The sequence below is a fragment of the Rattus norvegicus genome, chromosome 6 (assembly GCF_036323735.1).
Source record: "Rattus norvegicus strain BN/NHsdMcwi chromosome 6, GRCr8, whole genome shotgun sequence".
Classification (NCBI taxonomy): Eukaryota; Metazoa; Chordata; class Mammalia; order Rodentia; family Muridae; genus Rattus; species Rattus norvegicus.
In genome coordinates, this window is record NC_086024.1 from 27,168,487 (window position 1) to 27,240,575 (window position 72,089).

Below are 72,089 nucleotides of genomic sequence, written 5' to 3' on the forward strand. Positions count from 1 at the left end.
GAAAGTATTTGACAAAATTGAACACCCCTTCATGATAAAAGTCCTGGAAAAAACAGGATTCAAGGCCCATACCTGAACATAGTAAAGGCCATATACAGCAAACCAGTAGCTAACATTAAACTAAATGGAGAGAAACTTGAAGTAATCCCACTAAAATCAGGGACTAGACAAGGCTGCCCACTCTCTCCCTACTTATTCAATATAGTTCTTGAAGTTCTCTCCAGAGCAATCAGACAACAAAAGGAGATCAAAGGGATACAGATCGGAAAAGAAGAGGTCAAAATATCACTATTTGCACATGACATGATAGTATATTTAAGTGATCCCAAAAGTTCCACCAGAGAACTACTAAAGCTGATAAACACCTTCAGCAAAGTGGCTGGGTATAAAATTAACTCAAATAAATCAGTAGCCTTCCTCTACACAAAAGAGAAAGAAGCTGAGAAAGAAATTGGGGAAACGACACCCTTCATAATAGTCCCAAATAATATAAAATACCTCGGTGTGACTTTAACTAAGCCAGTGAAAAATCTGTATGGTAAGAACTTCAAGCCTCTGAAGCAAGAAATTGAAGAAGATCTCAGAAGATGGAAAGATCTCCCATGCTAATGGATTGCCAGGATTGATATAGTCAAAATAGCCATTTTAACAAAAGTGATCTACAGATTCAATGCAATCCCCATCAAAATTCCAATCCAATTCTTCATAGAGTTAGAACAATTTTCAAATTCATCTGGAATAACAAAAAACCCAGAATAGGTAAAACTATCCTCAACAATAAAAGGACTTCAGAGGGAATCACTATCCCTGAACTCAAGCAGTATTACAGAGCAATAGTGATAAAAACTGCATGGAATTGGTACAGAGACAGGCAGATAGACCAATGGAACAGCATTGAAGACCCAAAAATGAACCCACACACCTATGGTCACTTGATTTTCGACAAAGGAGCCAAAATCATCCAATGGAAAAAAGATAGCATTTTCAGCAAATGGTGCTGGTTCAACTGGAGGTCAGCACATAGAAGAATGCAGATCGATCCATTCTTATCATCCTGTGCAAAGCTTAAGTCCAAGTAGATTAAGGACCTCCACATCAGACCAGATACACTCAAACTAATAGAAGAAAAAGTGGGCAAGAATCTCAAACACATGGGCACTGGAGAAAATTTCCTGAACAAAACATCAATGGTTTATGCTCTAAGATCAAGAGTTGACAAATGGGATCTCATAAAACTGCAAAGCTTCTGTAAGGCAAAGGACACTGTTGTTAGGACAAAATAGCAACCAACAAATTGGGAAAAGATCTTTACCAATCCTACAACTGATAGAGGGCTTATATCCAAAATATACAAAAACGTCACAAAGTTAGACCGCAGGGAGACAAATAACCCTATTAAAAATGGGGTTCTGGACTAAACAAAGAATTCACAGCTGAGGAATGCCGAATGGCTGAGAAGCACCTAAAGAAATGTTCAACATCTTTAGTCATAAGGGAAATGCAAATCAAAACAACCCTGAGATTTCACCTCACACCAGTGAGAATGGCTAAGATCAAAAACTCAGGTGACAGCAAATGCTGGCGAGGATGCAGAGAAAGAGGAACACTCCTCCATTGTTGGTGGGATTGCAGACTGGTACAACCATTCTGGAAATCAGTCTGGAGGTTCCTCAGAAAATTGGATATTGCACTACCTGAGGACCCAGCTATACCTCTCTTGAGCATAAATCCAAAAGATGCTCCAACATACAACAAAGGCACATCCTCCACTATGTTCATAGCAGCCTTATTTATAATAGCCAGAAGCTGGAAAGAACCCAGATGCCCTTCAACAGAGGAATGGATACAGAAAATGTGGTAAATCTACACAATGGAATACTACTCAGCTATCAAAAACAATGACTTCATGAAATTCATAGGCAAATGGTTGGAACTGGAAAATATCATCCTGAGTGAGGTAACCCAATCACAGAAAAACACACATGGTATACACTCATTGACAAGTGGATTAGCCGAAAAGCTCTAATTACCCTAGATGCACAGAACACATGAAACTCAAGAAGGATGACCAAAATGTGAATGCTTCAGTCCTTCTTTAAAAGGGGAACAAGGATACTCTTGGGAGGGAATAAGGAGGCAAAGTTTAGAACAAAGGGTGAAGTGACGGCCATTCAGAGCCTGCTCCACATGTGGCCCATACATATACAGCCACCAAACTAGATAAGATGGATGAAGCAAAGAAGTGCAGGCTGACAGGAACCGGATGTAGATCTCTCCTGTGAGACACAGCCAGAATACGGCAAATACATAGGCGAATGCCAGCAGCAGACCACTGAACTGAGAACAGGAACCCTGTTTTAGGAATCAGAGAAAGGCCTGAAAGAGTTGAAGGGGCTTGAGACCCCATATGAACAACAATGCCAGCCAACCAGAGCTTCCAGGGACTAAGCCACTACCCAAAGACTATACACTGACTGACCCTGGGCTCCAACTGCATAGGTAGCAATGAATAGCCTAGTAAGGGCACCAGTGGAAGGGGAAGCCCTTGTTCCTGCCAAGGCTGAACCCCCCTCCCCCAGTGAATGGGATTCTTGGAGGGAGGGCGGTAATGGGGGGAGGATGGGGAGGGGAACACCATAGCGAAGGGGAGGGGGAGGGGCTAGGGGGATGTTGGCCCGTAAACCGGGAAAGGGAATAACACTCGAAATGTAAATAAGAAATACTCAAGTTAATAATAATAATAAAAAAGAAAGTCTTCTAATGGACACTTCGGCAAGGCTAATCAACTGACTTGAAGTTCAGTGACCACGAAGAGTTTGTCATGTTGTAGGTCCAGGGTCTAATTACAGTTTATCTTGGGTTATCTTTAGCTCTCTAAGTAGCCATTCCCTCCCCATATTTGTGTGGACCTAACATTCTGTGCCTAACAGATCAAAGTCTTTGGAATGTAGTAAATCTGTCGTTTCCACCAACTGAGAGGCTGAGTGTTATCAGGTAGTGTCTGAGCCCTGCAGTCAATATTTCCGTGCTTCGCTCTAACCACCTCCTGAGCGTTCTCACTAATGTACTTGAAAAGTGCTTTGATCTTTTTATTTTCTTTGTTCTGTTACCATAAACCGATGCCATGTTTGAACATGGAATTTGGCACCACACCTGTGTTCCCAGGCTCACTCATATTTGGCTCCGGAATAAATTGAACCGAGATGGGTGCTTCAGCGTCGACATTACATTTTGTGGTGATAACCATGACTCAAGGTGCTTCACAGAAGAAGGGTTTATCTTGGCTGGGTGACTCACAATGGCGGGGAGACATGGCAAGGGAGGCTGGAGTAAGAAGCTGAGAGATCCCATCTTCAACCACACGCAGAAAGCAGAGAGCAAGGCCTGGAAGTGGGAGCAGGCTATCAACCCCCAAAGTCCACCTGCGGTTCTCCACATGGGCTCCCATCCATTATCTTACCAGATGGTGCTGGCAGCTGGGCACCGGTGTTGAAGTCCATAAGTCAGTGTGGGACATTTCTCATTCAAACCACCACATCATATAAATTTGAGAGACAGCAACATTAAATCTATAGCATGAGGGTTTAAGTTGAAGAATATTGCTGAGTATCGTGGCTCGTGCCTGCTCTCTTAGCCCTTAGGAAGCAGAGGATCACTGCGCATTTGAGATTGCTTGTGTTAACTAGTAAATCCAGGTCAGCTGGATCCACAGACCCTGCCTCAAAAAAGTGTGTGTGTGTGTGTGTGTGTGTGTGTGTGTGTGTGTGTGTGTGTGTTGTAATTAGACAAATGCATTCTGATGTGTTAGATTTTTCGAAGGCCACATTTTCATTAGACATCCATCTTTTAGCCAGAAAAAAAAATTCCTTACTACTTACTTTAATGTAATCAATAATTCTCTTAGAACTTTTTATTGAAAAATATATCGTCTCATTTATTGAGTAATATTTTTATTGAATATAGGAAGAATGACGGGGTGATATTCATTTGATCATTGTAACACTCATTTTTAAAACTTTAAGTGTATTATGTGTACCTTCCCTCATGAACTCTTGTGAACCATACTGTGTAAGGAGGCGGCAGAGGGCAGAAGACAGCCTCAGAGCCCTTGGAACTGGAGTTACAGGCAATTATGGACCACTTAGCGTAGGTGCTGGGAACCAACCCCAGGTCCTCTGCAAAAGTAGCCAGAATTCTAAACACCGAGTCATTTCTCCAGCTTCTCCTTGGGCTGTTTTGAAAGTGTTCTGTTCTTTTTTATGCTGTATATTTTTTGCTGAGAATTTAGTTGTGAATCAGACTGTGGATTTCCAAAGAAGATATGTTGCTGTTATGGCTTTTAAATTTGCTGGTTGTTCCCAGGCTCCATAAATTATATATATTTTGTGGGATGACTTGGGTTTTTGTCATTGTTGTTCGTTTGTTTGCTTTTTTGCTATCTGATCATTAAGAAGCTTGAATTTATAAAGATGGGTCCTTTGTCAATCTGGTGGATATTTCAGTTATTGCTTTGCTTACTTTTAATGTTTTACCTCTGTTAATACTAATTTTATATACATTTGATTGTTTGATTTCATCTAGAGCAGTGGCTCTCAACCTTCCTTTTTTTTTTTTTTTTTTTTTTGGTTCTTTTTTTCGGAGCTGGGGACCGAACCCAGGGCCTTGCGCTTCCTAGGTAAGCGCTCTACCACTGAGCTAAATCCCCAGCCCCGCTCTCAACCTTCCTAATGCTGTGACCCTTTAGTACAGTTCCTCATGACCCCAAGCATAAAATTATTGTCATTGCTGCTTCATAACTGTAATTTTGCTACTGTTATGAGTCATAATATAAATATTTTTTGGAGATAGATATTGCTAACGCAGTTGCGACTCTTAGGTTGAGAACCTATAATCTAGAAGTTAATTAATGCTTATTTGTCTTCCACCAATTTTTTTTTTGATGGCAGAAACCTATCTTTGGGCTTCAGAGATGGCTTAATGGTTAAGAGGACTGACTGCCCTTCCAGTGGACCTGGGTTCAATTCCCAGTATCCATATGGCAGCTCCCACGTCTGCAACTCAAATTCCAGTGGATCCAACTCCCTCACATAGACATTTAGGCCAAGCACCAATGTGTATAAAAATAGAAGAATAACTTAAAAGAATTAAAAAAACACCTCTATCATTAAGTTAATTTTGCTTTCCTTTAAAAAATGTCTTTTATTGATTCTTTGACAACTTTATAAATATATGCAATGTATCTTGATCTTAACCAGCAACTACCTCCACATACACCCAACATATCCCTCTCCCACATCCACGTCTTCTCTCTTTTAAAATATTTTTTATAACCTGCTGAATCCAGCTAGCACTGCCTGCAGGGACATTGACTGGCCTTGTTGGCTTGTTCCTGTGCAGGAAGCCATGTCTACAGTGAGTTCTTGAGTTTGCAAAATGGCCCTGTCCAGACTGCAGCATGTCACAGACAAAAGCCCTCCCATATTGCAGCTCTTACATTAATTCCTCCCTGTCTTCTAGGCTGTTCCCTTAGTCTTGAGAGGGTTAATACAGATGTTCCATTTAGGACTGAGCCATGGCTAGCCTGGAACTCATTATGTATATCAGGTTGGCTTTGAACTCACAATCATCTGCCTGTCTCTGCCTCCCTAGTATTGTGATTAAAGATATATTGTCATGCTTTTCCAAATTTTAATTATTAATTGAACATTGTGTTCCATTTTTAGTCTTTTGTTTTTTGAATGGTGAGACTGTGATTTTCAGTCATCTTTAAAACAGAAATACATTTGTATTCTGATGTCGCCATGAACCTTATAGGGCGAAGTATGGAAAATTATGATTTGGAGAGGTTTGTGTCAAGTTGAGAAAGGGAAAACTTGTGATTATTTTTCATTGTTAAGGTGATTGGATTTGGAAGCATCTAGGTGACACACTCCTGGGCAAACCTAAGAGGATATTTCAGAGAGATTTACTTGAGGAGGGAAGACCACCCTGGATGTAGCCAGCACCATGGTATGTATGGTTTGCCATGGTATGTACAGTTTGCCATGGTATGTATGGTTTGCCATGGTATGTATGGTTTGCCATGGTATGTAGTATGGTTTGCCATGGTATGTATGGTTTGCCATGGTATGTATGGTTTGGATCCTGGACGAGAAGACAGGAGACTGAAAGTTAAGTACCAGTATTCATTTGTGTTTCCTAACTGCCTTGAAGTGTAACTAGCCAACTCTTGCCACAATGCCTTCCCTTCCCCAGTGGGCTGCACCTCAGACTGAGACTGTGAGTTTAAATAAAGTTTGTTTTATGTTACCTTTTTGTCAGTTGGAAAAAATACTCTCTCTTAACTGAATGTTACACTTTGAGAACTAGCAAATCAGAACTATTTGCAACAATGTACATCACACACACACACACACACACACACACACACACACACACACACACCCTACTAACCATATCCTGCTGACAAGGCAGGAATTACCTTTCCTAGAGTAATTTCTGAGAAATTTTAAATGACTCTGGTATACCTTTCTTAAGCAAGCCAAACCATCTTGCATTGTATTTTCAAGTTCTGGCAACTATATGCCAATTTTAACTATCCCAGGGTCAAAGATAGATAGCCAGAGTCAGCCTCTGTATCACTGAGCCACTGAATATAAAGTATTCTTTCCTTATTCTGCCTCGCCTGTTTAGTTTTGATGCTTCCTGGTGGGCCCTGCTGTTTCTTGGGTAGTCTTGTGTGGCTTGCCCTGTTTTCAGTTTCTAAGGATCTAAGAATATCAATGTTTCCCCTCATGGCCATTACTTCTGTGTCTGTGTGTCTGACAGTCACTGAGTAAAACAAATTCCAAGTACCATCAAAACACACACAAAAGCAAATACTGTCTGATCCCATTTAAATGAAGTTCAGAAGCAGGCAAAGATAATTTATGGCACTTGAAGTTAGGGTAGTGGTTCTTCTGTGAGAAGGTGGGAGGGAGGGGAGCCGCCAGAATGTTTAGAGTTTGTCTCTTGACCTAGGTGCAGGTTATGAGAACATATTCTCTTTATGAGAACCAATCAAACTTGACATTTGCAATCTGATCCTCTCTTTTGTGTATCTAATGCATACAGTTACCTTTTTGAATTCAATTCTCTTTTTATATCTCTTTGCCCTTTGCTGTGTAACTTTGCAATAAGTCTTCTACTACAGGGGGAATGAATCAGTCACGTGATTTTATTTGGCCAATTGAATGACTAGGAAGCAAGAGTGGGCTAAGTCTTGTCCTGTTTCTTGTGTTTTTCTAAAAGTTATCATTTCTATCAACACTACGTAGAATGGTGGGTCTAGCCCACTCATCCCAGGATGAGAGCCTGGGCTAAGGATCCGGAAGGATTCAAGTCCTGCCTAAAGCTGTGCTCTGAGGTGGTTCACAGAGCAGTGTATCAACAAAGCCAAGATCAGCTAAGTTTGCCTGGACCAGCTAGTGTTGGCCAACCCACAGACACACAGGCTAGAGACTTATGTTTTCATCATACAGCCGACTTTAAGGGTGGGTTGTTAATTGGCAAGAAGTTGTTGTAGGAGTGGGGAATAAAAAGGAAAGTGAGCATTCAGATTTGACAGAGCTATACAAAAGGAGAGAGAGGAAGGAATTGAGGTGGACACATTTCATTCTTTCAAAGTTATTTCGTTGAGTTGGTTTGGAGTGCTACTCCAATGTTCTGATTATGACACCATGACATCCATTGATCTCTGACCCAGCAAGCCAGCCAGCTAAGAAGACTATGGTTGCTGAAGGCAGAGAAGAGGTACCAACCAAAACCCAGAGAGAGAATTTGGGTAGGATGTAGGAGAGGATAAATGAGTTAAATTTGAAGCCTTTGGAAGGCATCTAAGTGGTGTTTGCTAGCAGGGAGAGCGCCACAATTCTGAGACTCAGGTTTTCTGCTGGCAATCTAGATATGAGCATCTTTAAGGAGCAGGTAGGAACTTAGAGGTTAAGGCTGGCCATATAGAAAGCAAGTGTTTAAACTGCAGGGAGCTGCTGAGACACCAACACCTGGCTATTTCCTGGAAAGTGCTCCAGTCGATCTGGATGCTTCCTGCACGATGATCAGTTTCAAACAAATATGGTTGTTGTTTTATTTTTAATACAGCAGGGTGATGATTATTACTTCTTCGCTAGCAAAAAGAGGGAGCCCTGGATAGAAAATGAATTCCTATCTGTCAAGTATCCCAGTGCAGAGGACACTTCCCTAATCTGGAACAGATTGGGGCTGTGCATTCTTTTAATTGGTCCCAGGACTGGTTGGAGTGGATGGGGAAGTGAGAGCGATTGTATCCTACAATCGGTGAGCTGGAATTAAGGGTCAAGAAAGCCCCGAATATGGGGGCAGAGAGGTGGGGGAAGAAAGTATGGGCTGTGCCCCAAACAGGGACCGGAGGGTAAAATAGGTCCTAAGTAATCAAAGGTGAGACAAGAAGATGGGAGACTGAAGGGAACAGCCCGGTGGGAAGAGATGTGGGGTAAGAAGGTCAGGCCAGAAGGGAGACGGGGAGGAAGGCGACAGGGAGGAAGAAAAAGCAGCTAAGAAGAGCTGGTGCAGAGGCACAGTAGAGATAGGGGGATGGAAGTGGGGTGAGGTGTCTGGAGGTTGAGGGAAGAGTGGGAAAAACATAAGCGGAAAAGAACCTGGTCCGGTGCGGAATGCTGTGTGCTGGACGGTTCAGAGAGCATCAACACCATTCTGTGGAACACAGCTCAAGCGCTTCAGAACTGGGAAAATGTGTCTCTCTAGAGAATACTGAAACTTTAGGCAGAGAATGAGCCAGCTTCAGAGGAGCCTGGGGATAGGGCAGGGTGTTGTACGCAGGATCACTGCCACCGGGCTAACCTGAGCATCTGAGGGACAAACTTTTCTCCAAGGCTGGTGGTCGAGGAATTCTGGCGTTTACCCTCAAAGCTGGCACCTCCCGAGAGGTGGAGGGAGGGTCGTGGTGTGGCGGAGCTAGCAGGGATGCAGAGTGACAGAGGAGAGGAGGTCCCACCACAGAGAGAATGGCGGTGTTTCAAAGTACCAGAATGCCAAGCCCAGGGTGGGAGGAAGGATTAGGGTTTGGATAGAAACTGAGGGGAGTGGAGAAGCATGAGCAACTGGGGCAGGTGGGAAGTTTTGCCAGGGCGATCCATGATCGGCTGCCTGGCGACAGCGCTGTGGGTGTGCGTTAGGGATGGAGAAGCGTCGGTGCTTTGGTTTTGGCTGTTGCTTGGTCCTGGATGTTACAACACTGGAAGTTGGTGGGCGAGGAGCAAGGCATCCTAGGGCCACCTAGGGGAGGGCAAGAGCTGAAATCGATGCAGGCGGCGGGCACAGGTGGAGAAGGAGGACCCTGAACACTTTTTGGCACTGCAGAAGCTTCGGTTCTCTGTCCCAGCTGCAGCCCAAAGAACCAGACGGGCGAAATGGGCATTGCTGCTAGGCAGAGCCAGGGCGGGCTGCGCCAAGGTGGGAGGCACACGGGCTGGGGTGGAGAGAGTGGGGAGGGAACCCTGGTCCGAGGGGCGGACACGGGGTGGCGTCTGGTGCTCCATAAAGGGGCCCCGCACTCTCCGCCACGCGGGCGGCAGCTACCAACTGTGACCACAGGCGAGATGCAGATTGTCTGCCATCAGGTCCCGGTGCTGGCAGGTAGCGCCACATTGGCCACTATGGGGACCCTGATCCTGTGCTTAGGGAAACCTGCCAGTTACGGGAAACACACAGAGAGTGTGTCGTCGGGAGTTCCCTTCCTGCCGGCACGCATTGCCTGGTTCCTGCAGGAGTTGCCTTCCTTTGTGGTGTCGGTAGGGATGCTCGCTTGGCAGCCGCGCTCCCTCTTCGGACCGCCCGGGAATGTCCTGCTGGCTCTCTTCTCTGCACATTACTTCCACAGGTTAGCCTTTTCTCCGCAGAGCACAGCTCTGGCTCGCTCCAGCTCGTGGACTAACGTCGAGGGGCTGCGCAAAGAGTGGGGAGGAGGGCGGAGTGAGGCGTGTTTGGAGCTCCAGGCGGGGACTTTAGGCTAGAATCCCCAGGGCTGGGAATCACCAGAGGGGCAGGAGATGCCTTCAGGGTCCCTTGGGCGCCCCTCAGATATCCAGGTGGCTGCAAGGGTGGGTGGGTGATGCTGGGGAACTCAGTTCGGGTAGGAGTTATTGGCCAGGGTCCTTCCCTCTCCAACTGTGCGCCTTGCAAGTGCCTGCTCTGTCCCTAGACCTCACCTTTCTGGTATAATGCCAGGTCCGGTTGGTTCAGGGACTTGGGGAGGTGATACGCTCTGGAACTTTGAGAAGTTCTTCTGAACAGTTTGGCCTTTGTGTGACTGAGGAAGGAAGTGGGCAGAGTCCACCTCCCATCCATAGATGAGAACAGGATAAGATGGGGATTCTGCTTAGAAACGACCCTAAAGAAGCTGAGGTCACCGACAATTACCCTTCCCAACTCCTTCAGGACTTTGAGTCAGGAAAAGCTGAGCAAGCCCTCAAGCGCTCTAGATGAAAAAAATTCTGAGTTCAGAATTTTGCCTTTCTGGTGTGGGAGGAAAAGACAGGAAAGTGATCAAAGACAGTCTGAGGACTGCACAATCTCCAGGAGACCCCAGGGGAAGTAGGCAGACTCCGCTGAAGCACCTCTCTGATTGGTTAGTCGCTGCCCTCTTGTTTGGCTTCACTGAAAGAGAGATCTGCCCACTGGACAGTCAAAGAAACCAAGGTTGAGAAAGGTTATGTAGTTGAAGGAAAGGTGACACTCCTGGGGCCAGTAGGATTACCAGCCTGTTCCCAAAGGATACCACTGGTTCTAGGCTCCCAGCTCTAGACAGATTCTCCACACAGGTAACTAACAGGGAGCACCGGCAGGGAAGGGCTGCCAGAGGCTTGCTGTGCTATCTGGAGCAGAGATTCCTCAGGTCAGAAGATCAGGTCAATTTAGATAAGAACTTAGATTTAAAAGAAAAAAAGGCCTACGGGGACCCAAGGCAGGATTTTCACATCATTTCTAGGAAAGGAGGGGCCAGAAATACAAATTTTAACATGCCTTTCTTAGCCCTCATCTAGAGGATCTTTACTGGTCAATATTTAGTAATCATGCAGTGTTAATATGAATTTCTCATTTGTTGAAAACGTTAAGTATTGGCAAGTAGTAATACATTTATGCTTATCTAATAAATACTTACAAAAAAGCTTTTTGTGTAAAGTCCCAGGGTAGTTATCATTTTATCTGATACAGCTGCACAGAAGGAAGGATCCTGAGTGCAGGAGATACAAGACAAAGCATTTGACTTTGCTTGTTTGGAAATAGATATTTGACAAGAAAATGTGATTGTGTGGACATCTGTTCTTGTCTCCAAATGTCCTGCTGTCAGCTTTACAAATGTTTTCGTTTTTAGGCAGGGTTTCATTATGTAGCCCTTACTGTCCTGGAATTGACAGAGAAGACACGTCTGTCTCTGCCTCTAGAAAGCTGATATTAAAGGCATATGCTACCACAGCCTGGCTATAAAGTCCTTTTGTAATGAGGCCGTTTCATATAGAAAAACGATGCATGTTTTCTGAAAATCCTATTAATATAATTTTTAGATTAATAAAACACAAAGGCATTTCATGCAACAAAAATATGACCAGTGCCCTTTAAAACAAACAAGGAAGCAGATGGCTGTAAAATAAATATGTACGTGCTGTCCTTTGTCTTCACAGGAGCTTTAAACGTATTAGTAAAGGGTTTGGGGAATGGTTCTGTCTGAGACACGTTTGCTCCCTGACTTACTTGTCTCCTACTCACCAGGAGACATTCGTGGACTTTTCTACCCGCATTTCAGCTCTTCTTCTGAGGCCCCTGAGCACTTCCTGTGCTGTGGTTCTGAGCGCTTCCTAGATGTTAGATTCTGCAGCAAACATTCCAAGTGATGTCAGGGTTAATCCTCATGCCAACCGGTTAGGTAGGGACTACAGTCACCTCCATTCTGCAGATGGGACTTTGGAACAAGTAACAGGCTATGTCCAAAACTTTTCCCTGCCACATAGTTGGCACTTTGGCTCTCATCACAGTGCTAGAAATGTACTTTAATGTGTAAGTATGTCATTCATGTATCGAAACATGCCCACCTTTCTTTATGGGTGTCAACCCTATTTCACACGAGCTTCTTCTGTTGAAATATATAGTTTGCTTGGGACATTTTGGGACTTTCAAAATCAACGGTGTATGTGTTTCTTGTAAGGCACCCCAGGCTGGCTGGGCCAAGAACTTGTAAGCAATTCTGTCCTTACCTTACCTTAAGGCAGGGTTCTGCATTACAGAGACCACTGCATTGGCTTTTTAGGTGGGTTCATAAGATCCAAACTCAGGGTGTCAGCTTATTCTGCAAGCATTTTTACCTACTGACCCATCTTCAGGGACTTGCTAACATTTATTATATGTATCTTTCTACATTATTGCACATCCTTAGAGCCTATTTCCCTGGGGACTGTTTTGTATTTAACCTCGGGTTAAAAACCATGATTTACCTACTTCTCACTGACAGCTATACAACTAACCTGACTCTTTGTAGATAAACTCTTTGCAGATGTATAGGCCCTGGGTTTTGCACTGAAATTCATTTCAGACGCTAATGTAGTCACTGAGCTCCTGCTTAGAATTAAGTTCTGGATCCAAATAGATGCACTGAAGGAAAAGTAGAAATGACCAAAAAAAAAAAAAAAAAAAAAAAAAAAAAAGAATTCCAGAAGTTAGAACTCTGTGAAAACTCTGTAGGCTCGTGGTACAAACATTTCCGGAGGATTCAGGATTTAATGGCTTGGAAACAGGAACAAGCTCTTAGGGGGATGAAAGGCTCAGGTTTGGTTCAAATTCCTTTGCAAAGTGTCCCTCCAGGACTGGTCCGTACCACAAGCGATTCTATGGTGTGGATGTTGAAGTTCAGTCCACTTCCCTTGTTATAAGGGCGTCGCATTAGAATGAATCCCACAAGGGCAAGCTCTTATCTTTCTTTTGTATCATTTCTTTGCACGCTGTGCTCCTGGAGCAAAGTGTTGGTACACAGCGGATACTGAGTGGATGAATGAACTCCACTGACTGGCAACAACACGCGGCATTGTGGGAGTGCTGGCAACCGCTTAGGAATCATTATTGCTGAGGTTGCATGACCAGGTCAGCTGGCACCCCGTTTTTTTCAGTCTATTGTGGTGGGTGTTTAGCCACCTGGAAATGACTGCTGCCTAAGCATTCGGCCTAACCCCACTACCCAACTGATGCAGGCAGAGTTGTCTCACCTCCTGCTGACCTCCATGCCGACCCGGAATGCCTCTTTGTCTAAATTCCTTCCGGTATTCTCTTTCCCAAGAATATGTGGTCTCCTACACTGTAGCCAGTATATACTATACTTGAGTACCTGTCATGGTTGGTGTCCTTTTGAAGATTTGCAGGTGAGCTCAATAAGAATAAAGCGTCTTAAAAAGAGAAAAGATTTCTCTCTCAGAAGGTTAGAAGGAGCTGGGTATGTTTCACGTCTTTAATCTTAGCATTTGGGAGACAGAAGCAGAGACAGGAAGATCTCTTTGTGTTTAAGGCCATTCTGATCTGGTTGAGGGCAGCCAGGGCTTCGGAGTTAGACCTCGTTTCAAAACAAAAAACCAAAACGAAACAACAACAGTAGCAAAGGTTTGAAGCTGCTGGGCTGTGAAATGCACACATTAGTCTTTGGGATTCCAAGTGATACGGAACTAATTCCCAATCAGATGGCAGCTTTAATAAAACTCTTGTTTTTCTCTCCACCGATTCTCCAGCAGCACAAATCCTCTCTATTATTTGAGACTCAGGCTGGGCTTTGTTTTTTCCGAGAAGCTGCGACTAAACCACTGCTTGCCTGCGACCCTGCTCTGATTCTTCCAGAAGTCTCTCTGCACATGGATTCAAATCTATCCTAAGAAGACTTAGTCCCCATCTCTCCAACTCCCACACTCCCCGCCTGTCCTTTCTAACGTCTACACCTTACAGCAGCCATGCACCAGGGGTTGAGCTGGTGAGCAGCAAAGTGAGATTCTGACCCAGGTCCTCCTTGGTGGGTCACTTGTTGCCTGTGAGGTGCAGATGGTTTAGATATTCAAACACAGGCAGCCTAAGGAGGCCATTCACTGCCTGAGAATCAGGGAAGCTTACTGCCTATATCGATGGTAACAGATACATCTTTGCTCTTCCAGATTGAAGAGATCTAGCATGAGACAAGCATGTGCGTGGTTGTGTGCGGAGGACATTCATAACATGTAATATTTCCCAATTAATATTCTTTGAAAGAATGTATAGAATGAGAATCATCAGACTTATTTTATTTTTATTTTTGTTTAGATAGAATCTTAAGGTGGCTCACACTCCTGTCTTGTCCTCTTTTTTTTTTTTAAGATTTATTTATTTACTATATATAAGTACACTGTAGCTGTCTTCAGACACACCAGAAGAGGGCATCAGATACCATTACAGATGGCTGTGAGCCACCATGTGGTTGCTGGGATTTGAACTCAGGACCTCTGGAAGAGCAGTCAATGTTCTTAACCACTGAGCTATCTCTCCAACCCCTGCCTTGTCCTCTTGAGTGCTGTGGTAATTGCCATTCCTGACCACAGCAAACTTGAAAGTCAGATCATAGTTGTTTTAGGTTTTGCAACTGTCTGGTTCCTTGGCTGCGATAGATGGCCCCGTTTGGGATGTGTCAAAAAGCAGCCAAGGTAGATATTTTGTGAGCAAATGAGTGTGTGTGCTTGGTGTTCCAGAAAAACTTTGCAAAACCAGGTAGTGGTCCAGATTTGGCCCTCAGACAACACTTTAGCAATCCTTAAGTAAACAATGGGTAGTATACAGGTTTACATTCACTCTATAGTAAAGTTTGGTTGAATTCTATATCCAAATGTTGGGTGAATTTAAGAAAGTGCCTGCTACATTTATTTAGAGACTTGGTAGTAAATGTCATTTTCTGAGAATTATTGGGCTCCGGGTTCTTTATGGGAATGCCTGCAGGAGAGAGCATGGCTCCTGGACTTTTCCTTTTAAAAGGGATGACATCATAACTACATCCGAAGAAATGTACAGCTATGTTTACCAAAATGTAAACAGAGTTCTTGATTCATTTGTACACATGACAGAGAGGACCAGCTCCTTGCTCCTCTTAAATCTAACTTAGGTCACAGAAAAAGAACAAGCAAGGATGGGAAACAGGGACCCAGATGCATGGAGGCGATGGGTACCAAGTTATATGACAAGGGAGGGAAGAATGGGGCTTGAACTCCTGTCCTTAGCAGAGCCTCGAATGTCCCCACGCATGCTATGTCTTAGGATAGTCAGAAAGAACCACAGTGCTGGGTGCTTGCCTCCTAGAGAAAAACAGGTAAGGGATCTCAGTGTGGGTGGAAACTTGGGTGGTAGCCACATCAATATGAAATCAGCATCAGTATGAAAAGGTCTGAGGGGGGGAACCTGTCTGTGTTTGAGTAGATTGTGGGTGGTGTTTGAGGGGGTTCCAAACAGCTCCACTGTTCCCTATCAGATAGAATTGGGGATTGAGCAATAAGAGACAGTTCTCCATACTTCTTACTGACAAAGCAGGGTTAGGGGAAAGTGACAAAGTAGGAATCAGGTGCATCTTCTAACTGTATCTTCAGACTACCAGCATCAACCAGGGCTGGACAACTAGAGCTCTCCTCCAAGTCATATTTTCTCTGAAAAGATGGACTCAAACTGTTCTTTGAGAGATCCTGATGTTACACTAGCCAATTGAATAATTCACCTGCCCGTCTCTGTGGAGTAACAGGCCAAGGACAGTTGGAGAGGGGAGCATACACACACATTTTGTGTCTTAGGAGTTTTGCCAGGATGTGGCAACTTGCTTCTGTAGATTAAGGGGGACGGGGCGTGGAAGGAGGGTGGAGATTCAAGTCCAGACTCAAGATGTTTCAAACGTTTCTGTCCTCAACCCAGGAGCCTCTAATGATACTCAGCCCAACACAGGAGCTCTAAAATTTAAAAACTTCTGAATTAGAGCCAACAGTGCAATTTGCCTTCCATTTGGTTATGGGAGCAGGGAGGGGGGCACGGAGAAGCCACTATTTATTGGGCTCTGGGTGTTCCAGGCATTATGTTAATGATTTACACAGGCCATCTCATTTTGTTCTTGCTAATGCTACTCCTCAGGACATGCAGAGCAGTGGACTAGCGGAGGAGCCCTGAGAAGGCAATGCTTGACCTGCTCTCCAGAGGATGTTCCCTGTCCAGATCCGTGGGTGGAATTGTGATATTCTGTCACGAAAGGGCCCCATCTGGTGACCCTGGCTTAGAACCATCCTGCACTCTAAACACCCAGTCTTTTCACTTTTTAATTCTAATTTTATCACTGGCACCTATGACCTACTAGCCAGTTCAAGTCTCATGTCAGGCTCTAGGCCATTTAAAAACTCTTCCATTTTCAAAATCGTTCCATTGTATATGATCCACACTGCCCAGGCTGACCCTTTGCTGCAAAACAGGGAACTTTGAAAATTCAGGGTAGCTGGATTCTAGGCACGAACCACCCCGTCCCCCCAGCGCCCCCCCACACCTTTTAAACAACAGGTAACTGGGTTTCTGTGCTTCCAAACATGCCTATTCTGTGTGCCCTTCTCTCAGGGATTGCCCAAAGTTGCATCTTTAATAAACAAATCTAAATAGTAGTACACTCATTTGTTTTCTTGTTGAACTTTAAGGTTATTTATATATCCTGAACACAAACATCTTGCCAGGTAGGCACTTAGCAAGTATTTTTTTCTCCCAGTTTGTGATTTTCTTTTCTAACTCTTAGGCTATTTTCTGAAAAGCAGGGACATTTCATTTAGCTGCTTGAGTTTTCCCATCTGTCCATGAGCGTTAGCTGTTGTTTCTAAGCTTCAGTAGCAAGGTCCTCTCTTGTACTTCCTCCTAGACGGTGTACGGTTTTGGGTTTTGCATGTAGGCCTTCTACTCATTTTGAGTGACCAATTTCCCTAGTGTTGGAAGTATGAGTCAAAATTCCTTCTGCAAAATTACATCTGCAGCAGCCAGATGTTCTAGTGCTGCTTACTGAAAATACAGTTCCTCCCTAAAAATTGACTTCACACCTTACATTTTACAAAAAGATTTGTTTATTTATTGTATACGAGTACACTGTAGCTGTCTTCAGACACCAGATGAGGGCTTCAGATTCCCATTACAGATGGGATTTGTGGTTGCTGGGATTTGAACTCAGGACCTCTGGAAGAGTAGTCAGTGCTCTTAGCTGCTGAGCCACCTCCCCAGCCCCACCCCTTACATTTTTAAAATGGGAAAATTACACAGATACATATTTTACCCAAGAAAATAGCTGAATGCCAAATAAGAACGCAAAGTGATTCTCACCGTGAAATAGCTAGAAAAATGCAAATTGAATCCTGCCATCATTAGGAACCTACTGAGTGGGCTAAAAGAGCAGGTGGTCATACTACTCACACACTTCCGATTGAAATGTGAAATGACAGGTACGTCTGATGATATTCAGACAGTAAATGTTGAAAAAGCTTACATCAAAAAGTAAGTGCTTACCTGCTCTTGGGTCCATGATATTTCATTTCTAGACATCCTCTGTCCCCAGTAAAAGCACGTACTCATAGAAAGACCTGTGTGGAAATATCTGTGCAGTGTCTTCTTTGGGGGAAGCTCTAATAATTCAAATGTTGGTCAGTCAATGAAAGTAATAAACTGTGGTATAAATGTATAATGAAGCATTACTCAAGAAATACAATGAATGGAATATTGGCACATGTTACAGTCTGGGAAGGGGGCAAAATAATTCTAGGTGAAAGGAACCAAGCCCAAAGAATGCTTGCTTTATTATCCTATTTTTATAAAGTCCAAATAGCACACAGTGACATGAGAGACACCCAGTAGTTTCCCGAAGATACAGGGAAATGAAGGATCTCTCGGTAGTGATGGGTGTATTTGTTGTGATATGATATCATGAATATGTGTACACCTCAAACATCAGATTGTGCAGTTTAAGTGAATTCGTATTAAATATACCTAAATTGTTACTTAAAAACACTTGAAACCCATGTCACTGAAAGTTATTCAAGTTTTCTATGAAAATAATCTACTTATGTTTGACAGAGAGAGAGAGAGAGAGAGAGAGAGAGAGAGAGAGAGAGAGAGAGAGCGCCTGAAAACTGAAATGTTAAAGGGAGACACTCCCAAAGGTAAAAAAATGTTATGTAGATACAGGACTTAAAAAAAATCTTAAAAAAAACTGGTCACTTAACTGCTCTATAATCAAAACCAATTATAATTGTGTTGGTTACTACTACTACTACTACTACTACTACTACTACTACTACTACTACTACTACTGTCAATTTGATACCAGCTAGAGTTGCCTGGGAAGAAGCAGCCTCAACTGAGGAATTATCTCCATCACATTGGTCTGTAGGGCCTTTTCTTGATGCCCACTTAGGGCAGTGCCATCCCTAGGCAGGATGGGCCTGGAGTATAAAAGTAGCTGAGTAAACCAGAGCAAGCAGGCCAGCAAGCACATCCTTTTATGGTTTTCAGTTTCAGGCCCCTGGCTTGGTTTCCCTTGATGGACTGTAATGTATAAGCCAAAAAGACCGTTCCTTCCCAGCTACAGTTTTCATCCATAGAAGTTTGAACTTAAAAAGAAAAATAACTTTCATGTCCTGGTTTAATTTTAAAAACACAAGGAATGTAGTCACAATCGTCATTTTAATTTCATTGTCCGCTATTCTAATATTGACCTTGTTTATTTTTGAGTTTTCTTTCTTTTTTCCTTTTTTCTGATGCATATGTGTGTGGAGGTCTGAAGACAGCTTGTGGAGTTGTTTCTTTCCTCCACCATATGGATCCCAGGGATGGGACTCAGGACTCAGGCCATCTGACTTGCTAGCAAGTGTCTTACCTCCCTGAACCACTTACTGACTCTTCCATGTACTATCTGTATCACTTTTGATTGATTGTTATTCCAGTCATGGGCAATGTTTACCCACATTTTTGCATGCATTAGACGCTCAGAAATTGTAGCTCTTTAAAGCCAGATGTAGCTTGCTTTAAAGCTCTTTAAAATAAGTCACCATCATCCTACCACTTGGGATACTGAGGCAAGAGGATTACAGGTTTAAGTGAACCTTTTCTACATAGGAAGATCCAGATCAGGGTGGACAAACCAGCTTCTAAAAAACAAGAGCAAAACAAAACAAAACAAAACAAAAAACCCAGTAAAACAACAAGAGAGGAAATTATAGTGTTGAATGTTAGGAATCTTTACATTTTTATAAATATTATTGATCTTCATTCTAGGTGCAGCTGAGTTATCTGAAAGCAATTCAATCCTTTCAGGCATTTCCAGAGAGAACTGGTCTACCTAGATTGATTAATCTTCTCTAAAATAAGTCTTTTAGAGCATTCTAGCAGTGTCTCATGGATTATGAGTTTTCTATCTGGCTGGTGAAAATGGACTTTATTTCTGATCAAATATTAAGTACTATGTACTGTTCTTAAATTTGGGGGTGATTCTTTTCTTACACAAATTCACTAATTAGCTGACTATCTGAAAAAGACCCTCTTCAGTACTCTGTGTCTCCCTCTTAAGTACTCTATAATGAGAGTTGTACAATCTTGACCTCCTGACTCAAGAATCTTGTAGTTTTAGTTTAGAATCCCCTTGCTTGTGCTTCAGCCTAGAAATCCTCTCAAAACAGCAATCTGGGATAGTTATAAAGTTCACATAATGTGTTCTTTGTTTCTCAGATATCCCTGTATGCGATGGTTAGTATTTACTGTCAGCTAAGAAAAATGTAGAATCGCCTGGGAAGTGGGCCTATGATCATGTCAGTGGGGGGTTATCTTGATTATCTTAACTGAGATGAAAAGAACTGCCCCCTATTGGTGGTACTATTCCCTAGGCAGTGGACTCTGGACTGTATAAGTCAATGGAGAAAATAATCTGAGCACTAGTATGTGTAAATTTATTGCTATCTGTCCCTGTGACGTCCCTGCTCTGATGCACTATGACCTGGAACCAAGAACTCAACAACTCTGCTCTCCATTAAGGTGCTTTTGAGAGACTACATTATCACAGTACTGGGAAAATAATTGAAGACACTGTCTTTCATTGTCTGATACCTTTTGTTTCAGATAATTTGTCTTGCTTATTTACAGTCTAGAAAATAAATCCAGTTCCCATTACTCCAAATTTACTGGAAGAGGAAGCATCCCCAGTGGGGTTTATAATTCATCTTTGCTAATTTGACCATCTTCACTACTGGCTGATTGGCAGGTTTAAGTGGTTTTTGCTTATACTCCTGTTACTGCTAAGCCCATTGCTTGTATTTCTGAACTGAGCATCAGTTTTCGCATGGTATCTACTATTTTTCCTGTATTTCTTCCTTTTATTTCCTTAAAAATTGTTTAGTGTGTGTGTGTGTGTGTGTGTGTGTGTGTGTGTGTGTGCGCGCGTATATGTGTATGTGTACACTTTCACATGCCCGAGTGCGCAAGTACATGTGCGCCAAGTGTGTGCAGGCACTCACAGGAGCCAAAAGGTGGCAAGTCTCCTGGAGCTGGATTATAGGTCGTCAGAAGCCACCTGCTGTGAATTCAGGGAACCCATACTGAGTCCTCTGGAAGAGCAGCAAATGCTCTGAGAAATCTCTCCAGTTTCTTAATTCTATTTCTGCATCCATTCTCATGCTTGATGTGCAAGGACCTTTGGGTTCCATCTTGTACGTCTCTAAGCTTGTGGAAGGCTACAGGTGATGAAAGACTGATTTCCTTTATGTGAATCCTATTCCTCATCTAGCTGTGGGTGCCAAGGTGACTACAGGGCCATAGAGTAGGGGCTATTGATTAGGGGATACCAGTGATGACAGATGGGTCTGAACTTTCACTCAACAAAGTCTGCCAATAAATTTCAATATGCCTTATCTTATTCTTTTTTAAATTATTATTCAAGTAAACAGTGGAATGGAGATTAGATGTATAAAGGTGTGATGCTGAGGCAGAGGCATCTTTGAAGGCTGTGCCCTTTGATAAGGACAACCGCACCCTACAATAGTATATTTCTCTTCATAATTTCTATTGGTGTGTTCAAAGTGCGTGCTGACAAGCTTCATAAAGACCCTTCATTTAAATGTATCATATACTTCGGCTGTGTGTGATGCCATGCTTCCTTTTCTCTCCCTTACCGCCTCCTGCTAGTTCTCTTTCTTCCCCACAAAGTCTTTCTACCCTCATATCATGCATGCATGTGTGTATGTATATGAAATGTATGTATCTCTGTAAAATCTAGGACCCACACAGGAGAGAAAACATATCATAATTCATCATGCCGAGTCTTGTTTCTTCTATTTAATATGATCATCTCCAATTGCATTCATTTTTCTGCAAGTGGCATAATTCCATTTTTCTTCATGTGGGAATAAAACTCCATCGTATATACAATGTATGTATATATAATTAAATCTTCACATTTTTAAAGATAATTTCATCATTGAGGGACACCAGAGCTGGTTCCACAATGATTATTGGGAACAATGCTACAATATCTTTGGGTTATAGTGTGTGTGGTTCTGTTCCTAAGACTGCACTCCCAAGAGTGGTGTAACGGATCAAGTGATAGTTCTATTTTTACTATTTTTTTAAGGACCTTTCATACTCATTCCCAGAGTGGCTTCACCTCTTTGCACTCCCACCAGCAGTGAATGAGATTTCTTTTTTCTCTGTGACCTTGTTAGCATTTGCTGTTATTTGTTTTGTTTACTTTTAATTTTTATTTTACATGCATGAGGGTTTTGCCTACACATACACCTGTATGCCATTTGCATGTGCTGTGTCTGCATAGGCCAGAAGAAAGAAGCTGATCCCTGAGAACTGGACTTACAGACGGTTGTGCTTCTCCATGTGGTTACTGTGAAACAAATGGAATCCTCTGCCAGAGTAGCCAGTGTGCTTAACCACGGCCTTAGTTAGAGTTACCATTGCTGTGATAAAACACCATGACGGGAACAACTCAGGGAGGATAGGCTTTATTTGGCTTACACTTCCATATCACTCTTCACCATTGAAGGAAGTAAGGACAGGAACGAACCAGGGCAGGAACCTGGAAGCAGGAGCTAAAGAAGAGGCCATTGTTGGATGCTCCCCATTGGCTTGCTCAGCTGCTTTCTTATAGAACTCATGTCCAGCCCAGGCATACCACTACCCCCATTGGGCTGGGCCTGCTCCCATCAATCACTACCTAAGAAAGCGCACTGCAGGCTTGTGTATAGCCTGATCTTGTGAAGATTTTTTTTTAACTGAGGTTCCCTCCTCTCAGGTGAGTAGCTTGTGTCAGGATTTTGTGTCAATATCTCCTCACATGGATCTAGCTAAGGTTATGGGAGTGTCACCCCATTCCTGCCCTGTGTGGGCAGCAGTCCAGGTTATCCTAATGCCAAGGCTCCTTGTTGCTGTTGCAGGGGGTGGGAGTTCTGGATCCATACTTGCCCTCCACAGACAACGGCCTGGCTGGCAACTTTGTGTTTCCTTCTCCTCCCAGGTGTTTCTCCCACCTCATAAGAGTGAGCTGGGGGTTGGGGACTATTTCCACTCTCCACTCAGTCGCCTCAAATACCACCCAGACCAGGAAGAGGATTAGGGTCAGGATGTACAGACTCCCCACAAGATCTCACCATGTACTGAGAGAATATGAGAGTTCTGGCTCCCTCTTAGCCCTCTCTGACAACTCCACAGGGCTTAATGTGCTTTTCCTAGCTCAGTGATAGGGTAGGGGAACTTTCTCTGAATTTTGTTGTTGGGTAGGAGTGAGGGTACTATTTTTTCCTTTTTTTTCTGGTCTCTGGGTGAGAAAGGGGGAGATTGTAGGGGGAGAGGGAGGGGGAAAGGAAGAGGAAGAGGGAGAGAGAGAGGGAGGGAGGAGAAGGGAGAGGGAGAGGGAGGGAGATTGTGTGTGTGTGTGTGTGTGTGTGTGTGTGTGTGAGAGAGAGAGAGAGAGAGAGAGAGAGAGAGAGAGAGAGAGAGAGAGAGAGAGAAGAGAGACCTATACACTGGAATTGGGAGAATAAACTAGCAATTTCCTGGGATGAGAAAGCCCTGAAGATGCACAGGTTTGGAGAGAGTGGGAGATCAGGAGTCTCATTTGGGGCGTGTTAAGACTGAAATCTTCATGACATGAGACACGTAGCAGGGAGCTGCCTGGTCTATGAGTGAATGAACCATCAGACAGATGCCTGCCTTAGTTTGCTCGAGCATCTAGGACAGAAGTGGGTACTTTGTAAGGAGTGTGAATTTAGCCCTCACAGTTCCTGAGGCTGGAGGATTCAGCATCAAGGTGGTGGCATTTGGCGAGGACCTTCTTGTAGAATCTCCACAAGATTAGAAAGGCAAGAACAAGCAGCCACTCCTGTAAACCCTTCAGCAGAGGAGTCCATCTGCTTACTAGGGTAGAGCACTCACAGCCTAACACATTCCTAAAGACTTCTGCAGTGCTGTGCATGTTCACGAAGGATGGACCACAATCAGACCACAGTGACACTGCCGTCGCCGCCACCATCACCACCACCACCACCACCACCACCACCACCACCACCACTACTTAATACTATTTGAGGGGATGTCATCACAATGATAGTGGTTAACGAAGTAGGAAATGTCTGAGATCTGGGACATCAATATTTGGAGGACCAGGTGTTGAGAAGAAACCCACAAAGGAAAACCAGGATAGATGAGTGAAGCAGAAGAACCAAGGGAGTGTGGTGTCCTTCTGGCACTGTCTCCAGGAGAAGATGGTGATGGTTCTGCCCAGCCTGAAGAGGCCTGAAACTCTGATCTTGGTCTGGAAATATGGCACCAGGTGACCTTACCAGGGCTTGTTTTTATGGGGACAGAGGCAATAGAGGAGAAAATGTCAGAGAGGTGACAAGTGTGGGCTGCTCCGAAGAGAAATTTTGTTGTAAAAGAAATCAGGGAAATGGGACAGTGAATGACAGAGGCATGAGGTCACCATATAGAACATCTAAGTGCAACACTGGGAAGCTTTCTACATATTTGCAGAACTTGAATTTATTTTGATTGACAATCAAGTCTCACATTTCATATAGTGAAGAGTCTTCAATTGGCTTGTTAATCTTAGCAATAGCATTATATTTGAAGAAGATTTAGTTAAATATGAGTTGGTAGACACAAGATGTGTTATTTCTAACTTTTTCCCCTCTGGGTTTAATTTGGATCTGCAATTTCAGTTAACCCTTTCCAAAGAGAGTGTCATCTCCTCCCTCCACCTCCTAGTGAACATTTACTTAGTAGTTACAGAAAGCCGCACATTTACAGAATACTTATCAGCTTCTATCTGAATGAGCATAAGATAATTAAAATTGACATCAGCAGCATAGGAAGAAATTAAAGACACAAGACCATGGAAACATCACAAAGCGTAGGTAGGGCAGAGGATGCTATCGTAGTTTCTTCTCCTGTTGCTGTGATAAAATGACTCAGGGTAAGAGATGGCTTAGTGACAAGAGCAGTGACTATCCTTCAGAGGACCTGGGTTCAATTCCCAGCACCCACATGTCAGCTCACAACCCTGTAAAACGCTATTTCCAGGGGATCGGATGCCCTCTTCTGGCCTCTGTTTACCATGCAGATAGTGCACGTATATACATATACATAATGTGATGGTTTGTATGTGCTTGGCTCAGGGAGTGGCATTATTAGGAGGTGTGCCCTTGTTGGAGTAGGAGTGTCACTGTGGGTGTGGGCTCTCAGACTCGCATCCTAGCTGCCTGGAAGTGAGTATTCTGCTAGCAGCCTTCAGATGAAGACGTAGAACTCTCAGTGCCTCCTGCACCATGCCTGCCTGAATGTTGCCATGTTTCTACCTTGATGATAATGGACTGAACCTCTGAACCTGTAAGCCAGCCCCAAATAAATGTTGTCCTTATAAGAGTTGCCTTGGTCATGGTGTCTGTTCACAGCAGTAAAACCTTAACTAAGACACCTACCCATATACATAAGATAATAATAAAAGTTTGAGATAAAATACTTGGGGAGGGAATAGGGAGGCAAAGTTTAGAACAGAGGCAGAAGGAACACCCATTCAGAGCCTTCCCCACATGTGGCCCATACATATACAGCCAACCAAACCAGATAAGATGGATGAAGCAAAGAAGTACAGGCTGACAGGAACTGGATGTAGATCTCTCCTGTAGATCTGTATTCTGCCAGAATACAGCAAATACATAGGCGAATGCCATCGTTAAACCACTGAACTGAGAACGGGACCCCTGTTGAAGGAATCAGTGTAAGGACTGATAGAGCTTGAAGGGGCTTGAGACCCCATATGAACAACAATGCCAACCAACCAGAGCTTCCAGGGACTAAGCCACTACCCAAAGACTATACATGGACTGACCCTGAGCTCCAACCTCATAGGTAGCAATGAATAGCCTAGTAAGATCACCAGTGGAAGGGGAAGCCCTTGGTCTTGCCAAGACTGAACCCCCAGTGAATGTGATTGTTGGGGGAGGGTAGTAATGGGGGGAGGATGGGGAGGGGAACACCAATAGAGAAGGGGAGGGGGAGAGGTTAGGGGGATGTTGGCCTGGAAACTGGGAAAGGGAATAACATTCGAAATGTAAATAAGAAATACTCAAGTTAATAAAGATGAAAAAAAAATACTCTGACAAAGTAATTTAAGGAAGAAGGCTTTGATTTATTCTGGCTCCTTGTTCTGGGGTACAGTCGACCGCAGTGAGGTGGTGAAGGCAGCGGGAGCCTGAAGTGTCTGGTCACATTGCACCCACAGTCAGGCAGCACAGAATAATACGTGCATCTGTGCTAACTCCCAGTGGCTTTCTCTATTTAGTCTGGGGTTCCCAGCTCAGGGAATGGTCCTGACCACAATCAAGGTGAACCTTCTCTCATCAATTAATGTGGTCAAGACAGTTTCTCACGGGCATGACAAAGACCCATCTTCCAGGGGAGTCTAGATTCTCGTCAGGTTGATAAACAGCACCAACCATACAGAGCTGAAGGGGAAATTGTGTCCAACTCCCTGGTGTTCCTTTGCGGTCTCATGAACCAACTACCAACTCTCTTTCCCCTCTCTCCGCCATTTTTTTTCTACACAGAGACATATACTGTTTTGAATTGCTTCCAGTTTCCCAAAGCAAAGCCATTTATGTCCTGAGAGCCATATTTGTTCCCTAGGGCTTCTGGCTTCCCAACATTCTTGATGTTTATGGATTTATTTTTCCTTTTCCCACTGAGAAGACTGGTAGGTCGCATTTTCCATTTTCCCTACGGCTGTGTGGAGACGAAGGAACGAGGGCGGGAGTAACATATAATGCTCTATTCCGAAGGCCCATCCTCAATAAAACCTACAGCTTTGTTCGCATTTGCTTGCTTTTGCTCTCCGAAGACTCCCTGGAAGAGCCTGGGTCCTGAGTGACTGCACATCAATCGTTGTTGCACGCCAGCCGTGCTGTGCATGAACAGCTAAGGAACTTCTAGCATCTCCGGCCTCGATACATCCCTTTGGTTAAGAAGCAAGGATTATTGATTTAGGAGGCCATAAGTGTGGGCTGGATCCATGGTTTACTTTGGAAGCGTCATAAGCTGAGGAGTTGGACTCATTTGCTCTCATTCAGGGGACAAGACCTCACTGCTAAGAGGCAGTTATTTTTCTAAATGAGTTTTTATTGACTCTCTAGACATTTTCCCTCTGAGAATCTAACCTACCTTCAGGCCCCTGAAGCTCCAAGAATGGGAATCTTGAATGTTAATGGGAATGATCATGTTAATCCCAAAGTTATGACTAGCCTCACTTACACACAAAGATGCTTGCCCAAGATCTGTTAGGAAGACAGAATTCATCAAGCCAGAACTTCACCTTCAGGAAGTGCTTGTTTCCCTTTTTGATTTTCACTCTCCCTAGGAGGAAAAAGCCCTGTGCACAGAGGACCTGTAGACATGCCGGGTCAGGGCCCCACTCTCCTCTTCCTTCTTCAACAGTTTGGAGGACGTGAGAGGCAGAGGCAGTGATCTATTTATGTATTTTATGTATGCGGGTACCTCTGTCTGCATGTACATCTGCACACCAGAAGACGGCATCAGGCAGTTGTGAGTTGCCACGTGGGTGCTGGGAATTGAACTCAGGACCTCTGGAAGAGCAGTGAACGCGCTTAACCCCTGAGCCATCTCTCTGGCCCTGAGGTGGCGATTTTATTCATGGAAATGAGTGTGGTCACTGTTGCGCTTGAATGTAGAGAGAGGGGCTTTGTAGGGGATTTAGGGATCAGAGTCTGAATGCTTGGACCAGGGAGTAGGGAGGCAGACTATAGTTTCCAGAGAAGTGACACAGGAAGCAGATGTTTATTTCTTCAGCCACTCTGAACACCGAGCATTCAAGGTCCCTGTGATCCAGCACCTGTTCAGGAGATGAGTCCCAAGGTGGGAAGGTTCAGCAGCGCAGGGCTGTCTCTGTTCCCCAGGGTTGATGGCGTTTGCCAAGAGAGCGAAAATACAAGGAGTGGGTGCCTGTGCGACTACCTGGCTGTTTAAGTCTAAAAGTTGGATTTGTAGATGAGGCAATACATGCACACATTCTTTCCTCAATCATGCTACAGCTTGACTCTATCTCTAGATGGAGTTCAGTGCCCTGAGCATGCTAGGCAAGTGCTTTACCACTGCACTACAGGCCTAGATCTTGGGAGGTCACAGGGAAGGAATGAAGCCCAGTTTTTAGGTAGGACAAAAACTGGTCCACAATTTCTGACCTCAAACCCAATGCTTTTGTTAGGCTTGCCGATGAGCTCCAAGAGCAGAGTTCAAGGCTTTGAAGCTAGAATTCCTTATCTAAAGTGTAACTGTGATTTTTGTCATAGTTTCCAGACTTTGACTTTCTTTATTGTCTGCAATAGAGATGAGTGGTGTGTGTGTGTGTGTGTGTGTGTGTGTGTGTGTGTGTGTATAAGTGATTAAGAAATTTACAAAGTCAAGTGTCAGTTGTCTTAGTTCATCCTCTGTTGCTATAATCAAATACCTGAGACCTGGTCATGTATAAAATATAGAGGTTTCTTTAGACTGCAGTGCTAAGGCCTGGGAAGTTCAAAGATGTGGTACTGGCACCTGTACCAAGTGTTGGAAACCGCATCCCTCAGGTTCCTATGTTGGTGGTGTTTTGTTGAAGGGATGTGGTGAGGGCCTCCTTTCTGCATTATAATGTGTCTGAGAGGCATCACAGAGAGGCAAGACAGGACACGTGTACCAGAAAGTGCTGCTTTTACAATAAAGTCACCCCTTCAGTACCCTGCTGATCCACGAGCAGATGGATTACATCCATTACTTGGGTGCCATCTCTAAAACGCCATCAACATATGAACCTAAGGGATGCAGTGTCCAACACATGAGGTTTTAAGACAAATTTCTGGCTCTTTGATGGATGTGACTCACAGAAATGTCCTTTTAAGAGAGTCACCATAAGCAGAAGCACCTGGCCTCTTGAAGAAGTACACATGTAGTTAGGTCTCTGATGGAATAAATCTCAGACTAACTTAACCGCAGTAATGACCGTGCTAGTCACGTGTGACAGTAATATGTATATGTGAATATAATTAACATAATATAATAAATAGTTTTTAAAAATATTAGTTCAGGAGTAACCAGCAAGTTTAATGTAGGTAAATGAATTTAGCAAAAGACCTACATTTATTTAATTTAATTTATTTTGTATGTATATGGTGTGTGCGTGCACACTCATGTGTGCGTATGCACATAGAGGCCAAGGTCCAGTGTCTTCCTCCATTTTTATCACATTATTTTTTCATAATTTCAATTTTATTTTATTTTGTGAGTGTGAATGTTTTGCTTGCAAGCCTGCGTGTAGTGCCCATGGAGATCAGAAGAGATCACTGAATCCCCTGGAACTGGAGTTATGGATGGCTGAAGGTGCTGGGAATTGAACTCAGGGCTTCTTTAAGAACAACAAGTGCTCCTAACCACTCAGCAATCTCCCCAGCCCCTTACCTATTTTAAGTCATGGTCTCTCACTGAACCTGGAGTTCATAAATTTGACTAGAAACCCTGCCAGTGATCTCCGGAGAGCCTCCTATCTCCAAGGCCACAGCGGTGAAGCTTCAGATGTGAGCTCTTGTCCCTGGATCTCCTTTGGTGCCAGAGAACCAAACTCAGGCTTTCACACTTGGGGGCAACCACTTAGGACTGAGCCAAAGACCCAGAGAAATCTAGATTTTGCTGTTATTCCAGTGTCGGATCTACCATTGGGGCATATTATTTAACTTCTTCGGGCTCTAGCTTTCCCATGTGTAAAATTGATCTGAATAATTTGCCTCTTAGAAACATCCATCATTTTGTTCTTTGGTCTTAAACCCAATACGCATCATAGATATCACTGAATATGTGCTGTATCCTTAACTATAACCAAGACTCACCTGCTCATCTTTCCAAATGAATGCGTTGAATAACATTGTTATCTCTTCTGCTACTTCTGGGACCTAAACATTTTCCCAACTAGGGAAAAAAATTAAAATGTAACTGATGGGTTAGAGCAGTGGTTTCCAACCTGTGAGTCATGACTCCTCTGGGGACGGGATGACCCGTTCACAGGGTCACATCCGATACCCCGCATACCAGATATTTATAGTTTATAACAGTAGCAAATTTGCAGTCATAAAGTAGCAACACAAATAATTTTATAGTTGCAGTCACCACACCATGAGGAAGTGTATTAAAGGGTCACAGCATCAGGAAGGTTGAGAACCACTGCACTGGGCTTTCTCCACTCAAAGTCTCACGATTACCTTGGTATTTTCAGGCCTGAGCTTGCCCTAGGGGAAGGGAGGTGACTTCCCGAGGGCACACAGGAGCTTAAGAGAACTATTGCTCAAACTCAAGGCTTCTTCTTTAAGACCAGTATTCTTTCCAAGTAGAACATTCAGGAACAAGAAGGAACCTTCTGTTGCTTCCTTCTGCTTGGACAAATAATCCCAGGCATGGTGTCAGCAAATGTTGGGAACCATGTAACTTCCTTTAATGCTTTTATCAGGGTAGGGCAGGGTAGGTCCATGTGATTTAGGTCACTGTCAAATACTTCCTTGCATCGGGAAGGTTGTTGACCACCGGGCTGGAGAGATGCATTTGAAGACCCTTGAGAGTCGGAAGACCTGATTGATCTTAGAAGCCAGGAAAAGTGGAAGAAGAAAAATTGATTCCCCAAATCGTCTTCTAACCTTCTTGTGTTGTGCCATGTGCCTACATCATTCATAGACAGACAGACAGACAGACGGCAGGCAGGCAGGCAGGCAGACAGGCAGACAGCTCTACAGAATGTTTAAAAAGCCCTAGCAGATGTGGTCCATTCCTCCCTGCATAATATCTTAAGTCATTCCTTCTTGAACTTCCAGTTCAAAACTGTCTGTGTATTGTAATTATCGCCCTCTAACTGAGTGGTTTTCTTGTCTTCTATTGTCTTGCAGGCCCCTTTCCTTGGCATTTCCTGCCTCGAGGAAAACATTTCCTTGAGCATCCTTTGGGGGTTTATTTACCAAACATATTTGTACTGTTCATTATTTACTCAAGATTTTTGTGTATTCTATACTGGGCTGGCTGTTTCTTCGGTGATTGCCTCCATGAGGTGTCTCTCGTTGCCTTGTCTCAGAGTCATTTCTCCTGAGAAGTGTGTTTGTCCTGTGAGCAGGCCTGGGTCAGTGTCCTCCTGCAAATTTAAGAGACAGGAGAATTGAGACTCCAGGCAAGAGCCACTAGCATTACAAACCCTGTCCCCACTGCCATTGTCAGTCATCCAGGCATCGGGTGCTGGGTGCTCTGGGGAAAGGAGATTCAATGGAGCTGTGGCTGGCTGGGAGAATGGATATCCAAGGCTGGCCCATTAGGGTGTGTCTGTTTTCATCACTGCCATCACATATACATGCCATTCATATGTATATGAATCATTATGAAGTCACAGAACTTTTTCCAACATTCACAAGCATCTCCAGCCATCATTCTTTTCCACGCCCTGTTTACCACAAGTTTGGCTAGTGGAGCAGTTGGGCAACTTCCTGTCTCTTCAATTGTTCCCTTACTTTCCCACACAATGAAACACCCGCTGACATCCTTGCATCCTCCCCGCCTCTGTTGTCTCATTAGCTACTTCTTCATGATGCCCTGGCTTCCTGAGGGGAGTGGTGTTGATGGACAGAGGCCTGGTTGTGTGTCACTGCTGGTGGACTGTTACCCCTAGACCTCAGAGAGTGCTGTTTTTCTGGGCACCCTCATCCATAATGATATTTCCAAATACCACTTTCCCCAGGAATGCATCTGAGTGTTGCTAAATTCATAAGAGCATCGCATTCCCTAACTTTTCCTTGTAAACTTTCATAGGGTTCATCTTTACCCCTTTGGTAACCACCGTGGGTTACCAAGCTATCGGAATACTAAAAGGAGCTGCTCTCTAAATTGTTCAGCATGTGTGAAGCGGTATACAGACAAATCTATGGAGCAGAGCAGAGCTTTGTAGGGAGGCTTCTCTTAGGGAGTGTGAAAGAGCCACACCCCTTCTGACTCTCAGCCACACCCCTTCTGACTCTCAGCCACACCCCTTCTGACTCTCAGCCACACCCCTTCTGACTCTCAGCCACACCCCTTCTGACTCTCAGCCACACCCCTTCTGACTCTCAGCCACACCCCTTCTGACTCTCAGCCACTCCCCTTCTGACTCTCAGCCACACCCCTTCTGATTCTCAGCCACACCCCTTCTGACTCTCAGCCACACCCCTTCTGACTCTCAGCCACACCCCTTCTGACTCTCAGCCACTCCCCTTCTGACTCTCAGCCACTCCCCTTCTGACTCTCAGCCACACTTGGAACTTGAACTGTTTTAAGGCCGCAGAGAGCATGAACATGGTAAATGGGTCTAGCTAGGGAGAGTTGATGTCCCGGGGATTGTGTTCTATGCATTTCATCTTCCCTTTATCAGAGTGCTGCAGGTTGCTGCCACGTTTCAGTTAACATCCAAATTTCTGAAAAAAGAATTGATCCTGACATTTTTGCCGAGCCAGTTTCTTCCCTTGATTTTTACGGGGTGATAATTCTTCTAGTCTTCCCTCTGCCGTCAGCTGCTGGACAGGGACTCTGTCTAACTTTCGTAAATAAAACAAGGCACCACATGCTAGTTTCTATGCACTTTTAACATTATAAGGCAAACAGACAAAAGTCCAAGACAACAAAACAAAACAAAACAAAACGCGAGCAAACACCATGTACCAGACAGTGACCTCCATCCAATGCACGTCTTTGTGTCGCTTGTGCTGGGTCAAGGGCGTGCCACCATGGCAGACCTAAAAAAAAAAAAAAAAGAATTGCAAGTCAAACACTTTACTGACTGGGCGAAAATTAAGGAGAAAGTGTTCGTAACAATAAGTTTAGTGGGGTTGTCTGAACTATTTTGTGGTTTGACCTCTTCTCCACTCACTGCTTCACTTTGATCCTGGCCCCTCCCCTTCCCTTCTTTCCCCCTTCAATAAACTCTTAATCACTTTCTTTTTCCTAGGACATTTATTTACTCGTTGCTCACAAGAGGGAGGCCTTTCCCAGCGGTGCTGTTTTTGAGAGCCACTGCCTTCTGCATAGGGAACGGACTCCTTCAAGCCTACTACCTGGTTTACTGCGCAGAATACCCTGAGGAGTGGTACACAGATGTGCGGTTTAGCTTTGGTGAGTGACTGACATCTCCAGTCCGTCCCTTCCCAGGTAACACCAGTTCCACAGTGTCAGTCACTATTGTCTCTTCTCATCCTGCTACTGCGGTCTCCTCACAAACTCCCTTCCTACTCACACCGACCTTTCCCTCTAAGGCAGCTAGAGAGACTGGTCAAACACTTGCCTTGCCGATTCATCTTGCCATTTCCCTTCTCAAAATGACCCAATAGATTTTTAACCGCGCCTAAGAAACAAACAGGTTCCCCTGTCTATAAAAACCAAATGTTCCCAGACTTTTCGATTTTGCAGTTTTTCTTGAGCCCCCCAACTTTGCTATCTGTGCTACTCCCAGAAGCCTTGTTGCAGGGATTCAAACTGTCAAGCCTGTTCTGTCTTAGCACTTCTGTCCATGATGATCCCTGTTCCTAGAATGTTCTGCCTCTCTGAGCTTTGAGACCTGCCCCTTTCCCTTGCTTTGTTCATCTTTCTACCTATTTACGCCTCCTAAGAAGAGGCTTTTCCTAAACACCTGACCTGAAATAATTGAAGAACTTGACCGTTTAAAATTTCCCCTATTTTCCATGAAAGAGGAGGTGGAAAGATGGTACGAGCCAGAGGTGATGGAGGCACTAAGAAAACAAGGTCCTCTAAATCAGCGTGAGCAAAGCTAATAGGAACTCACAGAGACTGAAGCAGCATGCGCAGGCCCAATATGGGTCTGCACCAGGTCCGCTGTGTGTATTTTTTTGGCTTCCATGGATTCCCGAGTGTGCAAACAAGTGTCTCTGATTCTCGTGCCTTCTCTTGGGCTCTTTACCTTCTGTTGTCTTGGCTTGTCCGACTTCCATGTGATGGTTTTGTTTTATCTTATATTTTTATTTTATATTTTATATCTTATGTAACGAATGAATGAATGAATGAATGAATGAATGAATGAATGAAAACCTAGCCACTAGGGTAAATGTTAACAACTGAACTGTCGTTTATACCTGCTGGGGAGGGAAAAATCAGTTTTTTTCCAATGGAGGCATATCAACCACGCAGGACTGGCCTCATGTTCCGGAGTAGCTGACCAACAAACATAACAGATACAACAGATTCCACAGGTTTTTTGTGTGTTTGTTTGTTTTTGGGTTGTGTGTGTGTGTGTGTGTGTGTGTGTGTGTGTGTGTGTTTGCGCACGCGCGCACGTGTGCACTTTCATTTGGTTACAGTTTGGTGTGCTTTTTTTTGGGGGAGTGTTGTTTTCTTGATTTTGGGGACGGTTGTTGTAGGTTTTTGTTTTTTGAGAAAGAACTTAAAGTTGGGTGGGTAAAGACAGGGAGAGGGTCTGGAAGAACTTGGAGGAGGGAAGGAATTTAATTAAAATATACCTAAATTAAAAAGTTATCTTACATAATAAAAGACACAATATAAAATCTCCCCCTATTTTATATGGGCATATGTGCATGTTTCTGTGTGTCTGTATGCAGGTGCACATGGAGGCCAGAGATAAACTGTGGAAGTGGTTCCTCAGGACAGCTACCTGCAACATTTTCTGAGACAAAGCCTCTCACAGAAATTGGAGTTGTTTATATGTATAGACTTATATGTTTATATATGAAATATATGTTGTGATATACATTATACTACATATTATATATATTTATATGTATACATATGTTATCTAGGGCAGAGAGTGCCAGGGATCTGCTTCTCCCTATGTCCCCTTTCCTGGGTTTACAAGCGTGTAAACCATTTTCACCATGCAGGCTTTTGTAGAACGTGGGTTGTGGGAGGAATCTCAGGTCCTTGTGCTTGCAAGCTAAGAAGTGTAGGGACAGAGCCATTTCCCTGGTTCCCTCCCCTCACGTTTGTAAGAAGAATCAGGGTCCTGGGCATCCCAGTTCTTTGTTTAGAATCTTGGCTACTATGCAGACCATAGTAGAGCAGGTTTGATGCTTCTTAACATCCCAAGTCACAGTCTGCCTATCGGCTCTACTCCTGGCTGTGTTCAGAACCAGTTCCTGCTGGACTCTCTTTTCCCTAGCTACTTTAGTGTGGCCTGCACTAAGCTATGGTTATGTGTAGGCTGGATGTCTGCAGTCAGTAACCCCTGCACTGAGTGAGACCCCTGCTCCACTGGGCTGTGCTTCATCTGCTCACAAAACAAAGAAATGAAACAAATAGCAAAGAAGGAATGTCTCCGGGTTAAATAAAAATAATTGCGGGCTGGGGAGATTGCTTGGCAGTTAAGAACACTTGCTGGCCCTCCAGAGGACCCACGTTCAGTTCCCAGCACCCCTGTTGGGTGACTCACAACTGCCTTTGACTCTAGCTTCAGGAGCTCTGGGCCCTTTTCTGACCTACTGGCTTCTGCAGACACCTGCACATGTGTGACACACAGGCATTGCACACACATACACATACATACATTAAAAACAAGTCTTGCAAAATTAAAAACACAAAACAAACAGATGTGAACACTTATATGGTATGATATTTCTTAGGTAAAACTGAGATATAGAAAGAAAATGTATATAGATGAGAAAAGAATATTGGACTTATAAAACTTCCCTAGTGTGCCTCAAAGTAAAGAGCTGGGGGCTGGCAGGCTGAGATTTTCTCTCAGGTGATGACATTTTGTTGCAATACATTGTAGCCTAGAGAGAAGGATTAGTAATTAAGAGCACTTAACCCTTCTTTCAGAGGACTTGGATTTGGTTCCCAGCACCCACAGGGCACCTCATAGTCACCTGTAACCCCATATACTCACACAGGTATAAACACATGTGTGTGCACCCCCTCCCATATGAGTCAATAAAAAGGATGAAAATGCATTGAAGAAAATGTAATATCTCTCCTAAATTGAGAACAGACACACCAACTCCTTATGTAGGGAACTGGTAATGCAACCACACCGGAAACATCTTAAACCAGTTCACACGAAGTACAGCAGAGAGAACCATGAGCCATCATCCAGTTATCTCTGGCAAAGGGAACAATGTGATGACCACTTACTTTTCTCAAGGCAGTCTTCTGAATTAAAAAAAAAGTCTGGACCAGATTTCAAAGGCTCTAATGGACACAGCAGGCAGAAGCCAGCTGCGGTTCTATCTGACCTTGCTTTATACAAACCACCTACAAGAGGCATCTGGGGGACATCTGAGGGACTGGAATATGGCCTGCAAGCTACATGGCAAAGTGTTAGATCAGATGAAAACGGAAGGACAGACAGAGAAGTGTTTAACGTGATGATCTGGGTGGCAGCAATGGGCAATTTCTTCTGTTAACACCAATTAATGCCTAGTATTCTAAACATGTGTGTACTGTGTTTACGATGGTATTAAACAGAAATGAGATCCCACGTCTCCCAAGCTTACACCTACGGACGACTTCGAGAAGACGTGTAGTTCCTCTACCTGCCAACAGCATTCATTTTATTAAACCACTGCCTTGAGCATAATATTTATATTTGACTACAAAGAATACAGTCACTTTTTTTATTAATAAAATTTATCTTGAGACAATTTCATGTATGTATATGGGTGCCTTTCAACTTTCACAGTAGGGCATGACAAAGAAGAAGAGAGTAGACCCGGCCATTGAATGAGCCAGCCAATCGGTCAGTTGTGAGTGAGCCAAGGGCTTGCTGTTACTCACTGATTTATCACAATGGCTTGTCTAGACACACACAGTGCTGCTACCTCTACTCGCCTCCCTCCTCCCATCTCTGTCCATCACGATTCTTTGTGGGAGCAGTTGTTTTACCCTGGGAAATAGTACAACCTCTCTTCTCTGAAGGCTTCAGATCCTATCCCAGTACCATATTAGATTTAGCAATTAAATTTAAGCAATTTATTTCAAGGAAAAAGCCAGGTAGTGGTGGCATAAGCCTTTAATCCCAGCACTTGGGAGGCAGAGGCAAGTGGATCTCTATGAGTTTGAGGTCAGCCTGGCCTATAGAATAAGGTCCAGGATAGCCAGGGCTACATAGAGAAACCCTCTCTTGAAACAAACAAACAAACAAACCAACCCAAACCCACCAACCAAACAAAAAACAACAAACGCCCAACAGCCTGTCTCGTGTGATAAATACCAAGTGGAAGCCAATCTTTTTTTTTTTTTTTTTTTTTGGAGCTGGGGACTGAACCCAGGGCCTTGCGCTTGCTAGGCAAGCGCTCTACCACTGAGTTAAATCCCCAGCCCCGAAGCCAATCTTTTGACCCGCCTCTTTTCTTCTTTGCCAAGGTGTCTTCCTGTTTATTCTGGGGATGGGAATCAACATCCACAGTGACTACACCCTGCGCCAGCTCAGGAAGCCTGGAGAAGTCATCTATAGGATTCCTCGAGGTAATGCCTCCCCTGATGCAGGATCCCCATTCTTCTCTGGAGCCTGCCCCAGTGATTAACAAAGGGGAGGGGGGCTGTGACAGCACCGCTATGCACCAGATACACCTTGGCTGCCTTCTGTCCTCCCCTGCATACTCTGTCCCTCATATAGAACCCAAGAAAGCTCCAAGAGTGCTGAGGCCGTAACTCGGTTGGTAGACTGCTTGCCTAGCCCTGGACTCCATCTCCATCACACTTAACTACAGGCATGGTGTACATATCTATGACCCCAACACTTAGGAGGGGGAGGTAGGAAGAACAGGGATTCAAGTCATTCTTAGTATGCAGTGAGTTCAATGTTGGCCTTGTTACACACACACAACACACACACACACACACAGATACACACACACACACACACTCACACACACACTCACACACACAGACACACACACACTCACACACACACAGACACACACTCACACACACACTCACACACACACACACAGACACACACTCACACACACACTCACACACACAGACACACACAGACACACACAGACACACACACAGACACACACACTCACACACACAGACACACACACACTCACACACACAGACACACACACACTCACACACACACACATGTGGGGATAGGGGAGGGGGAGATGAAGGGGGAGGGGAGGGGGAGGGGGAGATGAAGGGGGAGAGAGAGAACTGTAAGAGATTTCCTTCCCACCCAAGGGAGGAAGCTCATAGTGCCTTCATGGCGACAGAGGACACCAGGCTTGGATATAAGCAGTGGGGAATAGGTTACACCCTAGGATTTAAGCTGGTCCATTGACCCAGGGTTGAACCTCCCTGTGTTATCGATAAAGCTGAGGATTTCATTGTTATGTGAGAATCATTGTCTTCTTACCCAAACCTGGAAGGGCAGCCTACTGCATACCTAGCTGAAAATTTGAATTAAAAAAAAAGATTTGTTAAAATCTAAAAGAAAAGCAGACCACAGCCTTGGCTTACATGTGATTATGATCTTCAATGTCGTGTATTTTACAAAACCTTCATGCCTATTGGAAGTTTCCCAGAGCAGCATGCATGGCTCCCTCACTCCCAGATACAGCGTGGGATTGTCTTATGGTTAACTTTTTTCTAAGCAGAAGAATTATGTTCTAACAACGACTGGCATAATAACCACATAAACCATAACATAGACTCTTAATATAATTATATAATTATTAAACATTAAATACTATGTGTAATCATATGCTTTCTCCCTAAAAATTATTTTTTAAGTTATAAATTTTGTCTTGCATGTCCAAGCATATGTGCGGGTGCTTGCGTGTATCCACACGAAGGTGAGTTTGAGGTCGGGTGTCTCCTTCAGTTGCACTTTTACCTTATTCCATTGATGTAGTCCCTCACTGAGCCTGGCACTCGTTGATTCAGCCAGGCTGGCCACAGCGCTTTCTCAGCACCATGAGTATAGGCATGCACCACTGTGCCTGGCTTTAGTGTGGGTACTGGGGCTTGAACTCATGTCCTTAGACACAGTAATGACGGGCCCTGGGCTTTCATATGTTGGCACCGTGCCGTGCTGACACTGTGATGACTGTGGTGTTATTTGGGTAGCTAACATTCGAGGTCTGTTACAGTCTAAGTGGCTCACCATCGTGTGAACAGTCTGCTGTTGACAGACATGCCACGTGCAGCACATGACTGTGCCGCTTTGGAGATCGGGATACAGAAAACTTGCAACTGTAACTGGCCCCAAAAACGTAGGAGCGTGAGTCTGATCCATAAACATTTGGCAAGGAATCAGACCAGGTGATCACCTCACCAAGTGGATGGTGGTTCCCACCCTTCTGGATGTAAACAGAAATTTTGCCTGCAGTAAACATATTCTGGATCATTTGATGTTGGCATAGACTGACAACTACTGATTAATAATGACAAAGCCTTTTGTGATTAGTAATACATTTATGTGGCTGATTACCATCATCTCCTTGGTATCTAAAGAACTAAGATCATTCGTGATGCTCATGGATAACCAGACCCCTTCAATAGACAGGGGTCCCTCACAAAGTCAGAGGCGTCATGGGCAGAAAGGTAGGGAAACTGTCATCCTTACGAAAGGCAACAGAAAGAAGCTTGCTCCTTCTGCCAGCTCTCCCGAAGGTGGGACAAAATACTGGACAGAGTGATGCCTCAGTGTCAAGGTGGGGAAGGTTGGGCTAGGCAGCCTTATCGTACTAGGAGAACTCTTGTCATTGGTGGCAGGAACATGGGGCGACTTGCTTACATCTCCATAGCAGCTAGAAAGCGGAGAACTTGCACAGGAACCAGGCTCCTGATAGCCTTGCACCTGCCAGCAAGGACCCATGGCCAAAAGGTTCTATACCCTTCTGAATCCGGTACCACCAGCTGGGGACAAAGTGTTCACACACGAATCTGTGGGCAGCGCTCACATTCCCGCCATACCAGCACTTTAAAACGCTGGCTTAATAATTAAGTACAGACGAGCAGAGACAGTACTTAAAAACCAGATTGCCAAGGTCAGTTTCCAACTGAGTTATGAGACGGAGAAAGAATGACTTAAGAGCACATCGCAATGTAATTATAGAAGGGTAAAGCTGTTTTGGTCACAACTTTCCTAGTTTAATACGGCTCATAAAGTTTGAGTGTGGGTACATCGAATGTTGTTAGAAGTATCTTGATTTCTAGATAGTTCTGAGAGAGGAAATGTCTTGTGGGCTGTCTCAGCAGCAGCAGAGTTCTCCAACGCCAGCGGACACATATTCTCTGCTTTCAAATTGAGCCGCATACAGCGCAGGGGCCAGGTAGTGGACGATCAAAGGGCCAGAGAAGAATCACATCACCTCTCACACATATTAAGCTTCTGTTTCAATGCCATGCGTTATCTCACTTGGTGTGACTGGCGGCCGCCATAACGGTTGACCTTTGGACTTGCCAGTGTAAGGCTTAGGAAGGCAAAGAGCTGCCTGAAGATGTTCTTTAATGGAACAAGACAAAAAGCCCGTCATCTGCACTTCTTGCTTGTCTTGCTCGAAGCTGGTGGTCCAACGATTGTCAGGAAACCTGTACCGAAGCCCATCAGCAGATGGGGCTGCTCCTCAGAATTCCAGAACATTCTACAGCGAAGGGTTCTTGTTGCCCCTCACCCCATCTCTGAAAAGCTTCCTCTGAACTCTGGCTAGAGAGGGGGCCTCCCAACTTACATTTGTTTACCTGTCTTGTGTGCTTTGCAATGAGATACAGGGATGTAGTGTCACAGTAACGCTGTTCTGAGTGTTGTCCTTCTGATTCTTCTGTCCACAGGTGGCTTGTTTACGTATGTCTCTGGAGCCAATTTCCTGGGCGAGATTATTGAATGGATTGGCTACGCCTTGGCCACGTGGTCCGTCCCAGCCTTCGCTTTCGCCTTTTTCACACTTTGTTTCCTGGGGATGCAAGCCTTTTACCACCACAGGTAAAATTTCAACAGAGGCCTGTCTTATTTTTGTTTCCCCGTTGCTCTGATAAAAACACCCACAAAACAACATCAGGAAGAAAGGGCTCATTCGGCTCGCTCTTCCGTGCCATGCGTGTCAGAGTGGCAGGAACTTGAAGCAGCCAGTCACGTTGCCTTCGTAGTCAAAGCAGACAGCAAACAAATCAGTGCATGCATTGATGTTCTCAGCCTGTCCCTCTCCATTTAGACCGTCGCGGGTCCCTCATCAGGGAATCATCTTGCCAGAATTAAGATGGATCTTCTTCCCACACCAGTGAACTTAATCAGGACAATTCCTCTGAGGCTATCCTTAATATAAACAGTTCCTCACAGGTATGACCGGAGGCCTGCCTCCTAAGGGTCAAGTTGACAGTTAATAGTGTCACAAGGTGTCGGATCCACATAGTATTCTTTTCCAAATAAGACTTATCACCGCTTGTCTGGAAACTTTAGATAATGGGCTAAGAGATGAAAGAAACGTCACGCTTCAGTTCAGTTCTCGTTCATTGTATTTCTTGATGTGTCCTCCAGGGATGAGACCATTGCCAGCCAGTCACAAAATAAGGAAAGCAGGTGAGCCCCGAGTGCGCCACCTGCTGGTACATATTGGAACTGCAGGCATTTAAGGCTCCCCAACCCTCCCCCCTTGGAGAGTTGGTCTAACACTTCATTAATCCATTAACCAGGGGTAGAGTAGGGCTAGGGACCATTGAAACCCTGTCCCTCTCAAGATAGGAGGTGATAGGATGTCACCTGCTTACCTTCAAGTAGTTTTTGTAGAAAAGAGAATGCCTAGAGACCAAGAAGGAACACAGGGAGTAAAGAACGGGGTTGAGCGCATCTTAATCTTTCGTCTCAGTGTTTCTGCCTCCCCTCGGTGTCTTTGCCTGACTAATGATTATTCTAATAGTTTTTAATATTAAATGAGGTACAAGCTCCTTTCTTCGGAATAGAAACTGAGACCAGTTTGGAAATAGGCAAAGTTCACAGCCGTTTCTCCTGTGAACTAGTCCTATCACTTCCTGTCTCGAAACAGACAGGGGTTCAAGGTTCACAGCCTTGGAGAGACATCACAACAGCCCTCCCACTTCAGGAGAAGTGAAAGAATGGCAGAGGTCGGGGCGGGGCATTGCCTGGTGCTTGGAGGGTCTCTGAAAAGCTCAGAGAAGTTCTCTGTCAATAATTCCTCCAGAAGTTTCCAGCTGGTGCAATATCAAAATCAAATTGAGGCCATCTGGTTATATTCCTCCCAGAGGGAGAGCCAGGGGTGTCTCTTTTACTAGGACCAAGAGGGCTTTGTGAAGGTGTTCATGAAGCAAGGGCAGGCGTTGGCGGGGAAGGCTGAGCACACAGGGTCTTTTCAAGCCAAAGCAGGGGAGACCAGGCTCTTCTGGCACACGGTCGCTTTTGTGTTCCAGTTCAAACCCAAAGCACTTTAGCAGAGTGCATTTTGTCTTTATTATGCCTGGAGGGCCATTCGTTTCAACCAGTTAAGAGGACAACTTGATCACCCAGGGTAAAGGCTTCTCGTAAGAGGCATTGTTCCTCCTTGGCTGACATAGGAAAAGACCCCCAGCTGCATGACTTAGAGCAAGGAAAACATCTATCTTTGTAGAATTCTGCAGACCAGAGTTTTGGCCTTAAGGTAGAGCAGGGCTGTGCTCTCTGGAATGACTTAGAGAAGAAACCTTCCTTGCTTATTTCTGTTCAATTCTGGTGGAGACTCACCATGGTTCTCGGTTCTCCATGGCTGGGGTAGATGCCTCACTCCAAACTCTGCCAGTCTTTCTGTGACCTGCTCATTCAGTGTGTCTCCTCCACATCTCTTTTCAGATCTATGGGATTAAGGGTCCATCCTGCATCAGTATTTTAATTATTAATCACATCTGCGATGGCTGTAGTTCCAAATAAGGCTGCATCTTCAGGTGTTGGGACTTAGGATCATAATCTACCTTTTAGGGGGCAAAATGAGACCCATAGAAATAGTTGCACCCTAAACTTCAGGAAAGGATATTTTTCAAAAATTGCTGCTGATTCTCTAAGTTAACTTTGTCCAAGCTTCTTGTAAATTTTATTTGTTGTTAGCAGGTGTTTTTTTGGACACAATAGTGAACCTCGTAGCATTTTCCTACATACATCATGTATTTTATTATATGCATCTTTTATTTCTCTGTTGTTTCCCTCTTTTTTTTTTTTCCGGAGCTGCCTTGTGCTTGCTAGGCAAGCGCTCTACCACTGAGCTAAATCCCCAACCCCGTTTCCCTCTTGTTCTTACATGTTTTTATCTTATTTTCAAAGGTGTACTTTTATTTACATGTGTGTATGTGTGTGTGTGTATGTGTGAGTGTGTGTGTGTATGTGTGTGTATGTTTGTGTGTGTATGTTTGTGTGTATGTGTGTGTGCGTGTATGTGTGCGTGTGTGTGTGCATGTGTGTGTATGTGTGTGTATGTGTGTATGTGTGTGTGCGTGTGTGTGTATGTGTGTGTGTGTGTATGTGTGCGTGTGTGTGTGTGTATGTTTGTGTGTGTATGTGCACACTCAGAAGAGGGCATCAGATACTGGAACTGAGTTATAGGCAAGGATTTGTGAGTCGCTGGACGTGCGTGCTGGGAACCAAACTCAGGATCTCTAGAAGGGCAACAGGTGCTTTTAACTGCTGAGCCCTCCCGTCAGCCGCATTAACTTACGTCTCATGGCAGAGTGAGCCTCATTAGAGTTGGTTACAGGGTCCTTGGTAAGGAATTATTTACAAGAGCACGGTGTCCTTACTGGCAGCTACACCATTAAAGGAAGAGAACATTTCTCCCAGCAGCTATTAACTATCTACAGATCCTCAGGGAGGTGTTGGTCCTGTGAACTCCTTCCTACTTGCTATGATTTCCTGCCGGTAGGTCCTAGGGGGAGGGTCATGGCAGGATATGAACAGGCTCAATCTTGTTTAGGTTTTACGTGGGTGATGTCAACCGCTGTAGAAGTGTGATGGTCAGACTATATTCTGTAGACAGCGGTCTACTTCGCTCCATTCGGTCTCCCAGCTCTTACATCCCTCCTGCCCTGTCTCCTGGGATGCTCCTGAGCCTTGGAAAGGTGATCCATTCTTGGCTGGGCACTGAGCAGTTCCTGGTTCTCAGCACTGTGACTCATCACGAGTCTTTGCAGTTATTACTGTCCACCGCAAAAATGGAGCTTCTCTGAGCAAAGCTGCCGGTAGCACTGATTTGTGGGTATAAACAGAATCAGTAGACAGCACTTTGACAGGCACAGCTTCTCCATTTAGCAAACAGTTGCAGTAACTTCCCCAGCCTATGACCTCTCCAGCTATGGGCTTCTGCACCGGTGTTTAGTGTCCCAGATATAGATTTCCTCCTATGGAGCAGGCCTTAGGTCCAACCAGACAGTAGTTGGTTATCTTCATTATTGACTTGCCACTATAACACAGGCTGCCCAAAGTTTTTGGGAGGCTTTGGCTTCCTGTAGTTTTCAGCAAAGTGAGCTCAAATGAGTACTTCCTTTTTGCCTATTAATAAAAAAATATGGTGAAATACACGTATCATAAAATCTATCACTTTAACAGTTTTTAAATGGAAAGTTGAGTGATAGGGAGTATGTTTGTAAGATTGTAAAACTATCACCATTACCCTCCGGATGTTACTTTGTATTTATCTGCACACAAATCACCAACATTTACAAGGGGCAGACTGTAGGAAGGGGGTGGATGATGGGCACATGGTCCTCAGGAATGGTCAGGTGCTAAGTAACTGGGTTGACCTGTGTTGGTTGGGAACTCAACTGTTGGCCACTACTCTGCTGCATTTATAATTATTCCTTTCTTTCTTGTCTTCTTAGGTTCTACCTTAAGATGTTTAAGGATTACCCCAAATCTAGGAAAGCTCTCATTCCATTCATCTTTTAAAGAACCCCAATTTTAAAGAGCAAAGTTTCTGTGGAGGAACTGCTCAGCTGCTGAAACTATAAACTGTAAACTATAACAGTGTCTTGCTCACATGTATATATGGTGATGTATGTGTTAAAAGGTCTCTTGTTATTCCAGTTGCTTGAGGCATGCAGGGTCATGCCTGCTTAGCCTATACTCCTTTCTGCCCAGGGAGCTCTAACCCAATTTCCTTTTGGAGCTTCACAGAGGCCATTTTATTCTTAGCTATACCATCTAGAAGCTTCTTGTTTCCCACGGTATGATCTGAAGAGGTAATTGTTTTCTTATTCCATGTCACTTTGGGGAAGTTCTGCAGTCAAAACCCTTTGGACTGACATAATGAATAATGAAATTATAGCAATTGCAGGAAAGTGGGTAGAACTGGAAATTATTATATTAAGCAACCTAATCCTGACTCAGAAAGACAAATACTGCATGTTTGTTTCATGTGCAGGTTCTAGATTTTAATATATATCTAACTGTTCATATGTGTGTGTTGGGGGTCATATAGTTCATTGATTTGGAAAGGAGATCATGAGAAGAGAAAATGGGTCTTGCTGGGAGGAAAAAAAGAGGGAAATAAAATTTGTGTGGCAGAGAGAGGCTACTGCAGGAGGAAGGGGAGCATCAGGAGAAATGTAGGAGAGAAGGGGAGGAGGATTGGCAAAAATAAAGCATGTATGAAAATGTCCATAATGAAACCAATTACTTTGTATGTTGGTTTTAAAAAACAACCAGCCAGCCAGTCAATAAACCATCCATCCAGGCAGTCAATCAACCAGCTGGCCAGCCAGCCAGCCGGCCAGCCAACCTACCAACCAACCAACTATCCAACCAACCAGCCAACCAACTAACCAACCAACCAACAAATCAACCAACCAACCAAACAGCCAGCCACCAACCAACCAACCAACAAATCAACCAACCAACCAAACAGCCAGCCACCAATCAACCAACAACCAACCAACCAACCAACCAGCTAACCAACCAACAAATCAACCAACCAACCAACCAACCAATCAACCAGCCACCAACCAATCAACCAACCAATCAACCAACCAACCAGCCAATCAACCAGCCACCAACCAACCAACCAATAAGACAAGCAAGCAAGCAAGCAAGCAAGCAAGCAAGCAAGCAAGCAAGCAACCAACCAACCAACCAACCAACCAACCAACCAAAATGAATGTCAGGGCTGAGGGCAGTGCTCAAAAAAGTAATTAAAAGATTTACATTTTTAAGTGCCATAGACCTAGAGCATGCATACATGAAAGCCTGGTCTCAGCTTTCTCTGCTTTAGTTAATTAGGAAGACATAAAAAAGGAGAGTTTTAATAATGAAATTCCCTTTTATTGACCCAAGTCCAAATGTACACAGTGTCTTAGTCAGTGAACACCAGATCTTCCAGTCTCACAATTAGAACTATCATAGTCATCCACAATACTGCTATGGACTTCCTTGATTGTCAGGTTTTACTGAACACAAAGAAAAAGATATAGCCATGAGTGGCTCCTAAGAGAATAAATAATTGTGTTGCAACAGACAGTGTAAACTCCTATCAGGAACACTTCTAAGTATGAGAAATTCATATGTAAGGCAGTAGACTGTTCAACTTGAAGAGATGTTTATGATGATGTAAACGTATCAGAAGCCCTGAGAAAGTTTCTTCTGGAATTTCTTCCTTATGATCCTTGAGATGTATCTTAGATGATCTGTAGTAGCTCGAGCATCAGACCTCAGGTCCCAATGGCACAAGTGGAGATCTGCAACATCTGCCCAGATGCTCATCGGAGCAGAAAGCGCCTTTCATTCCATTCAGACAGGGTTTCACACTTAGTTTTATTTTATTTTATCTTGAATTCCAAGCCTCAAATTGTAAAAATTAGGTTTTGGTTCTACATAAACCAAAACCCTGGCATTCTGCAGGGATGGAAGTGATTCTCCATCTTCCTGACACCGCGTTCCTCATGTTGTGGTGACTCCAAACCGTAAAAACGACTTTTGTTGATACTTCAGAATTATAAATTTTTTTTTACTGTTATGAGTCATAGAGTAAATCTCTGTGTTTTCCCATGGTATTAGGTAGTCCCTGGGAAAGTGTCATTTGACCCACAAAGGTGTCATGACCCACAGGTTGAGAAGACATGCTTTAAAAGATTGGAAGGAGAGAATTAAGAGATAGAAGATAATGGGAGGGTGAATATAATCAACTTACTATCACAAATAAGAAAATCTAGTGAGATGATGAATATAAGTCAGTGCTTCTCAATCTTCCTAATGCTGCGTCCCTTTAATCCAGTTCCTCATGTTATGGTGACCCCTACCCCAACTATAAAATTATTTTATTGCCTCTTCATAGCTGTAATTTGCTACTGTTATGAATTATAATGTAAATATCTGATATGTAGGATATATGATATGTGAGAGCCACAGGCTGAGAACTGCTGATATATGCTGACCTCAGCATCCCCAGCCTGGTTCCTGTGTGAGAACTTGGGACTGGGTAGCACATGAACACTTAAGGGTACAGTCTCTGGTGAAGGGATAGCTCCCCTAAAGAGGCTGGAATGTGGGTTCTGTAAGGAAGGGATTAAGCACTCTGAATCAGAATTGTTGAATTCTTATCTCCTCAGCCCCAGGTAGGTAGGTTCAACACCACTGGAAATATGCTTGAGAAACTGTGCTCCAGTTTTATCATTTGGTACAGAAATGGAGTGTTAGTTAACACCAGGATCCTGAGAGATTTGAAGTAGGATATGTAATGAAGATATGGATTGTAGTGTTACAAGCAGGTGCTTCTTATTGTTCATCAAATGCCTCTCAAGTCATGACTGCCATGAATAAAATAAAAAAAAAATCCAGATCTTCTGTAGCATCACAGTGTATCTATTGAGTGGTGTTCTCACCCCTTCCCTCCCTCTATCTTAATTTCTTGTCTTGCTGTTTTCTTTCTTGTTACCTTCCTTCATTTTGCCAATCTGAAATCAGGTGCTATGAATAGGAAATAAAGGATGACCAGCAGATTCTAAATTATAGTTGAGTTCCAGGAAGTACAAGAAAGGTGTGAGACAATAGGCCAAGGCCAGTTGTGTCCTCTTTTCAGTGATGCCTAGGAGGAAAAATACAGTGTCAAGAAGTTCTTACTAAAACAACTGTGACAAATCATCTTATATAGACAAAAGGTTTAATTTTGGCTCATAGCCCAGGAATAGCTTTGGGCCTGTAGCAGGCAGCACATTGTGGTGGGAGCATATAGTGGAACATAGGTGTTTACCTCCTGGCCAAAAGAGAGGGAGGCAGAGGGGAGGAGAGACAGCCAGAGGCACCAGAGTTCTACAGTCCCCCTTTGAGGGCATGCCTACCCTCCTCAGTGACCCAAAGACATCCCACTAGGCCTCAGCCTATAGAGTTCTTCCACCTCCCAGTGGTGCCAAACTGGGAACTCACCCTAAGGTGTAGGCCTTTGGGGAACTCCCAAGATGCAGACTAGGTAAGCTTTCACAAGAGTGGTGAATTCTCCTGAAAGCAGAGATTTCTGGGGGCTCTCTGTGATTGAAAACCACGTTCCTCCTATCTTTTATTTCAGAGCTGAAGATGAAGCTCAGTAGAGTGCTCACCTAGTATATGTGAGACCCTGGATTCTGCATGCAGCACAAGGTGTGCTTGCCCCAGCACTTGAGAGGTCCCAGAAGCGCAATGTCAACTTCTGCTACACAGGGAGGGATTTAGGGACCAGATTGAGATACATAAGACTTTGTATTAAAATGTTTTAAAACTAGATTTTTATTTTACTTACATGAAGATGGTCTAGGCAATCCTTTACATGTTAAAAATGCTCGATAAATGGCTTGGGCTGACAAAACTGCCTTTTAGCAATTGCATATTTTTGCCACAAGAGGGCACTATCTAGAATTTTATTCGGGTGACTTCTGATTTAGTCAATTTACCAATGTGTTTTATTTTAATCCCACAAAATCTTATTTGTACTTCAAATTAATTCAATTAACCACAAACTTTCATTTAAAGCTTTAAACTTTATTATTATTGGGTGTGTGAGTGCATCACAGACATTCTTAATTTAAATAAGTTATTTACCTATAATACGGATCTTCCCTTGACATTTGAGGGATTCTCAGTTATCTAAAGGCATTGTTTTAAAACTCAGTGTTCTTGTTGAAGGCCGATAAATAAATATATACATAATATACAAACTATATTATATATCATATCACATATAATTTATAATATATTCCATAAACATATTATTTTATAATATACAATGTTTATATGATTTATATTATAATATATTAGAGTAAATATATTATAATATATAATTATTATATACTACTTATATATCATATGTAATTATGTATAATATATGTTATATATGATATGTGATAGATGTTATTACATATCTATAACATATAATGCATATAATAAAAATATAACTACAATATACCATATATTATGTTAAATATATTACATAATATATTTAAAAATATATATGTGCATTTGCTAACATAATGTATAAAATATACATATATAAATATGAGCATGCAATAAAATAAAATTCTGAGTGTGTCCTCATTCCACAGACACGTTTCCTATTTATTTCGATTTTTCCTCAAAACAGAGTGCAAGAAAATCAAGTGACTGGAGTGGACGCTTCCTCTGAGTGATTCTTATTGAAACACCTTGCTGGTGGTTAACTGCCAAGATGCATTTTCTTGCTTTTGCCCAAGAAACCTTCACAGAGGGAATGTTCCCTGCTGACCTGGAACAAGTGTACTTGATTTGAGTTTGAGAGTCTAGGTTTAAAATGTGTAAGCTGATATTGGACATAGGCTTGTCACTTAACTTCATAGTATAGATGGAAACCTATGGCAGTAAAATGCTTCCCCAAGATGCCTAGCGAATCTGAGTATCATTTTGTCCGTTTGAGGACAGCAGTTTTTCACAGCAGGCTTCCACAGGAAGACCCAGCAGAACCTCATGGGTCTGACCCCACCCACACAGGAGTAACTTATTAAATTTTTACTCATCACACAAAAAATTAGTATTGGCTTCTGGAGACTGAAGCCAGGCTCCACCGAGCATGCTAAATGCACGTCAGTACCACCGAGCTATTCCCACAGCCCTGAGGATATTGTTGGGTTAGCCATGACCCTTGCTGTTAGGAGCCGCCCTGTGGGTTTATGAAGAATTCGCAAAGGAGAAAACTATCCGGACCCAGGTTCTGGGCCTGATTCACACACATATGCTCCTTTCGCGTGTCTGTGAGTCATCCGCTTTGCTCACTCCAGGAGGAGCAGTGGTACATTTGTCACAAATCTGTTTAACACTAAAGGGCCTTTCCTGCCTAAGTATAGCAGACATAGCCTCTACATTTGATGGGGAGAAACTTTCCGTTTAGGAACTCCCATCTCAGGGTTTACCTTCACAAAGAGCGGCCCACTGTCGAAAAGACAGATTGAGTTCCGAAGAGAAACATGCGACCAAACATTGATGGAGGCATCTTATACCCTTCCACGCACAGATAAGTAAGCCTATGATTTTACAAGTGCCTGGACTTCCTGTGGTTACCTTATAGCAGTCATCCTGACAAGCAAGCGAGCGGCTCTTGGCACAGCCATGAACCTGAGGAGTCATTTCTTCTCCGGCCTGACCTTTGGTTCTCCAACAGCCCGTGGCCAGGGGCGCAGGCCGGCTAATGAACAGGGTGGGAACGGTCGTGAAGTCAATCCTTCTGTAGCGGGCTGCCCAGCTGAGTTTATAGCAGGGGCACTATCTCGTGAGGAAACAAGAGAGGTGTGCAGCCAAGGGGTAGTATGGTGCTTGGATGATTTAGTGGCCCATCGCGTGGAGAGATTCTGAGGAAGATGTGTTTATTCTGCAAATAACAGAACAGTGATCTTATATGGTCTTATGTTATTTATATGATCTCTCGTCCCCCCCCCCCCCCCAACAAACTTAGTTTGGGGTAGGGGTAGTTGAAATAAATGACTGGGGAAGGTGACAATGTGCATCCAGCTGTGCTGTTCTTTTGTCCTGTGTACCATCTGAGCCTAGATGGAGGATAGCCACCCTTTCTCATTTGGCTGGGAGCTCGGAGGAGGATGGAAGAGGAAAAAAAAAAAAAAAGGAAGCACGTGGGGAGTTCTAAGAGAGGTTGTGGAGGAAGGCTGATGGGGAAACAAAGCTAAGGGCCCCGGGGAAGGAAGGCTCCCCTGGTTCCTCCCCTCTCTCTCAGATCACAAAAGTCTGACGCCTTCCAGATGCTCCCAGGAAAGAAATCCTCCCGAGGGGTTGAATGAGCCGTTCTTGCAGCTCCATTTTCATAAGAGGAGAAGGCACATTTGCTTAAACACAAACCATATGGATGTACCTCACAAGAAATAATGCAGATATGTTTCTGTCAGCTCACCTCATAAAGGTGGTGTTTGATCTGAACCTGTGGGAGAGGGATGAGACAACATGTGGTTTCAGTCATTCAATGCCATGAGGTAGGCAGGCAGAGGGTAACCTCCAGTTTAATCTGTGGATTTTACTTTCTTCTGTTAGAGAGCCTAGACCAAACCAAACCAAACCAAACCAAACCAAACCAAACCAAACCAAACTGCTGACCTTTTATAGAGATGTAGGTACCCCTCCCCCCGTATTGAATAGATAGCAAATACCAATTCAATTGCATTAACCTGTTAATTAATGCTTTTTTTTCATAATGAGCTGGGTTTTAGATACTATCTCATTAAAATGTTTTCTGTGATAATCTTAGTTACTGTTCGTCCCTCCCTCATTTTTCTTTTACTGAAATTTTTTTTCCCACAGTTATGGCTTCCACTCCCCCATCTACTCCAAGATCCTCCTATCCCCATCTGAGCCCCGCCTTTCTGTCTCTCCGTAGAACACAGGCTTCTAAAGAATAACAGTGAACTAAGATAAAACAAACAAACCAGAATAGGACGGAAATAACAGAGAAAAAGAGCCAATGAGAACCCCCCAAAACCACATAGAGACACAGAGACAAATGTCTGTATACACAGCAGTTCCATAAAAACGCAGAGCCAGAAGCCATAATATATACACAAAAGATCTGTAAGGTCAAAAATAATACCTTGAGAAAACATTTTGAGACAAGGATCCTTCCAAGATGCTGTTGAGGCCGGGCATGGGTCCTGCACTTAAAAACGGTTTGGTCACTAGTGAGACTCTGTTAAGGAAAACTAATTTTTCATTTGTGGGTGGTTGTCAATGGGAGATAACTTCACAGTTAGGGGTAAGGGTTCGTGTCCCATTCCTCTTTCATTGCCGGAACCCCATCTGGTGCAGACCTGTATATGCTGCCACAGCCTGTGAATCCGTGTGCGCATTGGTCTGCTGTGTTGAGGGGGATTTGTTTCCTTGGTGCCTTCTATCACCTCTCATTCTTCCACTCTTTCTGCCTCCCCTTCCACAGGGTTTCCCTGAGCTCTGAAGGGATGGATTTGATAAAGACATTCCATTTAGGATTGAATGTTCCAGGGGTTTTCACTCTCTGCACATTGTTTGACTGTGGATCTCTGCTCTGTATGGTTTCGTCTACTGTAGGAGGAAGCTTCTCTGATGCTGGCTGAGGAAGTGACTGATCTCTGAGTATAGCAGGATGTTGTGAGGGTCAATTTATTTATCTTTTATTCTCTTAGCAGAATGGTTTGGTTTTCCTCCAGATCCCCAACTTATCTGGTCTCAGATTCTTGGTCGTTTAAGCAGTGATGTGGATGAGGTCCAGCTCATGGCCACAAGTCCAACCATATATTGGTTGGTGACTTCTACAAGCTTTGTGACACAATGGCACTGGCACATCTTGCAGGCAGGTTATCATGGTAGATTGAAGAGTTTATAGCTGGGTTGGTGTTTGCCTTTCTCCTTTGGTAGGGTGCAGAGTGCCTTCCGGTCGCATGAACACTAGTCTGTAGGGGTAAAGGCTCTAGGCAGGCTCCAGCTTGACTTCTTCCTGTACAATGATTTGTGTGATGTTGTCTTCAGAAATAGGACCTGTCTTAGGGTTACTTTTCCTGTGATGAAACAGTGTAACCAAAGCAACCTGGGGACGAAAGGGTTTACTTGACTTAGATATCATCTCACTGTCAATCATCAAAGAAAGTTAGGACAGGAACTCAAACAGGGCAGGAACCTGGCAGCAGGAGCTGATGCAGAGGCCATGGGGGGATGCTGCTTATTTGCTTGCTCCTCATGGTTTGCTCAGCCTCTTTTCTTATAGAACTCAGGTGTGAATGGCTTCTTAGTAAGTGTGTGACCGTTTTCCTCTTACCTACCTAGCTCCTAAATAGTTGGGACTGGACTAATTTATTTATTTAACAAGCTTCAAGTGCACAACAACTGAGCAGTTACTACTATGTTTTAATCCTCTAAGTAATCTGGCTTCTTCCCAGCCCAAATCCCCAAGACACTTGCATTTAATGTCTTTCTCTGCTTGAGCTGTTTTTCATGGTCTCTCCTGGACTCTCTCCATGGCTGAATTTCCTACTTCCTCTCCCTCTTACCCACTCCCCTGGCTGGCAGGAAGTCCAGCCCTATTCTCTCCCCTGCTTAGTGATTGACTGTTAAACTCTCTTTATTGACATATCAGGGCACAATTGGGGAGCTGTATTTACACACGATTGAGACTGAAAATTCTAGAAATAAGGATTGTAACCAGATATAGGGGAGACAGAAATTGGCATTAAAATCTTCACACAGTGCACAGTAACTTTATGTCTACACCCAAGACCACCATCCTCGGGACACCACCACCCATGAAGGACTCTATGGCTTTTCTCCAGCCTTACACCCACCTGCCTTGCAGCAAGGCTAGGCCAGGTTCCAGCTTCCTGCCTTGGGTTGAGGCTAGGCCAAGTTCCATTCTCCACCCACAGGAACTTTCTTGAGTAGAAAATTCTTAAAATATATTGACTGATGCTTGCTAGCTAAGAGATTTAAAGGTTAATATGCTTAGCCAATAAGTTTGAATTGTAACATTGCTGATGTAACCTGTTCCCCTAAAAGGTCACCTTCTAGTCAGTCATCCCGACGCTCTGGAAAATAAACCTCTTATGTTTGCATGGAACTCTGTTCTCGTGTCTCACTTTTTGGGGGTGGTGGTGGTGGTGGTGATGGTGGTGGTTCTGCCAGTAGTTAAGCCTCACTTCTGGTCTTACACCAGCAATGGGCTTGGCCATCTTCCATCAAGCCTACAACCCAATCTTAAGGGGCCTCTCTTAATTGAGATCTTCTCCTCTCAGATGATTATAGCTTGCATCAAGTTTGTGGGAAACAGGCACTGGGGAGTCGGGGGTAAGTGGAGATGAAGTCCATGATGGTACCTGGGATTCAGACTCTGGAGTACAGCATCAGAACGTAGATCTAGCTTTATTGTTTATTACATGAGCTTCTTCTTTTTTTTTTTTTTTTTGGTTCTTTTTTTCGGAGCTGGGGACCGAACCCAGGGCCTTGTGCTTCCTAGGTAAGCGCTCTACCACTGAGCTAAATCCCCAGCCCCTACATGAGCTTCTTTATAGCTTTTTAGACCATTAGGGTATGTTTGTATATTCAAGGGCAAATCTGGGTGCAACAGATGTTGTTTAGTAGAATCTGACTCTCCTGTCCATGAGCCTGCAGGGGAGGGTCCAATCCCCTGTGGAGACAAGGGAAGCAGCCACCGCCCTGGCCTTGGGTCCTTTGTGTTGTCTCACCTGTATGCCGGGAGCCATGTCAGATCATACACTGTACAGTGGACCAAGACATCAAGGAGTCACAGTTGATTGTGGTGCCTCGCTCTCCATCCCACTTCTTTCTCCACATCTCCCACACAAGCTGACATATCTAGCACAGGGCCTTGCTCTTAGTTTGTGGAGAGCAACCAATAGCCTTAGCAATATAACTTGGTTGTTTGAGGATTCCCAAGGGATCCCTTTGGCCAACAGCCTTGACTAGATGTAACTTATTTCCAGAATGGGAAACTTCCTTTGGTGAGAAAAGATGTCCAGTTGGTATTCTGACCCCCTGTTATTTGGCAATTTAATTTAGATCACCTTCATACACGAATATATCTCAGGAAGTTTCTATAACATTAGGTTTCCTCAACTAGCCCTTAGCTTTTAGTTACTCCTCCCCATATCCCCTCTGTTACCTCCTCCTTTCCTCCCCATCCTTTTCCCTCATCCATCCATAGCCACCCCATTTTCTCTTCCTATGGAGATTCATCTCTCCCAACTAGTCCCTTACTGTGTACCTAAGCTCTGTGGTGATACAGATTGTAGCTTGCTAATTGAAAACTTAACAGTGAACACCTACGTATTAGCGAATACATACCATATTTGTCTTTCCATCTCTGGGTTACCTCCCTTAGGATGATACCCTCCTCCTTAACTCTATCCATTTATCTGCAAATTTCATGATTTTTATTCTTTTTTAAAATGACTGAGTAATATTCCATTATGTAAATGTACCACATTTTCTTTACCCATTCATCTGGTGATGGACATCTAGGCTGTTTTAAACTTCTGACTATTATGAAAGGAGCAGCAATAAATATGGTTGATCGCATGTCTCTGTAGTATGATGAGGCATCCTTTGGGTGTATGTTCAAGAGTGGTACAGATGGATCTTGAGGTAGATTGATTTCTATCTGCCCGAAGAGATGCCACACTAGTTTCTATAGTGGCTTACAAGTTTGTATTCTCACCAGCAGCAAATGCTTACACATCTGTGCCAACATGAGCTGTCATTCATTATACTGATCTTGGCTATTCTGACTTATGTAAAATGGAATCTCGGAGTACTTTGATTTGTATTTACCTGATGACTAAGGGCGCTGAGCATTTTTCTTTTCTTTTGTTTACAGTTCGGTCATTGCCCCCCTCCTCGTCTACGCTTCCACAGTTCCTTATCCCATGTCTCCAAGAGGATGTCCCCCACGCCCCAGTCCCCTGGCCAGGCCTCCCACTTTGTGGGGCCTCAAGTCTCTCGAGGGTTTAGGTGTGTCTTCTCTCACTGAGAGCCAGACCAGGCAGTCCTCTGCTGTCTATGTGTAGGGGCCTCAGAACAGCTTACATAGGCTGCCTGGTTGGTGGCTCAATGTCTGAGAGATCTCGGGGGTCTGGGTTAGTTGGGACTGCTGGTCTTCCCATTGGGTCCCCCTCCTCTTCAGCTTCTTCCAGCCTTTCCCTAATTCAACCACAGAGGTCCTTGACTTTAGTCCAAAGGTTGGGTGTACGTATCTGTCTCTGTCTGAGTCAGTTGCTTTTTTGGGCCTCTCAGAGGACAGCCATGCTAGGCTCCCATCTGTAAGCACATCATTGGAGCCTCCCTTTGAGATGGATCCCAAGTTGGGCCTGCACTGGACTGCCTTTCCCTCAATCTTTTCTCAATTTTGTCCCTGCAGTTCTTTTAGACAGGAACAATTCTGAGTCAGAATTTTTGACTATGGGATGGCAACCCCATTCTTCCACTTGATGTCCTGTCTTTCTACTGGAGGTGGACTCTATGAGTTTCCTCTCCACACTGTTGGGCATTTCATCTAAGGTCTTTCCCTTTGAGTCCTGGGAGTCTCTCACCTCCCAGGTCTCTGGTACTTTCCTCTTCTTTCCCCTCCTCTTCCCCCTGAGGTTGTATATTTCCATTCATTCTGCTGGCACCCAGGGCTTCTCTTCTGTCTCTCCCCATACCTGATCATGTTCCTCTTTTCCATTCCCCATCCCCTCTCCCACCCAGGTCCCTCTCTCCCTTTGCCTGCTCTAATTGTTTTCTTCTCCCTCCCAAATGGGATTGAGGTATCCTCACTTGGGCCCTTGTGCTTGTTAACTTTCTTGAGTACTGTGGATTGTATCCTAGGTATTCTGTTCATTATTGGCTAATATTCACATATTAGTGGGTACATATCATGCATGTCCTTTTGGGTCCGAGTTACCTCACTCAGGATGATATTTCCTAGTTCCATCCATTTGCCTGCAAAACTCATGATGTCCTTATTCTTAATAGCTGAATAGTATTCCATTGTGTAAATGAACCACATTTTCTGTATTCATTCATCAATTGTAAGACATCTGGGTTGTTTCCAGCTTCTGGCTATCATAGATAATGCTGCTATTAACATAATGGAGCATGTATCCCTGTGGTGTGGTGAGGCATCTTTTGGGTATATGTCCAAGAGTGGTATAGCTGGGTCTTCAGTTAGATTTCTTTCCAATTTTCTGAGGAACCTCCAGATTGATTTCTAGAGTGGTTGTACTACTTTGCAATCCCAGCTATAATAGAGAAGTGTTCTTCTTTCTCCACATCCTTGACAACATGTGCTGTCACCTGAGTTTTTGATCTTAGCCATCATGATTGGTGTAAGGTAGAATCTCTGAGTTGTTTTGTTTTGCATTTCCCTGATCACTAAAGACTTTGAACATTGCTTTAAGTGCTTCTCTGCCATTCCAGATCCCTCTGTTGTAAATTTTGTTTATCTCTGTATCACTTTTAAAGCAATTTAAAATGTAATCTTTGAGAATTGCATACATGCATACAATGTATTTTGACCAAGTCCCTTTTCACTTCTCCCTCCATTTCCCCTCTGGGTCCTTCCCAAGCATCTCTTTTCCAACATCATGTCTTTTTTTTTTTCATTTTTAAAAATAACCTCCTGAATCTGGTTAACACTGTGTGTGTGTGTGTGTGTGTGTGTGTGTGTGTGTGTGTGTGTGTGTGTCCGTGTGCTCCTGTGTGTTTGGGGTATCCACTGGAGTATGATAACCAACCAACTTTGTGAGCCCCTCACACATGTATGCAGGAATTTTGACTGGCTCAGTCTGCAAGATGCACAGTTGCTATGAGCTCATGAATATAATGACCATGTCATGTCCAGAGGACACCATGTCACATATCTCTTCCCATTCTTCAGCCCTTACATTATTTCTGCCTTCTCTTCTACAAAGTTCCCTGAGTTGTGTGTGTGTGTGTGCTGATGTGTGTATGTGTGTTGATATAGATGTGAGTGTGTTGATATTGATGTGTGTGTATTTGTGTATGTGTGTGTTGATATAGGTGTGTATTGATATAGATGAGTGTGTATATATGTGTTGATATAGATGTGTGTGTGTTGATTTAGACATGTGTGTTGATACAGATGTCCCATTTGGGGCTGAATACACCACAGTCACTTATTCTTGACACTTTGACAAGGTCCAAACTTCTCCACTAATTGTTGCCTTTGCAGAAAGAAGCTTCTTTGACTATGGTTGAGAGTAGTACAGACTTATGGGTATAAACATACACATTTAGAAAGCAGTTGACAACATGTTCATTTATCAAAACAATAATAGTCAGTCCCCTACTATGGCCCATGACTTTGCTAGCCATGGGTTTTTGGCCAGGTGGAAAAGGTCTCAAATTCAATCAAAGAGTAGTTTGGTACACCCATAACCATCATGGTACACCCTTAACAGTCATGGTACACCCATAACAGTCATACCACTTTTGCACCACTGAGCACTTTTTGTCTGGTAGGTTGATATTGTAAATATAAGGTCTAGTGCTAGTTAAAGCCAACCATGTGTTTTCTTCCCCCAGTAGTTTGTCTAGTTCCTTCTGGGACTGTGAAAATTGACTAACAGAAAGGAAGTTTCTAGTCAGTTACAGACTGATTTCTCTATGTCCTGCAATCAAAATGTATGATGTCCTCAGCAATATTGTCTTACCAGGTAGTTAGACTGAACAATCAAGAGGAATGGCAATATTCTGGAGCCCCTCAAAACCAGTAGCTCCCAGGGAAGTATCACAATGTATATAACACAATCATCCTGCTTCTACCTCCTAAGTGGTGATACTATAGGCATACACCACACTCCTGTCTTATGTGGTGCTGTGGAAGCAAACCTAGGGCTTTCTACATGCTAAGCAAGCACTCCACCAACTAAGGTACAACTCCAGATCTCAACTGTATTATTATTTTTCCAAATAACATTTTATTGATTATTTGGAAATTTCACATCATGCACCACAATGACACTCACTTCCCAGTCTTCACTGGTCTGCTCCCCTATCCTTATGACCCTCCAAAAGGAAGAAGAAGAAGAAAAAGAAGAATGAGGAGGAGGAGGAGGAGGAGGAGGAAGAGGAGGAGGAAGAGGAAGAGGAGGAAAGAGAAAGTTCAGTTGTGTTTCCCATAAACCCCTGGAGTATGGTCAAACTCCCAGTGGCCAGCCTCTTAAATACAATGAGACCTTTGCCACCCTCACTCCTACCAGGAGCCATTAATTGTGGATGGCCATGCTTCGGCATCCTTGTCACAGTTTTAAAGACCAACTGTATTATTAATGGCTTATTTAAAAATACATTGGGGGGGTTAGGGATTTAGCTCAGTGGTAGAGCGCTTGCCTAGGAAGCGCAAGGCCCTGGGTTCGGTCCCCAGCTCCGAAAAAAAGAACCAAAAAAAAAAAAATACATTGGGAACAAAAGTGGAAAATTCTCAGATGTGTTAAAGCTGTCTAGAGCATACAGAGACAGAGCTTGTGTGGTTTTCTTCACAGTATTTTCTGACTTAAAGGTGACTCACGATGAAAGATAAGTGAGGAGATGATTTGTGAGACCGTGTTTCAAAAGAGTGTACTATGAACTGGGTGCGTGCACAGAATCCCAGCAGTTGAGAGGAGGAGGAGGCAGGAGGACTTGTCCTGTCCTGACTTCCTTCAGTGATGGACACACAATGCAGAAGTGTAAGTCAAACGAACCCTTTCCTCTCCAACTGGCTTTTTAACCTGGTGCTTCATCACAGCTGTAGTAACCCTGACTAAGAGGGACCATAGAAATACTCTCTGAATTGAATAACAGAGTCATCACATTTGCAGAGTGATTTTGGTTCTTTTGCTCCAACTCATTTATTTCAGCTGGCTTGTTGCGAAATACAACTTCCCAGGTCACCAGTTATTTCCTATTTTTAAAAACTACTTTTTTATTGGTGGGGATGAAGCCATGGTAAATGTGGGAGTTGGTTCTCTCCTGCTTTGTGGACCCTTGAAACCGAACTCAGGTCGTCAGGTGTGGCAGCAAATGACCAGCATTACTTGCTAAGTCATCTTGTCAGCCCTTGTCACCTGTTTTGGTGTGTCAACTTTTCTGCACCAATGGGGAGAAGGACCTCCTCTTCTTCCCTTGGGCTGTGCCTCCAGGTGGGAAGCGCTGCCTTTCGGCTGAGTGTCTTCAGACCCACAGAACACACAGTCACACAACCGGAGTCCAAAGATCGTTTCCTTATGAGCAAAACAGAAACTCAGAGTTTTGGAAAACCTCAGACAAAGGATGTATTCTGTCCTTATGTTAGGAGGATAAAGTGTGTAGAAGACCAGCAATGAATCTAACAATGGTAAATGGCAGAAGGTTGTTTGATCTGCTTCATTTCCCTGATAACATTTGGCCATGTAGTCATCAGGGCCTCGTTCTGATAGAAATACCCAACAAATCATGCCAGCCACCCTCTCAGCCTGTAATTTGCTGGCTGTTATTTATGACCATATTTTTCCACATAAAGAGATTTCTTGGAACCTAACAGCTTAGAGGTCTTTATTCCCCTACAAAGGTTTGCTGTCCATTCCCCATGTCCCTATCGTAAAATGGGGAGGTGTAATATAAGAGTAGGTTTCCTTAGGAGGTCTGCATACAGCATTCCCTTCACTCCCACTAATCTAAGCTATGTTACATAAATAAAGATACGGCATGAGCCAAATACTCTTGTATTTCATCAAAATAGTTTCTCAGTGGGCACTGAGATTTAAGTATCCTATCAAATGAAACCAGTTCCACACTGAATTCTCCTCTCAGAGCCTCTATATTTCAGAGATCTCATTACTCTTGGGTGCAGAAGAAATTGGCCATTCATACATAAATCTAGGCTGGAAAGGTAGAGAAGTAAAACCTGACCCTTTCTATTCAAGAGAAGCCCAAGAACCAAGTCAGTACCAATGACACACTTTTCTGTTCTAAACTTGAATGTCTTTGTTTATGACATCCAAAAGGGTGTTGTGGATGTTTAAGCCTCCTACTACTGCTTCACTTTCCCAGTTTATTTTGCCAAGCTGTCCATCAACTGACCCTGTCCAAAGTTGACTCTTGATTCCAGAAGAAAGAGACACTAAAGAAAGAAGAAGGGGATGGTGGACTGAGGAGATCCTGGGGAGACAGCATAATGAAGAAACAAGGAGACATCTATTGAGGCCCTAGAATAATGAGGATTTCTGTATATTTTGCCTTATTTGAAGTCCTAAAACTCCATTAAGTAGGTCCGTGCCCATATTGATGGTGAGATGCTAGGATTGTGAGAGGTGACTGGGCAGGGTGCTATTCCAAGTCTGTCTATCTGCAAACCATTTTCTTTCGTCCACGTTAGATGGAGAATAAGGGGACGATAGGAGAGCCGATTTAAAGGTATACAATACATTTTCCTACTTTGGGGATCTGGAGAAGTGTCCGTGAGGGAAGTGTGAGATTTCTGGAACTAAGATGAGAGTGGTAAGCAGAGAGGTTTCTGCTGAAGGGGCTGGAGAGACAGTTCAGTCAGTAAAATGTTCACTGAGCAAGGAGACCTGAGCTCACATGAAAAAAACCACAGCAGCATCTTGCTGTGATCTCAGTGACAGGAAGGCAGAGGAAACAGGGTTTCTGGTGCTTGCTGGCTATCTACCCAGCTGAATCTGTGAGCGCCAGGTTCAGTGAGAGACCCTGCCTCAAAAATAAGGGGGGGGGGTAAATATTAACAAAGATATCCCATATTGACTTCACCCCCCCCCATCCCTCATACCCTACATGCATACGCACATGAACTTTTTAAAGGGCTGGGAGTAAAATGCAAGGTCACAAGGACATCTGCTAAACTTTGTGAACTCTAGGCTTGTGTTTTAATGGTTTTGATGAACTTTGAAGGATTTTCTAGTTCCTTAATTGAAGCTAATGGAAATGTTGAGTCATAAGGAAGGCAATATGTTCTCAAGAGAAGAGGAGGGGCAGGAAAATGCTAGACAAGATCTGCTCCATGTATTGGTAGAATGGCTATCAGGGATCAAATAAAGAACAAAGAAAAAGTTGAGAGTTGGGTTGTGATCGAAGGAGATAAGAAAGGGGCGATGGTGGTGGGAAGAGTACCCAAGTGGTTGGGTTTTATATGACATTTAAGACAAAGCTTTAAGATGTTGCTGCAGACTTGGACACAATGTGCGAGAGAAAGTGAGAAAGCAAGGAATCTATCAAGACAGTGACGCTCCTGTCACCCAGAGCTCTTTGGACAACTCTTGGCTAACTGGAGCTCAGAGGGATGAGCAAAGGAGAAAAAAGGGAGAGAACCGATGTTCACTTGGGACCAAGGGATCTTGTTCTATTTAACTCTTCAAGTGAAAAATGGGGTGAACCATGGCTGGATATTCAAGGTCGGGGTTCTAAACGTGATTTGTGTATTAGGACCAGAGGTAAGATAGAAACACATCATATCCAGATTTCTGCGATTCAGTAAGGTCACTGAAGGACAAGATAAGAAAAGGTGGAGGGGCCAAGGGTCTGTTGTTTGTTTTCGTCAACTTGACACAAATCTAGGTATATGTAAAGAGGAACTCTTAATTGAGACAACGCCTTCATGAGATTGTCCTGTAGGCATCTCTCTAGGTCTTTTTCTTGATTAATGAATAGTGCAGGAGGTCTGGTTCACTGTGGGTAGAGCCACCCTGGGCAGGCGGTCCTGTGTTGTATAACAAAGCAGATGGAGTAAGGCAGTAAGCAGCGCTCCTCCAAGCTTCTGCTCCAGTTTTTGCCTTCAGGTTCCTGCCCTGCTTCAGTTTCTGTCTGACTTCCCTCAGTGATGGATAATTACGTGGAAGTTTAAGAAGAAATAAACCCTTTCCTCCCCGTGTTACTTTTGGTCAGTGTTTTATTTCAGCAATAAAAGCTAACTAGACCAGAGGCCACTCTAACTTTTGTGCTAAGAATTGCCTGAGCTGTCTCAAGAGTCATCTCAATTTTTATCTTATTGTACTCCACATCCAATTTATCAATAAGTCTCTTTTACAGTGATTACTTTGATTCCTGCCACCACAATCCAACACTTGGATTATTTCAGGAGTTTATAACTGCTTCAACATTGACTCTCTCTCTCTCCCATTCTCAGCACAAAAGCCAGTGTTCCTTCTAAAAAACGTTTTTATTGATTCCTTGTGAATTTCACATCCCCAGATCCTCTTATAGCTGCTCTTCAGTCTTGCAACCTCCCCCCAAAATAAACACACACACACACACACACACACACACACACACACACACACATGCACACGCGTGTGCACACACACATAAGCATAGAATAATCTCATCGTGGAAGCTGTAGTATGTCGGTGTATCCCACAGGATATCCCTGGGTCTATACATCTTCACTTGCAAATGTTCATTGCAATGAGTTGTTGGTCTGCCTTGAGGTCTCTGGCTTCTGTAACATCATCAATATTGGATCCTCATCAGGACTTCTTCCTGTTATCCTGTTGTTGCCGTGTGTCATGGAGATCCTGGAGCTTTGGAACAGCAGGGCAGACTCTTTCATGCACTCCAACAGTTTACAGATTATATTATGTCCTGGAGTGGGTCAACTCAGAGCCCTGGATCTGGGCCTGGGTCCTAGATGAGCTGGTTAGCCCACCAGCTCTCCCTCATCCACACCACCAGGGGGATCTCTCCAACACTTCTCCAGCTAGGCCACCCAATGCCACCATTGGCAGGAGGCAGGGTCAACCCTCCTGCTCTCAAGCCCTTCAGGTCTGCTCACCTGCATCATTCACAGGCAGCTCCACTGTGCAGCTCAGTCAAAGTGCCAGGCTAATTCTCCCAAGTGCTGCAGCCTGTGAGGGGCTGGCCCAGCTCTCCTGCTCTCACATCCTTTTGGGGCTGGCTCCACTGTGCTACCCAGGTGAGGTGCAAGGCCCAGTCTTCTGAATGCTGCAACAGGTGAGAGGCAGGGACAGCTCATCTGCTCTCATGACTGCAAATGGTGAGAGGTCACAGTGGGAGGGCATCACCCCCACACCTGTGCCACCTCACAGCAGAAGAATGGCCCTTAGGGCTGTCTCACTTGTGTTCCTGCCACTAGGGCTAGCTCTCCAGGCAAGGTACAGGGCCCAGTCTCCCAAATGCTTCAGCCTGCTAGGTCAGTTTTCAGACTGGTGGTCCACAGGTCTCTGTCTGTTTTCCTCCTTCCTTGCTCTGTTGTGTGGTGGTAGGTGGGGCTCTCTGTGTCCCGTCTATGCCATGGGGCTGAGGGCAGGTCTGTGGGCATCATTCCCTGCCTACACAGTGTGGTATGGTGAAAGGCATGTCTCTGCCCATCTTTCTCCTCCCGTGCTGCACTGCCTGGAATTGATTTGATTTTCATATGTCCTAGGCATAAAACAGCCTTGGCCACCAAACCATGCATCAAACTAGGATGAACAAAGGACTGGCATCTGTCTGCTCTGTCCCTGGATGATACAAGAACAACACCAACAATAAGGTATCTCTTTTCCCATTGCCAGGGGAGCTGGGGGTATGTTGTTGTAAAAATATAAAAATAAAAGAGTATTGTTGTCTATTACCCCTCTGGGTCGCACCTCAGTGCCCCAAGATATCTGCTAGATACCTTGGCGGAAACACATCCCAGCCACACGCTTTCCTACACTCAAACCCTCACATAAAAGAACACACAACACAATAATCTTTGACCCAATCGGTAAGATATAATTGCCCACTTAAACATACAAAGCCCAGCACCATCCATCCCTTAGGAACATTGATAACAACCTGTAAATACACAGAGCAGAATCTTAATGTCACCTGCCATGGCTTCTCCCCTCTCTTCGTCTCCTGTCTCTGTTCCAGTCTCCTCCTCTTCCTTCAAACTTCTCTCCCGCCCATCCTTCCTTCTCTTCCAATGACAGGCCTCCGTCTATCCTGTACCTGCCCTTCACCTGTACTTTACAAATTCAGTGGAGAGGCTCTGGTGAAGTCACCAGAGTCCTGAGTATGTAACAGGGCAGCTGTCCTTGGGGCAGTGGAATTAGCATCAAAATACAGATAACAACAACAACACAACAGGGGTATGTGTTTCTTTTAATGGGTAGGATCATGTCACTATTGGTAAACTTTCCAGTGATTTCTTTTGTCATTGAGTGGGAAACAAACAAACAGAAAAGAAATTCTTTGCTGCAGTGGTTTTTACACAGAGGTTATATTTTGGTTAGTCTGAGATATTTGATTGTTTGCTTATTGTTTGTTTATAAATATTAGTAGCATTATCTCACTCTTAAAGTGTTCTGGATTATATGATAAAGTATGTCACCTGTATTAGATTTGTGGTCTGGCCCCTCGGCTGTCTCTGTATTTTCTTATTATGTCACTGTACTTTGTCCATTTCATTTCCGGATAGTTTTATGTCAACTTGGCCAAGTTATCTGAAAGGAGAGAAACTCAATTAAGAAAATACCTCCACCATACAGGGCTATTGGTAAGCCTGTAGGGCATTTTATTAATTAATGATTGATGGGGGAGGCCTCATCCCACTGTGGGTAGTTATCTCTTTGCCAGTGATTCTGGATTCTATAAGAAAGCAGGCTGAGCAAGCCATGAGGAGCAAGCCAGTAAAAAGTACCCCTCCATGTCAGCTGCATCATCTCCTGCCTCCCAGTTCCCATCCTGCTTGAGTTCCTGTCCTGACTTCCTTTAATGATGGACTACTACAGTGGAAGTGTAAGTCAAATTAACCCTTTTCTCCCCACCTTGCATTTGGTCATGGTATTTTACATAGCAATAGTAACCCTAAGACAGGAGTCAAACTGGATTGTACTTCAGGACCTTGTAACTGATATTCTGCTCAGATAGTGCGTGCTTTAGGATATCTGCACAGCTTGTCCCTATGTTCCTCCAAATATCTGCTCAAATGCAGTAATTGTTGGTTCTTTGGTCTATGGATACCTTCCACGTTTTAGGTTCTGGAAGCCAGTTTTGTTATCTGGAGAGATGCAGCTGGGTTGTCCTAACAGAAACACACAGGATGGCGTAAGAAGAAAGAGAGAGGCTATTCTGTTTCTGGTGATGATCTCATCTCCAGCAGAGCATGTTTGGTTCCAACATGCCACAGGTGGTGATGACATAGGGCTGTTAACTCTGGGTACCTTAAAGACTCCTATAGCTAGGGCGTGGTGGCAGGAAATAGAGGAGCAGGATAGAGGTGAATGTGGATTCTAGAAGCCTTTGCTGGCCAAGCAGATCTTGACATGCAAAGGGCTACCTCAGGTCCTTGTAGGAGCAGGTGGGTTGTGAAACAGATCATCCCAGTGGGTAGGCTTCTTCATGGGATGTCCTCGATAGCGTGGATTGTCAACTTGACACAGCCTAGAGCCATCTGAGTGGAAAGTCTCCATTGAGAAACCACCTATGTCAGATTGTTCTGTGGGAAAGTCTGTGGTATTGTTTTCATTGTTAACGGATGTGGGAGGGACCAGCACACTGAGGGCAGTGTCATTCCCTGGGCAGGTGTCCTGGACTGTATAAGAAAGTTAGTTATGCATGAACCTGAGAGTGGGCCAGCAAGCAGCATTCCTCTGTGGTTTCTGCTTGGCTATAAGTTTTCTGTTTGGAGATGATTGTGCATGGAAGGAAAAGCAGTCTTGCCTTCAGGCTCCTGCCTTGAGTCTCTGTTCCAACTTCCCTCAGTGATGGACTGCCAACCTGGAAGTAAAAGATGAAATAATCTCTTTTCCCCCCAAGTTGCTTTTTTGTCAGATTTATTTTATCACAATAGAGAGAAAGCTACAATAGGGGTTGTGGGCTGAATTACAGTTTTCCTCACATTTACATGCTCAAGTGATAACCCTTGGTACTTTGGAATGCGACTGTGTCCAGAGACTTTGGGGTTTCTAAAGGTCATTAGATTTGTCACTAGCTTAACATAACTGGTGTCTTTGGAGAAAATTCAGATCAGAGTGGAGAGACGTCTGTGCAGACACAGGGAGAGAATTTTTGTGTTGACTCCGTCACAGGGTGATCAGGTAGCTCATTAAATACTATTCTGGGTGTGTCTATGAGTGAGGTTAGCATTCAAATCATCAGGCTAAGGAAAGATCATGGCCATTCTGGCATATGGGTGAGCCTCATCCAATCTACTGAGCAGAACAAAGGACAGGCTGAAGGAGAATCCACTCTCTGCCTATATTTTGCCTGGTTTATGAGTTGTGTACTTTTGGAGACAGACTCAGATTGGAATATACACAGATCATGATTCTCCAGTCTTCAAATACAGACTGGAACTCTAGTGTCAGTATTCCTGAGTCTCTAGCTTGCTGACAGAATTTTAGGAATTCCTGTCCTATATAACCTCCTGAACCAGCATTGTAGTATCAATCAGTCAACCAACCAACTAACCAATCAATAATCCATCCATATTGGTTGGATAATAATCCAATCATATCGGTTCTGTTTTTCTGTAGAGTTAGAAGTTAGTAATACCATGACTATTTACCAGTCAAAGGGGAGAGCTTCAGGGAAAAAAAAATCAGTCCTGCTGACCCCTGCTAGCTCTCTAGTACTATAAGAAAGCACCCATGTCAGATTGACCTGTGGGAAAGCCTGTGCATATTGTTTTAATTGTTAACTGATGTGAGAGAGACCAGTCCACTGAGGGCAGTGTCATTCCCTGGGCATGGCTTTGTACCCTCAGTCTATGGTACTTTGCTATACAGCCCTAGAGAACTCATTCAGGCAGAGAGGGCTTCTTCGTAGTACCTGACCCTGGGTACCGTACCTCTCCTTCCTTCTTCACTTTGGGGCTGTTACCATCGTAAAGCAGTAACTACTGTACTGCCATTTTTTGTTCAAAATATCCAGGGTGGCTTAATTTTCTGACTAAACCCTAAGTGATACAGTATTTGTTATTAAGAATGTCAGCACACAATGTTAGATAAATGCGGGCCAGATTCCAGAACTTTCAAAATAGATATCACCATGAGAAGCTAGCTCAATTACTCTCTGTTTGCTTGTCTAGTTAGCTGAAACCTGGACCTAATAGATTCATTATTAATTCAGAGAGCTCAATGTTCCATAACTTCCCTGTTATCATGAAAAAGAAGAAATCCGAAGACTAAGAGAAAAGGTTGGATGGATTTTTTTTCATCATGACTCTCCCTCATTCCTGTAGGAAGACAGGGTATTCAGAGACACATTGATGGGAGAAACACAGCCATCATCCCAAGATCCACGGTGTCTGTCTCCTGCCAGCTGCAGGTGAAAGTGATGGCTGTCATCATTATGAAGTGCTTTGAGAGTGGCTAAACCATGTGGCAGCATTAAGTTCCTGGGACAACGTGAACTGGATCACTGAAAAGGTTGGCAGGGATAGAGTGGGAATCAGAACGCTGTACCCAGTTTGGCTATTTTATCAGTGCCTTTAGGACTGCCAGATGTGCAGCCAAGTGAACTAGAAATGTGATCACAAACATTGGGAGCTGAGCAAAGGACAATGATGCTGTCAATTGCTAATGTGGTAGAGAATGGTATACTTTCACTGTGATCCCAGACACAAGCCAGTCAGAGACTGGATGCCTCTTAAGATGGAGTCTCCTTGAGGAAGAGAGTCTGTTTGGGCATGGGGTTTCCTGTGCTCACAGATAAGCACCGGGAAAGCCAGGAATGTTAAATGTCCAGGGCTGTCTTTTCAAAAAAAAGCTGCATGACCTGTGCTCTGACCAGAAGGCTGGGAGCAGATGTGATTAATAGTTTTGTGACCTTTGCACTATTTGTGTGGCCAAGATGGATGTCCCTGAGACCCTTACTGTGAACTTGACCATTTATAGAACCTATCTTTGTGAAAGATGTCCCATGTGCTTTCCAAAGAATTTCGATGTAGTCATGTCTTAAGCTTTATTTTGCACATGTGATTGAGTTGTTTATCATTGGGGAATTTTTTTTTTTATCAAATTGTGCTGTGTTTAAATATGGCCAAGTCAAACTACTCAGGGTCACACTCCTGAAGTCGTTGAAGTGAACTACTGTCTTGTTTCCGTTGCATTGCTACTGTGTTGGCTGTGGTGGTTGCAGAGACCTCTGGACATATATGTTCATGTATGTATGGGTTCAACTCTGTGTGTGTGTGTGTGTGTGTGTGTGTGTGTGTGTGTGTGTGTGTGTGTTGACAGACATCAGTTTTGGGTATTATATCTCAGGAGCAGTCCACTTTGTGGTTTTGAGAGGTTCCCTGGGACCTGAGGTTTGCCACTTAGGCAGGCCTGTCTGGCCAGTGGATCCTGGGGAGATTTCATTTTTTGCTTCCCTAAAGCTAAGATTATATGTGTATCCTACTACACCTGGCCTTTTACACGAAGAGTGGGGTTTTACATGCATACTCGTCTTTATGATTATGTAGCAAGCACTTCACCAACTGAGCCATTTCCTTAGCCCCAGTACAATAACACAGATGTACAAAGTAAATATCCCTCTAAGACTTCCCCAGGGGATGTGCAACTACAGATCCGCACAACAGCAAGCAGAAGGAGAGATGACAATAACCTCGGGAACTCTACTGAGAGAATGAAATTAGTGCTGATTCCTGGGCACCTCAAATGCCTATTTGCTCTCCCAGAGTTGGGGTGGAAGGGAGCTGGATGAGAAGTGGAGTTTCAGCCTGGATCCATATCACAGAAAGTCTTTGTATTTGTTTCAGGTTGGTTTCAGTGTTTCTGAACTCATGCCTGGAATAGGTCAACTAGTTACTGGGACTGGTCTCATCTTAGTATCCTGGTCTGTATCCTGAGAACTATTAGGATAGGAAATCTAACCAGAAAGCCTCACAGGAATTTTTTTCTACCAATAATAAATCACAGCAATGCCACACATCTGAATGAACTATATTAGCACCACCATCAAAGACTCGAAAGATGAAAGGATAGTGATTCTTCACTCGATTCTCCTGCTGGCCTAGCCAGAAGGCATCTGGATCTTGAACAGTGCATTAAAAAATACTTCATCATTTGTGACTCCAAGAACAGCAACGGTAAAATGGGAATAGTGTTCAGGGAGACTGGAATCATCTGCCATCCAACTGGCTGTTTGGGACAATTTCTATTTTATTGTGGTATGCAGCTGTGTGTGTCCCAAGGCTGTCAGTATGTTTTAGATCTAGCAGAGGCTGTGAATGGAAGGTACGTCCAATTCTCATGGTCATGTACTCAGCCTTATTTAGGGCTCAGTAGTACATCAGGGGCTGTCTCAAGGAAGAATAGTTATTTGAAGAGGAGAACAGGGCTCTGCTTGGGGTCAGCGTGTAGATCACTACTGTTTCCCAGATATGCTGTCAGTGTCATTATCTGACACAGACACATGGACATGACTGGATCTTCTAAATTACAAGGCCCAAGTGGTTGAGCAGCTTTCACTAAGTGGACTAATTGCAGTCTTGTCTTACTTCCAGTGTTTACATCTGACATCCTTCAGGGCTTCTGGGTCAATGAGTCAGAATAAGACACTTATGTGTGGCATGGTATAGCATTGCCTTACAGTGTCATTTCTCTAGGTCAGTTCTGCAAGATACACTATCAACCAAGAAAGACCTTCTTTCATTCACTTATATATAGTTCTTACTTCTGACTCTTTTGGAATAAAAGGCTTTAGTGCCTTTATGGACATTGGATAAAACCTGACTTTATATATCTTTATTGCTGGTCAAAAAACATTAGATGGAGCTTGAGGAGTCTTGTGGAAGAGTTGGAGGAAGGACTGAGGGACTTGAAGAGGATAGGAACCGTACAGAAAGATCAAAGGAGCCAACTAACCTGGACCCCTGGGGGCCCTCAAAGAGTGAGCATGGGCTGGATCTAGGACCCCTGCACATAAATAGCAGAAGTGTAGCTTGGTCTTCATTCGGATACCCCAACAACTGAAGTGGGGGCTGTTCCTGAATCTGTTGCCTGCTTGTAGATTTGTTCCCCTCTTTGGGCCAGCTGTCTTGTCTTACCTCAGTGGGAGAGGATGACCTAGTCCTGCAGTGACTTGATGTGCTGGGGTGGGTGTGGGACATGGACACAGGGCCCAGGGGACTCACCCTCCTCAGAGGAGAAGGGGAAAGGGAATGGGGGGGATTTGTGTGAGGGGATCCTGGGAGGAGAAGGGGTTTATATTGGGAAGTAAAGAGAATAATTTAAAAATATTGCTAGGCAAATAATATGTGTCCCATCTGATAATTTTATACATTGCACATATGCATAATGTCTATTTTCTCCCTTACCCTCTCATTTTTCTTTCTTATCCCTACCAAACCCTGTCACTTCCCATTTCTTATCATTTCTTTTCCTAGATTCATGCCTTTGGCTAAGTCTGTGATCCATTTAGTTTAAGTAGGGTCATCCATGTGACCACTGGACTAAAACTATCCCTTGGGGAGCCCTGCAGACTAATCAGTAGCTTGTGGCCTTTTCTGAATGTATGTTATCAGCACTCATTTCTGATAGGCAATCTGGAAGATATCGAATCTCTGATGGCAAAGTCCAATCCTACTATCCCCCTGAGATTGGTCCCATGTCCCATCAGGTGACTTCAAGGAAATTCTGAGAGCATTCTTGGTTTCTGTTTCTAGTGGAAAGAAGTGTTGATGTATGAGGAATGTGGTGGTTAATGGCCAACTTGAGGACCCAGCTACCCTCTTCTTTTGTGGTTCTGCAATTGAGAGTCTGGTGTTTACATTCCAAGTCTGGGGTCCGTGTTTCCATGACTATCCCTACTTGCCATTCTCAACAGAGGTTTGCCAAAGCCCGGAGCACAGAAAATCTTGGTTGAGCAATTAAATTTAAAGGTCCATTTTATTAGTAGCCTTGTTAATGGCACAGTAGAAACCCACATTGTCCCAGCCCATTTAATTCCCAGTTTTCTCACAGACAAAACAAAGGCTGTAGATAGGGAGGGCAGGACAGAGAAGGAGAAGAAGGCTGGGAACTGACTCGGAGGGACTCTGAACACACGCTTAGCTGTTCAGATGCTCTTTCTGATAACAGACCATAATTGGATGCTTTCATGGGGTATATCAATGAAGGGGGAAGTCCATCAGAGCTGGGTGTTGAGAATCCATTATTGTAAGGGAGTGAGTAAATAAGGGTGCAGCCACACTACATCAGTGAGGCCACATTGAAGCTTTCAGTAGCGTCTGCACCCTTCTCTTACCACAGAATCCGTTGTTAACGTTTGATATTCTAGGCTGCGAATGTGGCTCAGTTGGTGGAGAATGACTAGATGACTCAGCCTTGTGCTGAGGGGATGCTGGACAAATTCATCTGTTTTTGTTTTTTGGGTTTTGTTGTTGTGTTTTTTGTTTTGTCTTGTTTTTTGTTTTTTTTTGTTTTGGTGAGTCACTCAGTTCCTTAAAGAGGGAGTGGGTTTTATTATTATTCCACGGAAACCATCCTCTGCCCCAGGAATCCTTTCCACATTCAACTAAATGCTGTAGGACAGACTCGCCATCTCCCAGTCTCATTTTCCTGTTGCCTGTAACTTTTAAAAG

General features: G+C 43.9%; 1 protein-coding gene, 1 long non-coding RNA gene and 1 other non-coding gene across 3 annotated transcripts; 1 reads left to right on the forward strand and 2 right to left on the reverse strand.

Moving 5' to 3' along the window:
* Positions 1-9,602: 9,602 nt before the first annotated feature.
* On the forward strand, positions 9,603-49,102 carry Srd5a2 (steroid 5 alpha-reductase 2). The gene is made up of 5 exons (NM_022711.5): positions 9,603-9,916; positions 32,627-32,790; positions 37,006-37,107; positions 40,426-40,576; positions 44,446-49,102. Exons 1-5 carry the CDS (start codon positions 9,636-9,638, stop codon positions 44,510-44,512), a joined length of 765 nt encoding a protein of 254 aa, NP_073202.1. The 5' UTR covers positions 9,603-9,635; the 3' UTR covers positions 44,513-49,102.
* LOC134479328 (uncharacterized) lies at positions 47,399-50,423 on the reverse strand. Its single transcript, XR_010052495.1, has 2 exons — positions 50,117-50,423; positions 47,399-47,642 (listed from the first exon to the last, which is right to left on the reverse strand). It is a non-coding gene; the product is annotated as an uncharacterized LOC134479328 (long non-coding RNA).
* A 13,520-nt stretch (positions 50,424-63,943) lies between these two features.
* On the reverse strand, positions 63,944-64,091 carry LOC120093428 (small nucleolar RNA SNORA48). The gene has a single exon (XR_005486489.1). It is a non-coding gene; the product is annotated as a small nucleolar RNA SNORA48 (small nucleolar RNA).
* Positions 64,092-72,089: the final 7,998 nt, after the last annotated feature.

Excerpts from the sequence above, each read along its gene's own strand:
- Srd5a2 (NM_022711.5), top strand. The coding sequence starts at position 9,636 with ATGCAGATTGTCTGCCATCAGGTCCCGGTGCTGGCAGGTAGCGCCACA. Across the intron at positions 32,791-37,005 it reads AGATGTGCGGTTTAGCTTTG|GTGTCTTCCTGTTTATTCTG; the intron begins GTGAGTGACTGA and ends TTCTTTGCCAAG. Across the intron at positions 40,577-44,445 it reads CAAGCCTTTTACCACCACAG|GTTCTACCTTAAGATGTTTA; the intron begins GTAAAATTTCAA and ends TTGTCTTCTTAG.